This window comes from Hordeum vulgare, chromosome 3H (assembly GCF_904849725.1).
Source record: "Hordeum vulgare subsp. vulgare chromosome 3H, MorexV3_pseudomolecules_assembly, whole genome shotgun sequence".
NCBI lineage: Eukaryota > Viridiplantae > Streptophyta > Magnoliopsida > Poales > Poaceae > Hordeum > Hordeum vulgare.
In genome coordinates, this window is record NC_058520.1 from 564,623,555 (window position 1) to 564,695,140 (window position 71,586).

Below are 71,586 nucleotides of genomic sequence, written 5' to 3' on the forward strand. Positions count from 1 at the left end.
CACCTGCCGAACAAGCATGACAAAGCGTAGCACCTGTCGGACAGGCATGACCTGACATCACCACCGAAGCTCCGTGCAAGACGAAGACGCTCCACCTCCTGCCTGTGTCTTCCAGCGCTGCTCCACAAACGATGCTCCTTAGAGAGGAACGACACCGCAATGCCACCATCGTCCGATATGAAAAACCAGATCCTAGGGTTTCCCCTGGAGCAGAACGAGTGGATCGACAGTAGTTACAGGACGAAGCCTTCATCAAGGTAACGGCGCAGAACGCCGTCGTCGTCCGCTGTCGGCTCGGTTTTCACCGGCAACTATGTCTCCCCGACTCGCCGCCAGTACCGGATCCTGCGTCGAGCCCGGTCACGGGATCCCAAGATCTGTCATCACCTGTGCCGTCACAAAGACCCACCACCTAGCCCATCATCCCCGGCGGAGGGGACGCCGCCGCCACCATGGTCGGATCCGGGTTAGCCGTCGCCGTCGCCACCGCCAAGACCGGATCCGGACTGAACGCCGCCGCTGCCACCGCCACTGGGCACGCCCAGCCCCACATTCATCATCTAGCCACGTCCAGCCGACCGACACGCCACGCCCAGCCAATCTCCACCCGCGCCGCCACGCGCCACCGCCGAAAGCTGTTGTGTCGCCGTGCCTTGAATCCGCATGATGTCGTCGCTGAAGCCGCCGTCCCGCTCCGAACGACATCGAACGAGGAGAAGGGAAATCCCCGCCACCACCTACGCCGACCGGATCGGCGTCGCACACCGGCGACAGCGAGGGAGGGAGCTGGAGGCGGCGGACTAGCCTCGACGTCTAGGGTTCGCCCCTCGGTCGCTCGCGAGGGGGTACGCGAGGGGGTCCGTTCCCACTCCACGCTAGCAATCCATATAGGTTGCGTGTAATACTAATAATCATCAAAAGCATATCACATTTACTAGCTAGCTGAGAACCTGCAAAGCTTAAAAGTGATGGTGTACGTGCTAGATTTCGGCTTGCCGTTTTCCATTACCGGAGGAGTATTGTTTCTTACTCTAGTCCAGTATTAAAACGCTTTTCTATCATGAAACGGAAGGAGCATGATCGAACGATTCGGGCAGAGCTTTTCTGGCACAATGATGCGGTGTGAAGCTAAAGCCGGGCTTAGTTAAATGGCTAGGCAACTTTTTAGCCGGGGAACCTGATGAGCACGGTTTCGATACGCAGGTGTTGCCATCCGATGATATCTCTTCCCAGATAATGGAGGCCTTGCTAGCTAATTGCTACCGTGACATGGATCGCCGGGTAGGGTTGGCCTGACGACGTGGGCTCTCCTCTTCCTCCGGTCTTTTGGGGTCCGCACGTACGTACGTATGGATCAGTCCCTTGGCCGTGACGCGCGTTGAAAACAAAATACCTTTACGCAAAGAAGAGGAGTAGGCCAAGTCAATGAAAGAAAGTGTGCGGTGCACACCGCATGCAGTTCCGTCTTGTGAGCAAACCCCATCGGTGGCTGCACAAACAAGTGACTCGGACAAGGAGCCCGATCGCGTTCACGTCAGCTACAGTCTACATATATATATATAAACTTCACAAAAGAGGTCAAACCAACCACCAGCTAGTACTACACCAATACCAAGAAGAAAAATATGAAGTGCATGGCTAGATAACTACTCCACTAGTCAAATTGTTCCAGTACTGGTAGAACATGGCAGCCTAGGACTTTCTTTGTTTGACGGACCGATCACTACCGTTTTAAAAAGGCGTATCCGGCAAAACGAAATCCAAGAAAATTTATGAAGTGTATGGCTAGATAAGTACTACTACCTTCGTTCTTAAATATAAGTCTTTTCTGAAGATTTTATTATTAAACTACATATAAATGTATATAGACATATTTTGAAGTGTAAATTCACTCATTTTACTCCGTTTGTAGTCTTACATTAAAATGCGTAAAAAAATTATATTTAAAAATGAAAAGAGTATATTAATATACGATAATTTTTGCTTAATAATATAGCTGCATGCATCTTCAGATGCAAAGACCGGGATATTCCTCTTTCCTTTTTTAAGGATAACTACACTAACACTAGTAGAAAACGGGGCTATAGTCTCGGTTGGTCAGGGCCTATAGTCCCGGTTCACAAACCGGGACTATTAACTTGGACTAAGAGCAACTCTAGCAGACCCCGCATCCCGTCCCGGCCCGCAAAATAACTGTCAAATTGCGGGTCGGGGCCGGAAAATCCGCACGATCAGACCCAGCATCCCGCCCCGGCCCGCAAAATAACCGCCAAATTGCGGGTCGGGGCTGGAAAATCCGCACGATCAGATCCAGCATCCCATCCCGGCCCGCAATTTTTTTTTGCGGGGCGCGGCAAATCTTCTCCCCAACCTCTATCTTCACGGGCTGGGAGGCCGACCCGAGCTGAACCCCTATCTGGCGCGAGATTTGGTGGGAGGGACATTTCCGTGCGCCCTTTCGTGCTCCCCACACCCTCTGCCACCATTGCCCCCCCTCCGCAAGCTCCGGTTCCTCCTCCCTGGCCGTTCCTCGCCGCCATGGAGGACCCCATGCTGTCCTCCGTCACCGTCGAGGTCGCGCATGCTCCTTCCCCTCGGGCGGATCTCATCGCCGGCCATGTTGCCCCCGCCGCCGTCGCCTAAGTACACGCCGCGCCTTCCCGCAAGAGGCAGGGCAACGTGGTCGTGCAGGACGGGAATCTGGCTTCCCCCGCCGCGACGGCCCGCGCTCTGGGCGCCAACGCCGTAGTGCGATCCCGGTCGGCGGCGGAGAAGGCCGGCAAGGCCGCGGGCATAAAGCGGAGGAAGGTTCCGGCTTTAAGGAAGCCACCTTATTCAACCTCTCACTTCATCCCCCCGCAAGGAGGTGCTCCGGCGATGACGTTCAATGATGCCGCTCCCCCCGCGAACGAGGTGTTCGACGAAATGGCCGGAAGGTATGTCTCTTCGGTCTTGGCGATTCCCTTTCATTTTTCGCCATTAGTCTCAATAGCTCGTGACTTGTTATCGTTCGCTATAGCGGTGGTTCAAACAATGCAACAACTGAGTTCATGAACATGTTGGACACGAACGCAGTTGACATTGATCAAGCCTCTTTTGAATCATTCGACTATAATGAAACGGACGGCGGCGTGGATGATCATGGTTGTGCGGACGAATTGGAGGAGATCGAAGTGGAAGCGTTTTAGCAATCGCAAGCAAAGAGTGGGAAAAGCCAAAGATCGAAGAACTACACGATCTTGGAAGATCAAGCTTTGATCCAAGCATGGAGTGTGGTGTCTCTTGATGCATGCACGGGTGTTTCTCAAACCGCCAAGAGATATTGGCAAAGGATCGAAGATCAATACTTCCGCATTATGAAAAAGTATTCCAATAGGACTCCACGCACATTTCGGTCGCTTCAAGGGCGTTGGGAGAATATCAAGCCTATGTGCAGCCGTTGGGCAGCTTGCCTGGAGCAAGTACGCAATGCACCTCCAAGTGGCACCGTGGAGTCCGACTATGTGAGTTTGTTTTTCCTTTGTTCAAGTTGTGCATCATCATAATGTATCATGGGAAATGATTGCATCACTTTGTTCATATTTTGTAGGACAAGATTGCTCAACATAGATACAAGGACATGGAAACTTCACAAGGCAAATTCTTCAAATTAGAGCATTGTTGGGAGTTGCTCCAAAAGTGCGAGAAGTGGAAGTTGATCGACAAAGAATACCCACCAAAGGGAGGCTCACTTATAAACATGGATGAAGATGAGGATGATGATGGCCCAAGAAATTTGCACAAGCCCGATGGCGACAAGAAGACTAAAGAGAAGATGAAGAGAGAGCAAGAAGCAGCGAGCTTGAGGGAGAAGATTGATGCCTGTTGGAATTATGCCCTAGAGGCAATAATAAATATAGTTATTATTATAATTCCTGTATCAAGATAATCGTTTATTATCCATGCTATAATTGTATTGAATGAAGACTCATTTACATGTGTGGATACATAGACAAAACACCGTCCCTAGCAAGCCTCTAGTTGGCTAGCCAGTTGATCAAAGATAGTCAGTGTCTTCTGATTATGAACAAGGTGTTGTTGCTTGATAACTGGATCACGTCATTAGGAGAATCACGTGATGGACTAGACCCAAACTAATAGACGTAGCATGTTGATCGTGTCATTTTGTTGCTACTGTTTTCTGCGTGTCAAGTATTTATTCCTATGACCATGAGATCATATAACTCACTGACACCGGAGGAATGCTTTGTGTGTATCAAACGTCGCAACGTAACTGGGTGACTATAAAGATGCTCTACAGGTATATCCGAAGGTGTTAGTTGAGTTAGTATGGATCAAGACTGGGATTTGTCACTCCGTGTGACGGAGAGGTATCTCGGGGCCCACTCGGTAATACAACATCACACACAAGCCTTGCAAGCAATGTAACTTAGTGTAAGTTGCGGGATCTTGTATTACGGAACGAGTAAAGAGACTTGCCGGTAAACGAGATTGAAATAGGTATGCGGATACTGACGATCGAATCTCGGGCAAGTAACATACCGAAGGACAAAGGGAATGACATACGGGATTATATGAATCCTTGGCACTGAGGTTCAAACGATAAGATCTTCGTAGAATATGTAGGATCCAATATGGGCATCCAGGTCCCGCTATTGGATATTGACCGAGGAGTCTCTCGGGTCATGTCTACATAGTTCTCGAACCCGCAGGGTCTGCACACTTAAGGTTTGACGTTGTTTTATGCGTATTTGAGTTATATGGTTGGTTACCGAATGTTGTTCGGAGTCCCGGATGAGATCACGGACGTCGCGAGGGTTTCCGGAATGGTCCGGAAACGAAGATTGATATATAGGATGACCTCATTTGATTACCGGAAGGTTTTCGGAGTTACCGGGAATGTACCGGGAATGACGAATGGGTTCCAGGAGTTCACCGGGGGGGGGCAACCCACCCCGGGGAAGCCCATAGGCCTTGAGGGTGGCACACCAGCCCTTAGTGAGCTGGTGGGACAGCCCAAAAGGGCTCTATGCGCCAAGGAAAAGAAAATCAAGAGGAAAGAAAAAAAAAGGGAGGAGGTGGGAAGGAAGGGGGACTCCCTTCCACCAAACCAAGTCCAACTCGGTTTGGGGGGGGAGTCCTCCCCCCTTGGACTCGGCCGACCCCCTTGGGGCTCCTTGAGCCCCAAGGCAAGGTCCCCTCCCTCCCACCTATATATACGGAGGTTTTAGGGCTGATTTGAGACGACTTTTCCATGGCAGCCCGACCACATACCTCCACGGTTTTTCCTCTAGATCGCGTTTCTGCGGAGCTCGGGCGGAGCCCTGCTGAGACAAGGTCATCACCAACCTCCGGAGCGTCGTCACGCTGCCGGAGAACTCTTCTACCTCTCCGTCTCTCTTGCTGGATCAAGAAGGCCGAGATCATTGTCGAGCTGTACGTGTGCTGAACGCGGAGGTGCCGTCCGTTCGGTACTAGATCGTGGGACTGATCGAGGGATTGTTCGCGGGGCGGATCGAGGGACGTGAGGACGTTCCACTACATCAACCGCGTTCACTAACGCTTCTGCTGTACGATCTACAAGGGTACGTAGATCACTCATCCCCTCTCGTAGATGGACATCACCATGATAGGTCTTCGTGCGCGTAGGAAAATTTTTGTTTCCCATGCGACGTTCCCCAACAGTGGCATCATGAGCTAGGTTCATGCGTAGATGTCTTCTCGAGTAGAACACAAAAGTTTTTGTGGGCGGTGATGTGCGTTTTGCTGCCCTCCTTAGTCTTTTCTTGATTCCGCGGTATTGTTGGATTGAAGCGGCTTGGACCGACATTACTCGTACGCTTACGAGAGACTGGTTTCATCGTTACGAGTAACTCCGTTGCTCAAAGATGACTGGCAAGTGTCGGTTTCTCCAACTTTAGTTGAATCGGATTTGACCGAGGAGGTCCTTGGATGAGGTTAAATAGCAACTCATATATCTCCGTTGTGGTGTTTGCGTAAGTAAGATGCGATCCTACTAGATACCCATGGTCACCACGTAAAACATGCAACAACAAAATTAGAGGACGTCTAACTTGTTTTTGCAGGGTATGCTTGTGATGTGATATGGCCAATGATGTGATGTGATATATTGGATGTATGAGATGATCATGTTGTAATAGAAATATCGACTTGCACGTCGATGGTATGGCAACCGGCAGGAGCCATAGGGTTGTCTTTATACTAACGTGTGTGCTTGCAGATACGTTTACTATTTTTGCTAGGATGTAGCTTTAGTAGTAACAGCATGAGTAGCACGACAACCCCGATGGCAACACGTTGATGGAGATCATGGTGTGGCGCCGGTGACAAGAAGATCGTGCCGGTGCTTTGGTGATGGAGATCAAGAAGCACGTGATGATGGCCATATCATGTCACTTATGAACTGCATGTGATGTTAATCCTTTTATGCACCTTATTTTGCTTAGAACGACGGTAGAATTATGAGGTGATCTCTCGCTAAAATTTCAAGACGAAATTGTGTTCTCCCCGACTGTGCACCGTTGCTACAGTTCGTCGTTTCGAGACACCACGTGATGATCGGGTGTGATAGACTCAACGTTCACATACAACGGGTGCAAAACAGTTGCGCACAGCGGAACACTCGGGTTAAGCTTGACGAGCCTAGCATGTGCAGACATGGCCTGGGAACACATGAGACCGAAAGGTCGATCATGAATCATATAGATGATATGATTAGCATAGGGATGCTTACCACTGAAACTATACTCAACTCACGTGATGATCGGACTTGAGCTAGCGTAAGTGGATCATGAACCACTCAAATGACTAGAGAGATGTATTTTTTGAGTGGGAGTTTAGCAAATAATTTGATTAAGTTAAACTCTAATTATCTTGAACATAGTCTAAGTCCACTTTGAATATATTTGTGTTGTAGATCATGGCTCACGCGACAGTCATCCTGAATTTTAATACGTTCCTAGAGAAAGCTAAGTTGAAAGATGATGGAAGCAACTTTGTAGCATGGGAAACAAAAATTTCCTACGCGCACGAAGACCTATCATGGTGATGTTCATCTACGAGAGGGGATTTCCGATCTACGTACCCTTGTAGATCGCACAACAGAAGCGTTAAGAAACGCGGTTGATGTAGTGGAACGTCCTCACGTCCCTCGATCTGCCCCGCGAACCGTCCCACGAACTGTCCCGCGATCCGTCCCACGATCCGATCCGATCTAGTGCCGAACGGACGGCACCTCCGCGTTCAGCACACGTACAGCTCGACGATGATCTCGGCCTTCTTGATCCAGCAATAGAGACGGAGAGGTAGATGAGTTCTCCGGCAGCGTGACGGCGCTCCGGAGGTTGGTGGTGATCTAATCTCAGCAGGGCTCCGCCTGAGCTCCGCAGAAACGCGATCTAGAGGTAAAACCGTGGAGGTATGTGGTCGGGCTGCCTTGAAAGTTGTCTCAAATCAGCCCTAATAGCTCCATATATATAGGAGGAGGGGAGGGGAGGGGAGGCTTGCCTTGAGGCTCAAGGAGCCCCAAGGGCTGCGCCACCAAGGGTGGAGGAGTCCTCCTCCAATCCTAGTCCAACTAGGATTGGAAGGTGGAGTCCTTCTCTCTTTTCCCACCTTTCCCGTTTTTTTTCTTTCTCTTCTTTTGGTTTTTCTTTCTCTTGCGCAAGACAGCCTTGGTCTGACCCCACCTACTTGGTGCGCCACCCCCAAGGTCCTTGGGCCCTCCCGGGTGGGTGGTCCCCCCTCCCGGTGAAGATCCGGAACCCATTCGTCATTCCCGGTACATTACCGGTAATGCCCGAAAACCTTCCGGTAACCAAATGAAGTCATCCTATATATCAATCTTCGTTTCCGGACCATTCCGGAAACCCTCGTGACGTCCATGATCTCATGAGTAACCAACCATATAACTCAAACACGCATAAAACAACGTCGAACCTTAAGTGTGCAGACCCTGCGGGTTCGAGAACTATGTAGACATGACTCGAGAGACTCCTCGGTCAATATCCAATAGCGGGACCTGCATGCCCATATTGGATCCTACATATTCTAGAAGATCTTATCGTTTGAACCTCAGTGCCAAGGATTCATATAATCCCGTATGTCATTCCCTTTGTCCTTCGGTATGTTACTTGCCCGAGATTCGATCGTCAGTATCCGCATACCTATTTCAATCTCGTTTACCGGCAAGTGTCTTTACTCGTTCCGGAATACAAGATCCCGCAACTTACACTAAGTTACATTGCTTGCAAGGCTTGTGTGTGATGTTGTATTACCGAGTGGGCCCCGAGATACCTCTCCGTCATACGGAGTGACAAATCCCAGTCTCGATCCATACTAACTCAACGAACACCTTCGGAGATACCTGTAGAGCATCTTTATAGTCACCCAGTTACGTTGCGACGTTTGATACACACAAAGCATTCCTCCGGTGTCAGTGAGTTATATGATCTCATGGTCATAGGAACAAATACTTGACATGCAGAAAACAGTAGCAACAAAATGACACGATCAACATGCTACGTCTATTAGTTTGGGTCTAGTCCATCACATGATTCTCCTAATGATGTGATCCCGTTATCAAGTAACAACACTTGCCTATGGCCAGGAAACCTTGACCATCTTTGATCAACGAGCTAGTCAACTAGAGGCTTACTAGGGACAGTGTTTTGTCTATGTATCCACACAAGTATTGTGGTTCCAATCAATACAATTATAGCATGGATAATAAACGATTATCATGAACAAAGAAATATAATAATAACTAATTATTATTGCCTCTAGGGCATATTTCCAACAGTCTCCACTTGCACTAGAGTCAATAATCTAGTTCACATCACCATGTGATTTCAACGAATCCAACACCCATATAGTTCTGGGGTCTGATCACGTCTTGCTCGTGAGAGAGATTTTAGTCAACGGTTCTGAAACTTTCAGATCTGTGTGTTCTTTACAAATCTTTATGTCATCTTATAGATGCTGCTACTACGTGCTATTCGGAAATGCTCCAAATATCTACTCTACTATACGAATCCATTTCACTACTCATAGTTATTCGGATTAGTGTCAAAGCTTGCATCAACGTAACTCTTTACGACGAACTCTTTAACCACCTCCATAATCGAGAAAAATTCCTTAGTCTATTTAGTTACTAAGGATAACTTTGACCGCTGATTAGTGATTCAATCCTGGATCACTCTGTGTACCTCTTAACAGACTTGCTGCAAGGCACACATCAGGTGCGGTACTCAGCATGGCATACTTTAGAGTCTACGGCTAAGGCATAGAAGACGACCTTCGTCTATTCTCCTTATTCTGCCGTGGTCGGGTTTTTTGAGTCTTACTCAAATTCACACCTTACAACACAGTCAAGAACTCCTTCTTTGCTGATCTATTTCGAATTCCTTCAAAAACTTGTCAAGGCATGCATCTTGTTGAAACTTCTATTAAGCGTTTTGATCTATCTCCATAGATCTTGATGCTCAATGTTCAAGTAGTTCAATCCAGGTATTCCTTTGAAAAACTCCTTTCAAACAACCTTTTATGCTTCACATAAATTCTACATTACTTCTGATCAACAATATGTCAACCACATATACTTATCAGAAATTCTATAGTGCTCCCACTCACTTCTTTGGAAATACAAGTTTCTCATAAACCTTGTACAAACCCAAAATCTTTGATCATCTCATCAAAGTGTATATTCCAACTTCGAGATGCTTGCACCAGTCCAATGAAGGATCGCTGGAGCTTGCATACTTGTTAGTATCTTTAGGACCGACAAAACCTCCTGGTTGTATCACATACAATGTTTGCTCAAGTAAACCGTCGAGGAAACAATGTTTTGTCTTCCTATGTGCAATATTTCACAAATAATGCAACAACTACTAACATAATTCCAACAGACTTTTAGCATCGTTATGAGTGAGAAAGTCTCATCATAGTCAACTATTTGATCTTGTCAGAAACATCTTTGCGACAAGTCGAGCTTTTCTTAATAGTGACTTATCACCATCATCGTCTGTCTTCCTTACAAAGATCCATCTTTACTCAATAGTCTTACTACCATCAAGTAGTTCCTCCAGTCTACACTTTGTTTTATATATGGATCCTCTCTCGGATTTCATGGCCTCAAGCCATTTGTCGGAATCCGGGCCCACCATTGCTTCTCCATAACTCGTAGGTTCACTGTTGCTCAACAACATGACCTCCAAGACAGGGTTACCGTACCACTCTGCAGTAGTACACGACCTTGTCAACCTACGAGGTTTGTAGTAACTTGATCTGATGCTCGATGATCACCATCATCAGCTTTCACTTCAATTGGTGTAGGCGCCACAAGAACAACTTCCTGCGCCCTGCTACACACTGGTTGAAGTGATGGTTCAGTAACCTCATCAAGTTCTACCACCCTCCCACTCAATTCTTTCGAGCGAAACCTTTCCTCGAGAAAGGATCCGTTTCTAGAAACAAGCACTTTGCTTTCGGATGTGAGATAGGAGATGTAGCCAACTGTTTTGGATATCCTATGAAGATGCATTTATCCGCATTGGGTTCGAGCTTATCAGACTGAAACTTTTTCACATAAGTGTCAAAGCCCCAAACTTTCAAGAAACGGCAGCTTAGATTTCTCTAAACCCCAGTCTATACTGTGTCATCTCAACGGAAATACGCGGTGCCCTATTTAAAGTGAATGCGGTTGTCTCTAATGCATAACCCATAAACGATAGTGGTAATTCGATAAGAGACATCATAGCATGCACCATACCAAATAGTGCGTGGCTATGACGTTCAGACACATCATCACACTATGATGATCCAGGTGGCATGAACTGCGAAACAATTTCCACATTGTCTTAACTGCGTACCAAAACTCGTAACTCAGATATTCATTTCTATGATCATATCGTAGACAGTTTATCCTCTTGTTACGACGAACTTCACTCCAAAACAGAATTGAAATTTTCAATATTTCGGACTTGTGATTCATTAAGTAAATACTCTTGTATCCACTCAAATCGTCATTGAAGTAAGAACATAATGATATCCACTGCGTGCCTCAGCACCCATTGGACTGCATACATCAAAATGTATCACTTCCAACAAGTTACTATCTTGTTTCATCTCAATGAAAACAATGCCTTGCTCATGTGGTATGATTTGCATGTCACTAGTGATTCAAAATCAAGTGAGTATAAAGATCCATCAGCATGGAGCCTCTTCATGCAATTTATACCAACATGACTCAAGCGGCAGTGCCACAAGTAAGTGGTACTATCATCATTACCTCGTATCTTTTGGCACCAATATTATGAACATGTGTAACACTACGATCGAGATTCAATAAACCATTGAAGGTGATTTATTCAAGCAAATAGAGTAACCATTATTCTCTTTAAATGAATAATCGTATTGCAATAAACACGATCCAATCATGTTCATGCTTAACGCAAGCACCAAATAACAATTATTTAGGTTTAACACCAATCCCGATGGTAGATGGAGTGTGCGACGTTTGATCATATCAACCTTGGAAACACTTCCAACACGTATCGTCACCTTGCCTTTAGCTAGTCTCCGTTTATGCCGTAGCTTTCATTTCGTGTTACTAATCGCAACCGAACCGGTATCCAATACCCTCGTGCTACTAGGAGTACTAGTAAAATACACATCAACATCATGTATATCAAATATACTTCTTTCGACTTTTGCCAGCCTTCTTATCTACCAAGTATCTAGAGTTGCTCCGCCTCAGTGACCATTTCCCTCATAACAGAAGCACTTAGTCCCGGGCTTGGGTTTAATCTGGGGTCTCTTCATTAGTGCAGCAACTGCTTTGCCGTTTCACGAAGTATCCCTTCTAGCCCTTGCCTTTCTTGAAACTTAGTGGTTTTACTAACCATCAACTATTGATGCTCCTTCTTGATTTCTACTTTCGCAGTGTCAAACATTGCGAATTGCTCAAGGATCATTGTATCTATCCTTGATATGTTATAGTGTTGGGTAACGTAGCATAAATTCAAAATTTTCCTACGCATATTCAGATCTTCCTATGGAGAGACCAGCAACGAGAGAGGGGTAAGAGCATCTTCATACCTTTGAAGATCGCTAAGCGGAAGCGTTGCTAGAACGCGGTTGATGGAGTCGTACTCGTAGCGATTCCGATCTAGTGCCGAACAACGACACCTGCGCGTTCAACACACGTGCAGCCCGGTGACGTCTCCCGCACCTTGATCCAGCAAGGAGGAGGGAGAGGTTGGGGAAGAACTCCAGCAACACGACGGCGTGGTGTCGATGGAGAGACGAGGTCTCCCGACAGGGCTTCACCAAGCACCGGCAGAGAGGAGGAGGAAGAAGAGCAGGGCTGCGCCGAGAGAGAGGGAAAAACCGTGTGTCTCAATGGCCAAAAGTGCCCGATATATATAGGGGGAGGGGAGAGGGGGTGCCACCCCTAGGGTTCCCACCCTAGGGGGTGCGGCAGCCCCCCAAGATGGGAGGTGCGGCGGCCAGAAGGGGGAGGAGGGGGTGGCGCACCATCTGGTGGGCCTTAGGACCACCTGGCCTAGGGTTTCCCCCCCCCCTTTTCTCTCCCTTGCGCTATGGGCTGAGTGGGGATGCGCACCAGCCCACCTAGGGGCTGGTTCCCGCCCCCACTTGGCCCACCTTAAGTCCCGGGGTCGTTGCCCCCCTTCGGTGGTCCCCCGGGGCCACCTTCGGTGGTCCCGGTGGTCCCGGTACGTTACCGGTGATGCCCGAAACACTTCCGGTATCCGAAACCATCCGTCCTATATATCAATCTTTACCTCCGGACCATTCCGGAGCTCCTCGTGACGTCCGGGATCTCATCCGGGACTCCGAACAACTTTCGGTAACCTCGTATAACAATTCCCTATAACCCTAGCGTCATCGAACCTTAAGTGTGTAGACCCTACGGGTTCGGGAGACAGGCAGACATGACCGAGACACCTCTCTGGCCAATAACCATCAGCGGGGTCTGGATACCCATGGTGGCTCCCACTTGCTCCACGATGATCTCATCGGATGAACCACGATGTCAAGGATTCAATCAATCCCGTACACGATTCCCTTTGTCTGTCGGTATAGAACTTGCCCGAGATTCGATCGTCGGTATACCTATACCTTGTTCAATCTTGTTACCGACAAGTCTCTTTACTCGTTCCGTAGCACGTCATCGTGTGACTAACTCCTTAGTCACATTGAGCTCATGATGATGTTCTACCGAGTGGGCCCAGAGATACCTCTCCGTCACACGGAGTGACAAATCCCGATCTCGATTCGTACCAACCCAACGGACACTTTCGGAGGTACCCGTAGTGCACCTTTATAGTCACCCAGTTACGTTATGACGTTTGATACACCCAAAGCACTCCTACGGTATCCGGGAGTTGCACAATCTCACGGTCGAAGGAAAAGATACTTGACATTAGAAAAGCATTAGCATATGAACAATACGATCTAGTGCTAGGCTTAGGATTGGGTCTTGTCCATCACATCATTCTCCCAATGATGTGATCCCGTTATCAATGACATCTAATGCCCATGATCAGGAAACCATGATCATCTATTGACTAACGAGCTAGCCAACTAGAGGCTTGCTAGGGACACATTGTGATCTATTTATTCACACATGTATTACTGTTTCCTGTTAATACAATTATAGCATGAACAATAGACGATTATCATGAACAAGGAAATATGATAATAACCATTTTATTATTGCCTCTAGGGCATATTTCCAACAGTCTCCCACTTGCACTAGAGTCAATAATCTAGTTACATTGTGATGTATCGAACACCCATAGCATTATGGTGTTGATCATGTTTTGCTCGTGAAAGAGGTTTAGTCAACGGGTCTGCAATATTCAGATCCGTGTGTACTTTACAAATATCTATCACTCCACTCTGGACATGGTCCTGGATGGAGTTGTAGTGGCGCTTGATGTGCTTCGTCTTCCGGTGAAACCTGGGCTCCTTGGCTATGGCAATGGCTCCAGTGTTATCACAGAAGAGTGTCATAGGACCCGGCGCGCTTGGAACCACTCCAAGGTCGGTGATGAGCTCCTTCATCCAAATTCCTTCATGAGCCGCTTCTGAAGCAGCTATGTACTCCGCTTCACATGTAGATGCTGCCATGACTTCTTGCTTGCTGCTGCACCAGCTCACTGCCCCACCATTCAACACATATACGTATCCGGTATGTGACTTAGAGTCATCCGGATCTGTGTCGAAGCTAGCGTCGACGTAACCCTTTACGACCAGCTCTTCGTCACCTCATAAACGAGAAACATTTCCTTAGTCCTTTTCAGGTACTTAAGGATATTCTTGACCGCTGTCCAGTGTTCCGTACCGGGATCACTTTGGTACCTCCCTACCAAACTATGGCAAGGTTTATATCAGGTCTGGTACACAGCATGGCATACATTAGAGAGCCCACGGCTGAAGCGTAGGGGACAGAACTCATCTTCTCTATATATGCTGTCGTGGTCGGCGACTGAGTCTTACTCAATCTCATACCTTGCAAAACTGGCAAGAACCCTTTCTTTGAGTTCTCCATATTGAACTTCTTCAATATCTTGTCAAGGTTTGTACTTTGCGAAAGACCTATGAGGCGTCTCAATCTATCTCTATAAATCTTGATGCCTAATATGTATGCAGCTTCTCCAAGGTCCTTCATTGAAAAACTCTTGTTCAAATAGGCCTTTATGCTCTCCAACATCTCTATATTATTCCCCATCAATAATATATCATCCACATATAGTATGAGGAAAGCTACAAAGCTCCCACTCACTTTCTTGTACAGACATGCTTCTCCGTAAACCTGTATGAACCCAAACGCTTTAATCACCTCATTAAAGTGAATGTTCCAACTCCGAGATGCTTGCACCAGCCCATAGATGGAGCGCAGGAGCTTGCACACTTTGTTAGCACCCTTAGGGTCGACAAAACCTTCTGGTTGCATCATATACAACTCTTCCTTAAGGTTCCCGTTAAGGAACGCTGTTTTGACGTCCATTTGCCAAATTTCATAATCATAAAAGGCGGCAATTGCTAACATGATTCGGACTGATTTCAACTTCGCTACGGGAGAGAAAGTCTCTTCGTAGTCAACTCCTTGAATTTGTCGAAAACCCTTTGCGACAAGTCGAGCTTTGTGAACGGTTACATTACCGTTTGCATCAGTCTTCTTCTTGAAGATCCATTTATTTTCTATGGCTCGCCGGTCATCGGGCAAGTCCACCAAAGTCCATACTTTGTTCTCATACATGGATCCTATCTCGGATTTCATAGCCTCAAGCCATTTGTTGGAATCCGGGCCCGCCATTGCTTCTTCATAGTTCGAAGGTTCACCGTTGTCTAACAACATGATTTCCATCACAGGGTTGCCGTACCACTCTGGTGCGGAGCGTGCCCTTGTGGACCTTCGCGGTTCAGTAGTAACTTGATCCGAAGCTTCATGATCATCATCGTTAACTTCCTCTTGGGTCGGTGTAGGCGCCACAGGAACAGCTTCCCGCGCTGCGCTACTATCCTGTTCGAGAGGGGGTGTAATTACCTCATCAAGTTCTACCTTCCTCCCACTTACTTCTTTCGAGAGAAACTCTTTCTCTAGAAAGGATCCGTTCTTGGCAACAAAGATTTTACCTTCGGATCTAAGATAGAAGGTATACCCAATAGTTTCCTTAGGGTATCCTATGAATACGCATTTCTCCGCTTTGGGTTCGAGCTTTTCTGGTTGAAGTTTCTTCACATAAGCATCGCAGCCCCAAACTTTAAGAAACGACAACTTAGGTTTCTTGCCAAACCATAGTTCATACGGTGTCGTCTCAACGGATTTAGATGGTGCCCTATTTAAAGTGAATGCTGCAGTTTCTAATGCGTATCCCCAAAATGATAGCGGTAAGTCGGTGAGAGACATCATAGATCGTACCATATCTAATAAAGTGCAATTACGACGTTCAGACACTCCGTTGCGCTGCGGTGTGCCAGACGGCGTCAGTTGTGAAACGATTCCACACTTCCTTAGGTGTGTGCCAAACTCGTGACTCAAATATTCTCCTCCACGATCAGATCGTAGACATTTAATTTTTTCTGTCACGTTGATTCTCAACCTCACTCTGAAATTCCTTGAACTTTTCAAACGTCTCAGATTTGTGCTTCATCAAGTAGATATACCCATACCTACTCAAATCATCGGTGAGAGTGAGAACATAACGATAACCACCGCGAGCTTCAACGTTCATTGGACCACACACATCAGTATGTATTATTTCCAATAAGTCGGTTGCTCTCTCCATTATTCCTGAGAATGGAGTCTTAGTCATCTTGCCCATGAGGCACGGTTCGCATGTGTCAAATAATTCAAAGTCAAGAGACTCTAATAGTCCATCAATATGGAGCTTCTTCATGCGCTTAACGCCGATATGACCAAGGCGGCAGTGCCACAAGTATGTGGGACTATCATTATCAACTTTGCATCTTTTGGTACTCACACTATGAATATGTGTAACATCACGATCGAGATTCATCAAGAATAAACCATTCACCAGCGGAGCATGACCATAAAACATATCACTCATATAAATAGAACAACCATTATTCTCTGACTTAAATGAGTAGCCGTCTCGCATTAAGCAAGACCCTGATACAATGTTCATGCTTAAAGCTGGTACTAAATAACAATTATTAAGGTTTAAAACTAATCCCGACGGTAGATGTAGAGGTAGCGTGCCGACGGCGATCACATCGACCTTTGAACCATTCCCAACGCGCATCGTCACCTCGTCCTTGGCCAGTCTCCGCTTATTCCGCAGTTCCTGCTTTGAGTTGCAAATGTGAGCAACAGCACCGGTATCAAATACCCAGGAGCTACTATGAGCGCTGGTAAGGTACACATCAATAACATGTATATCACATATACCTTTAACGTTGCCGGCCTTCTTGTCTGCTAAGTATTTGGGGCAGTTCCGCTTCCAGTGACCCTTTCCCTTGCAATAGAAGCACTCAGTCTCAGGCTTGGGTCCGTTCTTTTTCTTCTTCACGGCATCTGGCTTACCGGGCGCGGCAACAGCTTTTCCGTCTTTCTTGAAGTTCTTCTTACCCCTGCCTTTCTTGAAACTAGTGGTTTTGTTGACCATCAACACTTGATGCTCCTTCTTGATTTCTACTTCTGCAGACTTGAGCGTCGAGTACAACTCGGGAATGGTCTTCTCCATCCCTTGCATGTTGTAGTTAAGCACAAAGCCTTTGTAGCTTAGTGGGAGAGATTGGAGGATTCTGTCAATTATAAGTCAGCCGACTGTGTAACCCAGACATTTTGAGTATGTGCTCACTGACAGAACTGTTCTCCTCCATCTTACAGCTAAAGAACTTGTCGGAGACTTCATATCTCTCGACACGGGCATGAGCTTGAAAAACTAGCTTCAGCTCCTGGAACATCTCATATGCCCCGTGTTGCTCAAAACGCCTTTGGAGCCCCATTTCTAAACTGTATAACATGCCACACCTGACCAGAGAGTAGTCATCACTCCGCGTTTGCCAGACGTTCAGAATGTCCTGGGCTGCTGCGGGAGCGGGAGGGTCACCTAGCGGCGCATTAAGGACATAAGCCTTTTTAGCTGCTTCGAGGATGAGCTTCAAGTTGCGAACCCAGTCCGCATAGTTGCTACCATCATCTTTCAGCTTGTTTTTCTCTAGGAATGCGTTGAAATTGAGGTTGACGTTGGACATCTACAATATTTATAAAGACAACTTTTAGATTAAGTTCATGACAATTAAGTTCATTTAATCAAATTAAGTATGAACTCCCACTTAGATCGACATCCCTCTAGTCATCTAAGTGATACATGATCCATGTTGACTAACCCGTGTCCGATCATCACGTGAGACGGACTAGTCACCCTGGTGAGCAACTTCATGCTGATCGTATTCAACCATACGACTCATGTTCGACCTTTCGGTCTCTTGTATTCGAGGTCATGTCTGTACATGCTAAGCTCGTCGAGTCAACCTAGGTGTTTCGCGTGTGTAAATCTGGCTTACACCCGTTGTATGCGAACGTTAGAATCTATCACACCCGACCATCACGTGGTGCTTCGAGACAACGAACCTTCGCAACGGTCCACACTTAGGGGAATACGTTCTCGAAATTTTAAGAGGGATCATCTTATTATGCTACCATCGTTTTAAGCAATAAGATGTAAAATATGATAAACATCACAATGCAATCATATAGTGACATGATATGGCCATTATCATCTTTGCTCTTTCGATCTCCATCTTCAGGCATCGCATGATCATCATCGTCACCGGCGTGACACCATGATCTCCATCATCATGATCTCCATCATCGTGTCTTCGTGAAGTCGTCACGCCAACTACCACTATCACTACTACTATAGCTAACCGTTAGCAATGAAGTAAAAGTAGCAAGCACATGGCGTTGCATCTCATACAATAAATTAAGACAACTCCTATGGCTCCTGCCGGTTGTCATACTCATCGACATGCAAGTCGTGAAACCTATTACAATAACATGATCATCTCATACATCATACATGCAACATCACAACTTTGGCCATATCACATCACATGTCAAACCCTGCAAAAACAAGTTAGACGTCCTCTAATTGTTGTTGCAAGTTTTACGTGGCTGATTTGGGTTTCTAGCAAGAACGTCTTCTTACCTACGTGACAGCCACAACGATGATATGCCAAAGCTATTTACCCTTCATAAGGACCCTTTTCATCAAATCCAATCCGACTAAAGTAGGAGAGACAGACACCCGCTAGCCACCTTTATGCACGGTGTGCATGTCTGTCGGTGGAACCAGTCTCACGTAAGAGTACGTGTAAAGTCGGTCCGGGCCGCTTCATCTCACAATACCGCCGGAAAAGAATAAGACTAGTAGCGGCAAGCAAATTGACAAATCATCGCCCACAACTTTTGTGTTCTACTCGTGCATAGAATCTACGCATAGAAAACCTGGCTCGGATGCCACTGTTGGGTAACGTAGCATAAATTCAAAATTTTCCTACGCATATTCAGATCTTCCTATGGAGAGACCAGCAACGAGAGAGGGGTAAGAGCATCTTCATACCTTTGAAGATCGCTAAGCGGAAGCGTTGCTAGAACGCGGTTGATGGAGTCGTACTCGTAGCGATTCCGATCTAGTGCCGAACAACGGCACCTCCGCGTTCAACATACGTGCAGCCCGGTGACGTCTCCCGCACCTTGATCCAGCAAGGAGGAGGGAGAGGTTGGGGAAGAACTCCAGCAACACGACGGCGTGTTGTCGATGGAGAGACGAGGTCTCCCGGCAGGGCTTCGCCAAGCACCAGCAGAGAGGAGGAGGAAGAAGAGCAGGGCTGCGCCGAGAGAGAGGGAAAAACCGTGTGTCTCAATGGCCAAAAGTGCCCGATATATATAGGGGGAGGGGAGAGGGGGTGCCACCCCTAGGGTTACCACCCTAGGGGGTGCGGCAGCCCCCCAGATGGGAGGTGCGACGGCCAGAAGGGGGAGGAGGGGGTGGCGCACCATCTGGTGGGCCTTAGGCCCACCTGGCCTAGGGTTTGCCCCCCCTTTTCTCTCCCTTGCGCTATGGGCTGAGTGGGGATGCGCACCAGCCCACCTAGGGGCTGGTTCCCACCCCCACTTGGCCCACCTTAAGTCCCGGGGTCGTTGCCCCCCTTCGGTGGTCCCCCGGGGCCACCTTCGGTGGTCCCGGTGGTCCCGGTACGTTACCGGTGATGCCCGAAACACTTCCGGTATCCGAAACCATCCGTCCTATATATCAATCTTTACCTCCGGACCATTCCGGAGCTCCTCGTGACGTCCGGGATCTCATCCGGGACTCCGAACAACTTTCGGTAACCTCGTATAACAATTCCCTATAATCCTAGCGTCATCGAACCTTAAGTGTGTAGACCCTACGGGTTCGGGAGACAGGCAGACATGACCGAGACACCTCTCTGGCCAATAACCATCAGCGGGGTCTGGATACCCATGGTGGCTCCCACTTTCTCCATGATGATCTCATCGGATGAACGACGATGTCAAGGATTCAATCAATCCCGTACACGATTCCCTTTGTCTGTCGGTATAGAAATTGACCGAGATTCGATCGTCGGTATACCTATACCTTGTTCAATCTCGTTACCGGCAAGTCTCTTTACTCGTTCCGTAGCATGTCATCGTGTGACTAACTCCTTAGTCACATTGAGCTCATGATGATGTTCTACCGAGTGGGCCCAGAGATACCTCTCCGTCACACGGAGTGACAAATCCCGATCTCGATTCGTACCAACCCAACAAACACTTTTGGAGGTACCCGTAGTGCACCTTTATAGTCACCCAGTTACGTTGTGACGTTTGATACACCCAAAGCACTCCTACGGTATCCGGGAGTTGCACAATCTCACGGTCGAAGGAAAAGATACTTGACATTAGAAAAGCATTACAATACGAACAATACGATCTAGTGCTAGGCTTAGGATTGGGTCTTGTCCATCACATCATTCTCCCAATGATGTGATCCCGTTATCAATGACATCTAATTCCCATGATCAGGAAACCATGATCATCTATTGACTAACGAGCTAGCGAACTAGAGGCTTGCTAGGGACACATTGTGATCTATTTATTCACACATGTATTACTGTTTCTTGTTAATACAATTATAGCATGACCAATAGACGATTATCATGAACAAGGAAATATGATAATAACCATTTTATTATTGCCTCTAGGGCATATTTCCAACATATAGTTCATCACGAAGCTCTCACAGCTTGGTGGCAGTGACTTTGGAGAACCATCACTATCTCATCTGGAAGATTAACTCCCACTTGATTCAAGCGATTGTCGTACTCAGACAATCTGAGCACATGCTCAACGATTGAGCTTTTCTCTTTTACTTTGTGGACAAAGAATCTTGTCGGAGGTCTCGTACCTCTTAACAAGGGCACAAGCATGAAATCACAATTTCATCTCTTTAGAACATCACTTATGTTCCGTGACGTTTCAAAACGTCTTCGGCGCCTTGCTTCTAAGCCATTAAGTATTTTGTACTGAACTATCGTGTAGTGATCAGAAACGTGTATGTCGGATGTTCACAGCATCCACAGACGACGCTCGAGGTGCAGCACACCGAGTGGTGCATTAAGGACATAAGCCTTCTACGCAGCAACGAGGACAATTCTCTGCAAAGTTTGCTACTATCAACTTTCAACTAAATTTTCTCTAGGAACATATAAAAATAGTAGAGCTATAGCGCAAGCTACATCGTAATTCACAAAGACCATTAGACTATGTTCATGACAATTAGTTCAATTAATCATATTACTTAAGAACTCCCACTCAAAAAGTACATCTCTCTAGTCATTTGAGTGGTACATGATCCAAATCCACTATCTCAAGTCCGATCATCACGTGAGTCGAGAATAGTTTCAGTGGTAAGCATCTCTATGCTAATCATATCAACTATACGATTCATGCTCGACCTTTCGGTCTCATGTGTTCCGAGGCCATGTCTGCACATGCTAGGATCGTCAAGCTTAACCCGAGTGTTCCGCGTGTGCAACTGTTTTGCACCCGTTGTATGTGAACGTTGAGTCTATCACACCCGATCATCACGTGGTGTCTCGAAACGAAGAACTGTCACAACGGTGCACAGTCGGGGAGAACACAATTTCGTCTTGAAATTTTAGTGAGAGATCACCTCATAATGCTACTGTCGTTCTAAGCAAGATAAGGTGCATAAAGGATTAACATCACATGCAATTCATAAGTGACATGATATGGCCATCATCATTTGCTTCTTGATCTCCATCACCAAAGCACCGGCACGATCTTCTTGTCACCAGCGTCACACCATGATCTCCATCAACGTGTCGCCATCGGGGTTGTCGTGCTACTCATGCTATTACTACTAAAGCTACGTCCTAGCAATATAGTAAATGCATTCGCAAGCACAAACGTTAGTTTAAAGACAACCCTATGGCTCCTGTCGATTGCCGTACCATCGACGTGCAAGTCGATATTAACTATTACAACATGATCATCTCATACATCCAATATATCACATCACATCGTTGGCCATATCACATCACAAGCATACCCTGCAAAAACAAGTTAGACGTCCTCTAATTGTTGTTGCATGTTTTACGTGGTGACCATGGGTATCTAGTAGGATCGCATCTTACTTACGCAAACACCACAACGGAGATATATGAATTGCTATTTAACCTCATCCAAGGACCTCCTTGGTCAAATCTGATTCAACTAAAGTTGGAGAAACCGACACTCGCCGGTCATCTTTGAGCAACGGAGTTACTCATAGCGATGAAACCAGTCTCTCGTAAGTGTACGAGTAATGTCGGTCCGAGCCGCTTCGATCCAACAATACCGCGGAATCAAGAAAAGACTAAGGAGGGCAGCAAAACGCACATCACCGCCCACAAAAACTTTTGTGTTCTACTTGAGATTACATCTATGCATGAACCTAGCTCATGATGCCACTGTTGGGGACGTCGCATGGGAAACAAAAAATTTCCTACGCGCACGAAGACCTATCATGGTGATGTTCATCTACGAGAGGGGATTTCCGATCTACATACCCTTGTAGATCGCACAGTAGAAGCGTTAAGAAACGCGGTTGATGTAGTGGAACGTCCTCACGTCCCTCGATCCGCCCCGCGAACCGTCCCACGAACCGTCCCGCGATCCGTCCCACGATCCGATCCGATCTAGTCCCGAACGGACGGCACCTCCGCGTTCAGCACACGTACAGCTCGACGATGATCTCGGCCTTCTTGATCCAGCAATAGAGACGGAGAGGTAGATGAGTTCTCCGGAAGCGTGACGATGCTCCGGAGGTTGGTGGTGATCTAATCTCAGCAGGGCTCCGCCCGAGCTCCGCAGAAACGCGATCTAGAGGTAAAACCGTGGAGGTATGTGGTCGGGCTGCCTTGAAAGTTGTCTCAAATCAGCCCTAATAGCTCCATATATATAGGAGGAGGGGAGGGGAGGCTTGCCTTGAGGCTCAAGGAGCCCCAAGGACTGCGCCACCAAGGGTGGAGGAGTCCTCCTCCAATCCTAGTCCAACTAGGATTGGAAGGTGGAGTTCTTCTCTTTTTTCCCACCTTTCCCCTTTTTTTCTTTCTCTTCTTTTGGTTTTTCTTTCTCTTGCGCAAGACAGCCTTGGGCTGACCCCACCTACTTGGTGCGCCACCCCCAAGGTCCTTGGGCCCTCCCGGGTGGGTGGTCCCCCCTCCCGGTGAAGATCCGGAACCCATTCGTCATTCCCGGTACATTACCGGTAATGCCCGAAAACCTTCCGGTAACCAAATGAAGTCATACTATATATCAATCTTCGTTTCGAGACCATTCTAGAAACCCTCGTGGCATCCGTGATCTCATCCGGGACTCCGAACAACATTCGGTAACCAACCATATAACTCAAACACGCATAAAACAACGTCGAACCTTAAGTGTGCAGACCCTGCGGGTTCGAGAACTATGTAGACATGACCCGAGAGACTCCTCGGTCAATATCCAATAGCGGGACCTGGATGCCCATATTGGATCCTACATATTCTACGAAGATCTTATCGTATGAACCTCAGTGCCAAGGATTCATATAATCCCGTATGTCATTCCCTTTGTCCTTCGGTATGTTACTTGCCCGAGATTCGATCGTCAGTATCCGCATACCTATTTCAATCTCGTTTACCGGCAAGTCTCTTTACTCGTTCCGGAATACAAGATCCCGCAACTTACACTAAGTTACATTGCTTGCAAGGCTTGTGTGTGATGTTGTATTACCGAGTGGGCCCCGAGATACCTCTCCGTCATACGGAGTGACAAATCCCAGTCTCGATCCATACTAACTCAACGAACACCTTCGAAGATACCTGTAGAGCATCTTTATAGTCACCCAGTTACGTTGCGACGTTTGATACACACAAAGCATTCCTCCGGCGTTTGTGAGTTATATGATCTCATGGTCATAGGAACAAATACTTGACATGCAGAAAACAGTAGCAACAAAATGACACGATCAACATGCTACGTCTATTAGTTTGGGTCTAGTCCATCACATGATTCTCCTAATGATGTGATCCCATTATCAAGTAACAACACTTGCCTATGGCTAGGAAACCTTGACCATCTTTGATCAACGAGCTAGTCAACTAGAGGCTTACTAGGGACAGTGTTTTGTCTATGTATCCATACAAGTATTGTGTTTCCAATCAATACAATTATAGTATGGACAATAAACGATTATCATGAACAAAGAAATATAATAATAACTAATTATTATTGCCTCTAGGGCATATTTCCAACATAAATAAGATTAAAAAATTGAAATGCCTTTATAAGAGATGAGTATTCGTCCGGAACCGTGATACGTCGAAAGAGATGGTCTAGTTTGCACACGAAATGCATCATATTTTTGTCGTAACCCTTCCAACTTTTTAGCACATGTCATGTGGGTGAAATGATGATATCATGTCAAGTTTCAGCCTTTTAAGAGTTCATTTGTAGCGCTTTTCAACTTAAGGGTCATTTAGGTCAAATAAATCATTTAATGCATGGAAAATAGGAAATGAGGAGAGAAAGGGTTGAAAATTTATGAGGTGGTTTTTTCATGCATTTAGTGATTTTTTTAGGTAAATGACCCTGAAATTAAAAAGCACTATAAATGAACTCTAAAAGGGTTGAAACTTGGCATGGTATCATCATTTTACACACATAACATGTACTAAAAATTTGAGAAGATTACGACAAAAACTGAATGCACTTCGTGTACAAACTTGATCATCTACTTGAGAGTATGAGGGTTTCAGACAAAAACTCATATGTTACACGGGCATTTTATTTTTGTTAACTTGTTTCAACTTCAGACTTTTTGTGCATTCAATATGCACAATTCCAAGCCACATCCTCAAATTTTAACAATTTCTAACTTCAGTTGCTATTTTCAATGCATTTAATGATTTTTAGGTAAATGACCCTGAAATTAAAAAGCACTACAAATGCACTCTAAAAAGATGGAAACTTGGCATGGTATCATACATCACAATGCTCTAGAAACTTTGCTCACATCATATTTAAATAGGGACATAAATAAAAATACTCGTCCAAGTTAGAGATCCCCAAGCAGTACATAATATATAATAGCTAGAAATAGACGGCGAACACTACTCGTCTGAATCAGAATATCCCCAAATTGATGATGATGGTGGTGCTTGATGTACGAGGTGACGCTGGCCATAGTTCATGATTTGAATCCTGCGGTACAACTCGTATGCAACGTACGCATCTTTTGTTGCATACTCAATGTTGATACCGTCAAGTGGGGTCGCCTCTCACTCTTCGTGGTGATCCGAGGGAAATTTGGTCTTCATATCAGCGTACTCGTCGTCGATCATGGCGACTTCCATATGATCCATTGAAGTCCTCATATGTTCAAGCCTGAATATGTCTTGGATATCAATGTGGCAGCCAGCTGGTATCTCAATACTGAAGGTGTGCCTCATCTTGAGTTTGTCATTCCTTATATCAACGCCAACAAAACGTATTGCCGCTACGAAGGAAGTCCATGAGTACTGGACAATGCTTTTCACTACTGCAATAGCAACAAATTAAAATGGAACAAATGTTACATACTGCTGCAAAATAAGTATATTTCAGCAGAACTATAATAATTAAGAATCATAACAAGTATATTTTTGCACAAGTATAATATGCAACTATAAAGAAAAATCGGTTCACTGCAACAAAAGAGGAATCAAAAGAAGCCCTAGATGTTGCTATCCTATGCAATTTTCATATATGAATCAAAAGAATAAATATATGCAACAAGGAAAATTCTTTCAATACAATTAAAGAGGAATAAATATTTCCCATAGGATCCAAATAGAACATATTGCTATCCTATGCAATTTTCATATCCCATGAATTGATCAAGAAATCCTAAATTAACTATGACATATATGTTCTGCCACGGTTTTGCCAATATGCAACAAGAAAAATTGTTTCACTACAATTAAAGAGAAATTGATCTTTAGATTCAAATGAAATATATTGCTATCCTATGCAATTTTCATAACCTTTGATAAAAAAAAAGCCTCAAAACTTACCTCGCCCATCAGAAGACCATGACATTTGTGTTCAAACAAAGTTGGATGACGGCAACAACTTCTTGATTGGCTGTGTACTCGAGATCAAGCCCCATGAACTTTTCTTTCTCCTCCACCACTTCAAGACATTCCCCAAAATAGGAAAGAAAGTGCGACACCATGGTGTTGTCGTTCGTGTAGACGACATTGAGTTTGGTCATGCCATGTGCGAGCACCTTTCTGAAGTAAGTGATTGAATCATCCATGGTGGAAGATATGGGGAAGAAGAGAGGAGAGAGCAGAGGAGACGAACAGAATGGCAGCGGTTACTCTAGCCCTCGCGGTCTGTACCACTTATCCTGTTTTTCATCGCTCGAAACGATGCGGGATGAGAACGGTTTGGACCTTAAGTCCCGGTTTGAGACACCAACCGGGACTAAAGGGTCTCGCACCAGGCGAACAGTTGCCACCACCCCTTTAGAGCAACTCCAATGGGGAGACCCATTTCGTCTGCCGCCGTCCGTTTGCGTCGGCGCAAACATAAAAGTCGGCCCAACGCGTCGACCCAAACGGACGCACATCCGCTTGGCGTCCGCCTAGCGACCCATTCCAGGCCCAGTTTTGGGCCGGATTTGCGTCGGCGCGGACACGAGACGGACACTCGCGCGCGCGCCTACTTCTCTCCCCGGGCCCGCCGGTCGATGGCTTCCACCGTCATTTCCCCATGTTTCCCCCCAAAAACCCTCCCGCCCCGCGCGCGCTCCTGCCCCACGCCTGCTCCCGCCACGCGCGCGCTCCCGCCCCACGCCTGCTCCCGCCCCGCGCCTGCCATGGACGGCGACCTCGACCTCGACCTCGACACCGCATCCGGCCTGGCCTCCCTCGCGTTCGACAAAGGCAAGCCTCGCGCCTCCCGAAAGACCGTCGTGCCGAAGCCGAAGAAGGTGCTGACGATCGAACAGCGGGCAAAGCAGTCGACCAAGACGAAGGACCAGAGGCACGCGGCGGGTGCAAGGGATGAAGCCATCGCGGCTGCCGCCGCGCAGCAGCAGGTCACCAACGCCCGCGTCGCGGCGGCAACGAGGGAGGCGCTCTGCATGTTGGGGTTAAACCCTAGCCAGCACGGCCTCGTCAACGCCGTCGTGGCCGCCGCGGTCAGCACCGGCTCATCCACCTTCCCTCGTGCGCTTCTGCCCGACTCGCCCCGCACGTCGTCCTGCAACCCTGTGCCTGGCTTCCACGTCTACCCGCAGGCCTCCCGCCTCTCGGGGGAGTGCTCGCCCGAGGTGAGCGTGGTCGCGCCTTCCACGCCCATGCCCACGATCATCGACCTCAACGCCACACCGGTGGCCGGTGGCTCGTCATCCGGAAGCATGAGGAAACGTGCAAGGCAGATGCCAGTCGACCAACTGCCAGGCGCGCGTAACCTGTTCGACGGAATGCCGGCCGCCGGCAACGACGACTACATGCAGAACATGATCTTCGAGGGTGGTGCGCAGACCGCTGGCTTTAATCCCGACAAGACACAAATCCAGGATGGCCGAGGCTACAACTAATATTAGGCCGCCTTCATGTGTGATCAGCTCGGCGTCGTCTTAGACCTGGACGACTTCCCTCTCGACCATGAGTTCCTGGAGGACTACGGGCTAGAGGAAGAGGACGAGTGCGACATCCAAGCGGAGCCTTTGTTTGAGGATGAGCTCGCCAACCAAGCGAACGGGACGGCGCCGAAGCGCAAGAGCAAGCGGACCAAGGCATACACGGCTACCGAGGACAAGCTTCTTTGCGAGTGTTGGAGAGACATTGGGCAAGACCCCAAGACGGGTGCCGAAAGAAAGCATTCATCCTTTTGGATTCGTGTGCGTCGTGAGTTTCACGAGCGCAGGAAGTTTCCGCCGTATTAAAAAGCAAGCAAGCACGGACGGGTGTCCATTTCGAAGCGTTGGAGGGTGATCCAACAAGAGTGCAACAAGTTTTGTGCCACTCTTGAGAGCGTCAAGGCCCGCCCCGTGAGCGGCATCGGTGTGCAAGACATGGTATGCTAGCAAGCCGCCCTCTTTTTGTGACATCATGTACATTATTTTGCATATCATTTTGTCAATATGCTTGCATGAAATACATTTGTAGGCATTTCAAGCGTTGGAGGCATTCAAGGCCCAACACAATGGCAAGTGCTTCAACCTCTCCCATTGCTTTAGGGTGATCAAAGACGAGGAGAAGTTCAAGGCACAATATGCCGGCCTGAAGTCACGTGGTGGGAAGCAAGCCGCGGAGGAGGTTGGGACGGCGAGAAGGCTCGGACGAGGGGGAAGATCAACTCCAAGAAGGAGGACAAGAGGGATGCGGCATCGATCGCCTTGATCGCAACCGTGGAGGGCATGATCACCAAAAAGGGCTCAAGGAAGGAGAAGCGCCGGCAAGAAAGAGAAGAGCAAATAAATGCCTTCTTGGAGCTCCAAAGGAGGAGGCTTGGCATGAAGGCGGAGAAGCAAGCACGGATGCTTGAGATGGAGGCAGAGAAGCAAGCCAAGATGCTAGAGATCGAGGCCGCCAACGCCAAGACCAATGCCAAAGAAGTGGCTCTTGCGAGCATGATGACCGGGGTGGAGATCATGAAGGTGGATCTCAACACGGTGTCGCCAAGGAAGAGGTCGTGGTTCAAGAAGATGCAGGCCAATATGCTCAACTTCGACAACGAGTGATCTATAGCGGTGAGCGCCATAATTTTTTGGATGCGAACAGGTGTGCTGGCATGACCACGGGGCCGCAATGGCGTTGTCAAACTCAACTTCCACCATTTTTTTGTGTGCTGGCATGTGTGCCGGTCGGCTGACGAGTGCGCCAGCATGACTGTGGTGCTATTTTTTGAGACCGGTATTGTATGCCAGCGCTGGCATGTTGCTGGCATGAAACATGGTCGATGACATGGTGCTGGCATGAAACATGGCCGCTGACATGATTGGCCGCGGGCCCTTTTTCTAAATATGTTGACTGCGGACATGAAATGGGTCGACGCGTTGGGCGCACTACCGACCAAAATCTAAAACAGGCCCCTAAACGGACAAAAAGCGGACAAATTCGTCGTCCGTTTGGATCGGCCCGTTGGAGTTGCTCTTAGAGCATCTCCAACAGCAGCGCAAAACAAGCGCCGCGCCCAAAAATATCCCTTTTTAGCGCGCGCGCGACGCGGCGGGATGCTCCAGCGGGCGCGCAAAAACCGCGCGCGCGCTAAAACAAGTTGGGCACGCTGTCCATAGCCTCATCCCGTGCTGGTAATTTGGAGCGCACACTTCCGCGCGCGGCAGACTCGAGCGCACACGCGAACTTTCTTTCTTTCTTCCTCCTTCGCACCGCGCGCGCCGGCGCCAGCGCCCCTGCCACTATGGACGCGCAGACCGGCACCCCGCTCACCCCGCTGTACAGCCGCGAGCCCCCCCCCCCCCCCCCGCCACCGCCGCCGCCGCCGCCGCTGCCAAAAACCCTAGCGCGGCGAGCGTTGGCGCCGCCACCGCCGGAGCTCCGCCGACCGTCGGCCTCGCGCGCAACCTCTTCTTGCCGCCGCGGATGACCATGCCGACGGGTGCCGTCGCGCCGGCGCCGTCCCGTGCCGCCGCGGTGGGGTCGAAGAAAGGAAAAAACATCCGGCAAGAAGAAGGCGGTGGACGGGATGCATGGATGCACCTCCGGCCGCCATGGGAGGCATGGGTGGCTTTTGAGCACCCTCCGACGCTATGGCCGCCATGGGAGGCATGAGTTTTGCTTCTCTCATGGGAGGCATGGGTGCACCTCCGGCCGCCATGGAAGGCATGGGTGCACCTCCGGCCGCCGTTGAAGATCTTGCCAACACCGTCGGAGCTTCACGTGATGCGGTGCGTGATGAGGTTAGGGAGGAAGATTCATCTACGGAGGCGGAAGAATCGTCTTCTTTAGATGAGGACGAAGACGAGGAAGATGATGAATGATGTGTCTTTCATTTATATGTCTTGAACTTGTTTGCATTTTGAACTTGGTTGGATGAACTTGTGGGCATGAACTTTTATGCATCTCAACTTGTTTGTGTCAAATTCACATGTTTTCATTTTTGCGCGCTGCTGGAGCTGCGCGCGCGCTGCATTTTAACGCTGCTGCTCGAGCCAGCACTGCGCGACGCGCCAAACCACCCGAAACGCGCGCGGCAAATAATTTTTGTGGGCGCGGCGCGAAGCGCGGCTGTTGGAGATGCTCTTAGTCCCGGTTCGTGGCTCAACCCAAGACTAAAGACCCTTAACGGACCGGGACAAAAGTCGTTTGGCCTCCAGTCGCTCGAACCAGGACTAATGAACACATTAGTTCGGGCTCAAAACCAAACCGAAACTAAAGAATCAAATCGAAAGACATGTTAGTAATCAAATTCTTTTAGAATAGGTAGTACAGGACAGTCCAATGTTTGCCTCCAGCGCATACATATGGATGGCACGCAATCTGTTGTTTTGTCAGTTCACAGTTGCTACTCCACGTACTAATCGATGTGTATTGTCGTTAATTCTCAGCAATGCGTCGCTGGTGATCTTATCATCACGCTATATTTTTTGTCTACTGCTGTGGAAAGATCGAGCTTACGGGTAAGGGCCAAAGTGAGCTGCATTCGTGGCCAGGTTCATTGCCGCCGCATACGACAACCGTGCTTGATGCTAATAATTCAGCGAAAATGCCTTTTGGAGCTGGGCTCCATGGCACCCTTTATTTAAAAACCTTAAAATTTATATTTTTACATTCCAAAAAACTGAAAAAATAGGGATATGCATGAAGCACATATGTGTGCAAACTTTTTAAAGAAAATACGTTGAAACGAGGCATGTGCAAATATTTATATATATATGGCTTTTCAACATATAATACTATTCATCTCAAAAGTTTATTAATTTGTTCTTTTTATACATATCTCATCTTATGGTATTTCATCCTGAAGTTTTGCGCACATATACATTTTATCCTTTTGTACTTGCATATTTGTTTTCAGATTATTTTTTTAAATCAAAATTTTGAATTTTGAAATTTTCAAAAACAAAAGGTGTCATGGAGTCCAAGCTCCAAAACGCCCTACTCATAATTCAACGACTTTATTAGCGAGGACGGGGTTAAACAAACTCTACTCCTTAGGCCAACTTCAAGCGACCCCATCCTGACCGGGTCCATTGGATAATTTGACAGAACAAGCCGGTTCAACGCACAAGAGCAAACGAATCAATGTCCGTTTTTGTTTCATTCCCGGCCTAACTTTGAGCCGTTTTTATGATCGAACAGATACGCGCAAACTGACGGGACGCGTGCCCTTGTCCTCCTCCTAGACCGTTCGTCGGGGACACGACCGCCTCATTTTCCCTTTATTTTGCCCAAAACTCTTCCGCGCCCCCTCTCTTCCTTCCAACCTTCATCATGGACGACGCCCCGATGAATTCCAACAGGCCGGTCATTGCCGCGCGCCCTGCGACGAAGAAGAAGGCTCCCAGGAAGCCGTGGTCGGAGCTCACGCCGGCGGAGCTCGCCAAGCTCGACGCCGATTCGACCAAGAGGAGGAACCAACGTACAAAAGACAAGGAGAACAAGGCCACTACGGACATTGTCACTGAGGCGGTCGCGTTGCGTGTCGCGCATCACTAGTCCGAGGTCGACAAGAAGGAGGCCATCGTTGCCAAGGCGCACGCCCTCCTCATGTTAGGATTGTGCCAACCCTCGCCGGCCATTCTGTCGGTCGCTGCCATGGCTGCGGCCAACACAAGCTCGTCGGTCATCCGTCCTCCGCAACACCGTTCTAACAGCTCATCTATCAAGCCCGATGCATACCGCGCGCCGCCGCTCCACAGCCATGACCAGACAAGGTTCTCCACATCCTCAGGCCGCATCGTGGTCGCTCTGGCCACGCCCGCGGACGTCATCGACCTTAACGTCACGCCGGGATACAGTGGCGACGACCAACCATCCGATGGGACACGAAGGAAGCAGCCCCGGTCGTTCCCCGTGGCGACCACGGCCCTCGTCGAGGCCCAACTTTGATCCCGATGCGACCCAAAGCCAGGACGACCGAGGCCACTATGAAGACACTCCATTCGGCAGCGATGATGAAGATAAGGACGACCATGGCAATTCGTCATGTATCCTTTATTTCCGTTGTGTAGGCATTTCAATCTTTGAAAGCCTTCAAGGCCCGACACAAGAACAAGCCATTTACTTTCACGCATTGTTGATCGCTCATCAAAGATTGCCCCAAGTTCAAAGACTAATATGCCGCTCATAAGAAGAAAGGAGGAAAGGCAGTCCTGGCTGACGAGGGAGACTTGCTCAAGAGGCCGAGGGGGGAGATAAGCTCAAAGGCCGATGAGAAGCGCGATGTGGCTTCTTTAGCCTTGCAAGGTACACTAAAGAACATGATGAGCCAAAGGAAGTGAGGGAAGAGAGGAGAAGCAAAGGAAAGGATGAGCAAATGAAGATTTACCTAGATCTTCAAACGAAAAAGTTTGAAATGGAAGAGGACGTGAAGAGGAGAAAGCTTGACATCGAAGAAGCCGCTAAACTCAAGAAGCTTGAGATGGATGCCACCAATGCCGAGACCAAAGCAAGAGAGGTGGCATCCGCCTTCATGAGCATCGACAAGAACAACATGTCATCATAGAGGAAGGATTGGTTCGCGAACATGCAGAGGGATATGTTCGCGAACTAGGCGAGACCTCTGACGCGATCATTGTCCATTTTGAAGGTTGGCTGGTGTGTCGGCCGTTGGCTTTGTTGCCGGCACCAAAAACTTGTCCATTTTGAAGACTTGCTCGTGTGTCGACCGACTTTCTTGCCAGCACAAAAAACTTGTCCATTTCAAAGGCTGGCTAGTGTGGCTATGTTGCGAGTGTAAAACATGGTGCGACCATTTTGTAGGGCGCTGGCTTTGTTGTTGACCGGCATGAACTGTAGAGAACGTGGCCGCTCGCGTTGAACAACTTTTGGTGTTTTTATATTTTGCATGCACAACGGACAACGGACGAGATGCGATCGAAATGCGGCCCCACGTTAAGCGCACAGCTGACGCATCCATAAATCTGGACGGATATGATCCAATTATCACCTCAAACCAATGAAAAGCAGACGAGACGGGCATTCTTTTGAGATCATCCGTTGAAGTTGGACCGAAATCACTGTTTTGACCTTCAACATAGAAACGACGAGTTAGATAGCTTTTCTGGCCTTGACTATTGCCTGGCCGAGCACGCGTACGTAGGCTTAGAACGTCGAGCTAGATCCCGTTTCTAAAAACATCACTGGCTGATATCTAGCTCAGCGTTTTTATGTTGAATAGTAACGCCACGATTATATTGTCGTCAAAAAGGACAAATCATGAAATACTTTCGTATTAAATTTAATTTGTGACAAAGATGGTTGAAAAGGAGAAATTAGTGATTTCGTCCTTGAAGCTGGCCTTAGCCGTTGGCAGCGAGCAGTGACTGTGAATGGTGAGTGACACTGCCCACTACCAGTGGGGAGCAGGATGCAAGATCAAAAGGGTCTCCCGTTTGGATTTTTGCGATCAATCAATCATCGAGGCATGATTCCTCGCGTAGGTTTATACGGAGTAGTTCATTGAACTTGGACGGCTCTCTCTGCTTTAGCTCTCTCGTGAAAGCGTACCATTATAGTGTTACGTCTTTGGGAAGAACACGAAACAATGATCTCATGAACAGACGTGGCTACGCGGCGCAGGGACGCTCAGTGGACTGCTCGAGCCCATTGCCAACACCACTCGCTTCCCGGCAAAACCTACGTTGGGTCACCAACCGCTAGGTCAGTCGGTCGTGGTGTCGTGCTCGATCCCTCTCGTTTCTCCTAATGCACGTGCACCACCGGGCTATACGACGGCCTCTACGACGCATGGGTGCCGCTCAGCTCCACCTTCCTGATGTGGTGCAACTTTGTCCCGCGCCGAACGGCCTCCCTCGAGTCTCGAGGGTGTGCACAAGTCCAGAGCCGCACAAGTCCATCCACCTAGCCAGTGGCGAATCTAGGATTTTAGATTAGGGTATACCGGTTAAAAAAAAATCCACAGGATACCAAGTACTTCCTCTGTCCTAAATTTTTTGTTTTAGATTTGTCTAGATATGAATGTATGTAGTCACATTTTAGTATCAAGATACATCTATTTTAAAATAAATTTAAGACAAGAATTTTGGGACGGAGGGAGTAGCATATAAAGCAAAATGCAGTATCCTTCTTAATACTATACTCAAGCCAATCATGATTGTACATCCAACAATAATTGAGTTGGCGATCTTTATCGAAAATCTTTCTTTTTAAAAAATCATGTGCAAAAGGTTTGGACGTAGCTTTAATAATATATGCTCTTCGAATTGCATCTTGATCATTAAGAGAATAACTTAGAATGGGATGTCTTTCACCTGGATCATGTGAAAGGCGATTGATGTCATAAACTAGTGGCAATGAAGACGGTTGTGGCGATGGCGGTGTCAGTGGCATAGGATTTACAATTTCCTCAATTACTCTCTCATGAGTCTCCTCTTTCATCACAAGTTCAACCGGATCTGGGGAATGATTAGAAGTAGCAGCATCCACCCCTGCCTTCTTCTTTGCTGCATGCCTTTGAAAAAGAGATGCAATGTCTTCCCCGGTTCTCTTCATAACTGCATAAATATTACAAAAATAGAATGCTAAATAATTAAATAAATTATGCTTGCACAATTGAATTTTTCACATGCGATTATGGAACACTCACATGATACACAGTTTGGTACTGGGGCAAATCCTCAATCTTTTCGATGATTATTGAACGCCAAGATCGCCGAGATCGCACCAAGATCAATAGTCCTGCGACCGTGTGGCTGAGAACCTGTAATATCTATTGCAACAGCAGCAGTTCGCCTTGTGGATCGCGAGTGGAAACCCACGACGTGATTGCGAGTGGAAACCCACGAGATATCTACCTTAACTGATCAATCCACAATCAAGCGCAACAGGCGGCCAATAATCCTGCGTGTACTGATTATTAAACGTCAAGATGGCAAGATCGCCGAGATCGTGCCAAGATCGTCGGCCGTGGCAAACATCAGGAGGAGGAGGCCGTGGCGACTGGCTGCCGTGTGGGGATCGCTGAACGTCAGGAGGAGGAGGCCATGACGATCGTATGGGGATCGCTGAGGACAAGGCGCGCGAGGATGAGAGGACTCGAGCCCTCGATCCAATTGGCCTCGGACTCGGCTCCCCTCTCCAATCGCTACCATGGGCCGCGTGGGCGTGGCCAGTGGCCGCATGGGCTTGATCCAAGTATTTTTTTTATTATATAAATACGTATATATAATGTAAACTTGTCCGAATTTCAGGGTATGCCGGAGCATACCTGACATACCCTGTAGCTCCGCCCGTGCGCCTAGCGCCTCATATTCGAATAATTCAAGAAAATCCGAGGGCAAACTCGAATTTCCAGATACCCAGATTATTGGGTTCTTAAAAAATTGGCTATATTTCAGGTCTCATCTTACATAACTCAAAAATTTAAAACCCCGAATTACCCAACCCGATTTTTTCGCATATCCCGAATCGCCTGTCCGACCGCTGTGTCCTGAGCCGTCCGATCGCGCCACGCCACAACCCCACCACAGGATCGACGGCCGGTCCCCGGGGTAAAAAAAGCCCCCCCGCATCGCGGCCGTTCCTTTCCAGAAGCTTCGTGGTGGCGTGTCGACACCCGACAGCGACGGCCAACGGGCAACCCCTCTCCCGTCTTCCCGTCACCGCATCCACCAAAAAACACAAAACAAAACAGGAGGCCGAGAAACCCCGGGAAAAAAGAGCGCGCCGCCCGCCGTATACCGGAGAAGAAAAAGAAAAGGAAAAAGAGAAACGCGCGCAGTCCCTTCCCTAGGACGTCGCCGTGCTCACGTGCGCAGCCCCCCCGCCCGCCACGCGCCGCCCTCGTGAGCCCCCCGTCCTCATCCCCTCCTCCCCTCGCCGCCTATTAGACCCCCGGCCTCGCTGCCTCCACAGCCAGCCGCCAGTTCTCAGCTGCGGCAGCCGAAGCTCGATTTTCATCCCCCGGAGAACAGAACAGATAGGTCGCCTCCAGCCGGTGGCGGCGCCGCCGCCGCTTCGCTTCTCGGCTTGCTCGGGCTGGGTGAGTGGAGCTCGCGTCCCTTTCTCCCGTGCAATTTATCCCTGCTGCTTGCGCTTAGGATTCGTTGCATCCTCCTGTTTGGTGCCGGGGGGGCGGGATCGTACCCGGAAACTTGGATCTTTGCTGGTCCTGCTTCGAATCCCCGAGCTTCCGCTCGGCGCTTCCGTCGGTTTTCTTGTGGTCACATGCGCGCGAAAGCTACTTCGATCGATCCCGGGCATGGCTGGTGCTTGTTTTCTCTTTCTTGGACAATATTCCTCGGATCCTGATGTTTGCACCGGGTCCCTGTCTCCGAGGCTGGCCCGGTTAGCATTTCGTCCCCGAAGATTCGAGCTAATCTCTCCATTGATTCCTCTGGATTAGCTGATTAATGGCGATTATTCTGGATTGGTCGATTAGCTTCTGGGAGCGTCGGAGCATCTTATGCTTCTGCTTAGTTGTTCTGGTTTATTAATGGTTAGCGTTGCTGAGCACGCCTCTGGTGGTCTATACTATACAAGTAGAGAAGATCCAAGTAGAAGGGGCCGGAAGCTCTGACACCTTCAAGCGGAAGGGGCGGTGCCCCGCGCTTGCTTGCCGTTTCCTTCCAGTTTTGGCTTAGTGCGTTCCACGGCTGCAGACCTCCAAAGCTCGTTTTGAGGAGGTCTGCGTTATGCAAAGTTCCACGGCCTCGGAATTCCTGCGCAAGTTCCTCGCAAAATATGTTTGATCTTAGGTGATCTCGTAAGGAGAGATAGGGTTGTTGAAACAGAGGTACTGACCCTAAGGCCATCCATAGCAGTTTCTCTTACGCCACCTCTAGCTGACTTTTGGCTTCCTTGTGAACGTTCTGATTGACTTGGAGAGATTAGTGCAGTGCAGTGGTCATTGCTTCTTTGAAGAATTCTTCTCTCGAAGGCGCATCTAAATGCGTGACATTTTGTATTACAAGGAACTCTGCTGCGGAAGAGAGCTCCATTAGCATAAGCCAACCAAAAAAATTAAAGCACGGGGCAAGGAAACAAAACAAAGCAAAAGCAGAAAAGAGAATAAGTACAGGGCAAGAAAACAAAACAAAGGAAAGAGACAAGGGTGGGACTACTTATCGAGGCAATAGCGTCTAGGTTCTCGATTATTGCTCCATTTCTCTGTTTGTGATCACTACCTAATTTTGCGGCTATTTATCTTCAGTTCAGTAGATGTGACGTGTTTAAATAAAAGTAGTAAGAACCCTACCTTGATCAAGTAATTGCTAGATCTCGGTGAGGTCTTCTGACAGCGACATTCCAGTATGGTTTAACGCATTCCTGGGAGGTTACTTGAATGCGTTTACGTTTTTGTAGCAGATACTTATTACCAGGATCTAACCTATTGACTCTGTTTATATAAGTTTGCTAACAGCTGCTCTACCGAGTGCAGGTTTCTCGGTGAAAATGGTCAATGCACAGATGGTGAGTGGGTACTTAGACAATTCGTTCAATGCACTCATGGTTTCTGGTGGCGTTGAGAGTGGACAGACACAGAATGGTGGCACAGACACTACCTTGTCAGGCTGGAAGGACCTTCCCATGGAGCTTCTTCTGAGGATCATATCAGTAGCTGGTGATGACAGGATGGTTATTGTAGCCTGCGGTGTTTGCACCGGGTGGCGTGATGCACTAGGTTGGGGAGCCACAAGTCTCTCCTTCTCGTGGTGAGTGATCTTCAGTTCTGCATTTCTCTTGTATGTGAAGATGACCAATATAAGATTCTTCAGTTTACAAGATGGTTCAAAATTTTGGTTATAATTATGAAATATCACTTGTAGGCTGTAGCATAGCTATCACTTGGTTCGTATTTTAGATCCTTTATTTATCTTGTTATTCAATCATATGATGTATGTTGGAAGTTCACTGCAAATATCAAACATTTCTTAGTCAATTACTTTGGTTCTTCCACCTTGATTCTAGAAAGAACAAAAAACAAAAAATGCTGTGGAAGTTGAGCTTTTTAGTCATACAATCATGAAAACTGCTCAATCGGAGGATATATTTGCCCCAAGAAATGGTTCTATGTAAATAAATGGTTTGTTCCGGGCTGCATGTGCATCTCAGAGGAATGGTTGTTGATTGGCCAAAGTGTCATTTTCAGGTGCCAGGACCACATGAATGAGTTGGTGATATCACTCGCCCACAAATTTCCAAAGCTTCAAGTCCTTTCTCTAAGGCAAATCAAGCCTCAGCTTGAAGACGATGCAGTGGAGGCTGTAGCAAATTCTTGTCATGATTTGCGCGAGTTGGATCTGAGCAGAAGCTTCAGGCTCAGTGATCGGTCCTTGTATGCTCTGGCACATGGGTGCCCTCACCTTACAAGGCTGAACATCAGCGGATGTTCCAATTTCAGTGATGCTGCTTTGATCTACCTCACTAGTCAATGCAAGAACCTGAAATGCTTGAATCTGTGCGGGTGTGTGCGGGCAGCAACCGACAGAGCGTTGCAGGTACTAAAGCTGCGACAACATGCTTTGCGTGAACCTTTATTTAATCTCTATTATCTTGGTGCAGGCCATAGCCTGCAACTGTAGTCAGCTGCAATCTTTGAACCTTGGCTGGTGTGATACTGTCACTGACGGGGGAGTTACTAGCCTGGCATCAGGTTGTCCTGAACTTAGGGCCGTCGACTTGTGTGGCTGTGTTCTTATAACAGGTAATTTATTTGGGTACTACCACTTTGTTTCTCTGCTAGATAGTTTAAACTTTTTAGTTAAGATCAGAGTGCTGACAGACACAAGCGATATCAGAACTAGTCCTGGCTTCCTCCCAAGTTTATGCTTTGCAATTATATTGCATTTAGGACAAGGCATTTGCAAGTTGCTTTATTATTTATCGGAGTGCACAATCTCAAACATTACATGACACACACCTTGGATTTTTTTTAAACTATAATGTGCAGTCATCCTAGTTTTGTTGAGTTTCTTCTGCGTCCTTTCATCCTTATACACTATTCTCTGAGGTGCAACCTTCCTACTTCTCCAAGATCAAGTTTATCTCGGTGGTTGATGCTGTTCGCTGTATATGGCATTGTTATCTAGGTTCAGCATCGTAGATAGTTACTTCAGTGTGTCGCCTGAAGTCTGACTTCTTTACATTTCTCCACCTGCAGATGAGAGTGTGGTTGCTCTTGCAAACGGATGCCCTCACCTGCGTTCCCTGGGGCTGTACTACTGCCAGAACATCACCGACCGGGCCATGTACTCGCTGGCCGAGAAGAGCCGCATCAGGAGCAAGGGCATGAGCTGGGACACGGCGAAGAACAGCCGCAGCTGCAGCCGCGACGACAAGGATGGCCTCGCCAGCCTGAACATCAGCCAGTGCACGGCGCTGACGCCCCCCGCCGTGCAGGCGGTGTGCGACTCGTTCCCGGCGCTCCACACGTGCCCGGATAGGCACTCCCTCATCATCAGCGGCTGCCTGAGCCTCACCGCCGTGCACTGCGCGTGCGCCCACCACCGGCACCGCGCCGGGGCCGGGAGAGCCATCCTGTCTAACCATGCCTACTGAGGTCTCTCCCTGTGTGGATCATGGCACGGCCATGAGGTCCCGGTGTGGCGGAGTTTGTATCGTGTTGTATCACCGAACGTGAGATGGAACCGAGGGCACGGTGGAAGCCTGTGTGTCTCTACTTGTGGTTACCCCAGGACATTAACAATATCTGAGCTCTCTGAAGAATATGTGAGCCTTGCTTGTGCAATGTGCCTGTCAGGGATTGTTAGAAGAAAGCCACGGTATTTATTAAGCTAGTAAGATAATTAGAGGGGAATGAGACTGGTAAGCAAAATCGCAACGTCCCCCCGCGTCGGGCGTCGCCTGATCTTTCTTCCCGGACGACTCCCTCCGTCACGGTTTGCTCGATTTTTTTCTTCCTCTTTTTTTGAATTCTTTTCTTCCACGGTATTCCCTATGCAACCTTAGGCACGTGGGTATGGCTGGATGCATGCGTGGGTGCGGTCTCGAAACGTCGCGATGTTTCCACCCGCGTCGGTCAATAATTACCCTTATCTTCCTTCTTGAAACATCGCGATGTTTCCACTTACGTCGGTCAATAATTACCCTTATCTTCCTTGCTTACCGCTCTCTCCCCGCTTCCCCACTCACACCGCCGGCGGTGACGGCGGCGAGACAATTTGGCAACCACAGGAGCAAGCGTAGACCTCCACCGGAGCGAATCGCCATGGCGGTAAGACCTCGTCCTTTTTGTACATTCAGTCCTTTCGACTCGGGCTAGATTATCCTTTCTGACTCGAGCAAGATTAGATTAGAGCAGTCAATTGAAGAGTTAGGGAGGGGATTGAACACATCCGAGGTGAAGGATTGCCATCAATCGATTCCGCATCGACGACTACTAGGGTTCATAGGTAATCTTTCGACTACATCAGGGTGGGGATTGGGGGTTTCTTGTCTAGCCGCGGCGTCCCTGGAGTCGCGTCGGGCGGCGCGCGGAGGGGGGGAGGGTAGTCATCTTCTCTTCTTCCTCGTCTTCTTCGTCCTCCTCATCTTCGTCAACAATGATGGGTCTTGCACAGACGCCTACCGTCGGCACCCTGACCACCATCTTGCCCGTTGTCCAGGAGTTGGAGTTGGAACAGAGAAGTAGTTAAACAGAAAGGTGGAAGAGGAGAGGTGGTCAAACAGAGGGGGTTAGTGAGGTGGGTCAAACGATAGACCGATATGAATGAATGCTAACCATTCAACTACGTGTTGTCTATAATGCAGATAGACAAGGACAAAGAGGTGGTGCCATCATTGGGGAAGGCAGGGAGTTTGTGCCTCCATTGGTCGAAGAGCCAGTGCAAGATCACCTGAGCCCCAAGCGGAGGAACTATGGCCACTACCATCACGAGTCAGGTCCAAACCACTTCTGCAAGGTTATCCTTGCTCCAAAGCTGGAGAATCTGCCATTGCCCCTAAACTTCACGAAGCACTTCCCCGCCATCCCTGCAGAGTTCAAGCTGAAGACGAATATCGTCTACGCATGGAGGGTGACGGTGAGGTTGATGAACGGCAGGGTCACTCTAGATCAGGGTTGTGACACCTTCGTGGTCGTTCACCATATCATGATCGGGTACATGCTGACGTTCAAGCAGCTGACCCCCGACACCATGAAGGTGATTGTCTTCGACGGCGAGGGTCTTGCACAGACGCCTACCGTCGGCACCCTGACCACCATCTTGCCCGTTGTCCAGGAGTTGGAGTTGGAACAGAGAAGTGGTTAAACAGAAAGGTGGAAGAGGAGAGGTGGTCAAACAGAGGGGGTTAGTGAGGTGGGTCAAACGATAGGCCGATATGAATGAATGCTAACCATTCAACTACGCGTTGTTTATAATGCAGATGGACAAGGACAAAGAGGTGGTGCAATCATTGGGGAAGGGCAGGGAGGTTGTGCCTCCATTGGTCGAAGAGCCAGTGCAAGATCACCTAAGCCCCAAGCGGAGGAACTGTGGCCACTACCATCAGGAGTCAGGTCCAAACCACTTCTGCAAGGTTATCCTTGCTCCAAAGCTGGAGAGTCTGCCATTGCCCCTAAACTTCATGAAGCACTTCCCCGCCATCCCTGCAGAGTTCAAGCTGAAGACGAATACCGTGTGCCCATGGAGGGTGACGATGAGGTTGATGAACGGCAAGGTCACCCTTGATCAGGGTTGTGACACCTTCGTAGCCGTTCACCATATCATGATCGGGTACATGCTGACGTTCAAGCTGCTGACCCCCGACACCATGAAGGTGATTGTCTTCGACGGCGAGGGTCTTGCACAGACGCCTACCGTCGGCACCCTGACCACCATCTTGCCCGCTGTCCAGGAGTTGGAGTTGGAACAGAGAAGTGGTTAAACAGAAAGGTGGAAGAGGAGAGGTGGTCAAACGGAGGAGGTTAGTGAGGTGGGTCAAACGATAGGCCGATATGAATGAATGCTAACCATTCAACTACGTGTTTTTTATAATGCAGATGGACAAGGACAAAGAGGTGGTGCCATCATTGGGGAAGGGCAGGGAGGTTGTGCCTCCATTGGTCGAAGAGCCAGTGCAAGATCACCTAAGCCCCAAGCGGAGGAACTGTGGCCACTACCATCAGGAGTCAGGTCCAAACCACTTCTGCAAGGTTATCCTTGCTCCAAAGCTGGAGAGTCTGCCATTGCCCCTAAACTTCACGAAGCACTTCCCCGCCATCCCTGCAGAGTTCAAGCTGAAGACGAATACCATCTGCGCATGGAGGGTGACAGTGAGGTTGATGAACGGCAGGGTCACCCTTGATCAGGGTTGTGACACCTTCGTAGCCGTTCACCATATCATGATCGGGTACATGCTGACGTTCAAGCTGCTCATCCCCGACACCATGAAGGGGATTGTCTTCGACGGCGAGGGTCTTGCACACACGCCTACCGTCGGCACCCTGACCACCATCTTGCCCGCTGTTCAGGAGTTGGAGTTGGAACAGAGAAGTGGTTAAACAGAAAGGTGGAAGAGGAGAGGTGGTCAAACAGAGGGGGTTAGTGAGGTGGGTCAAACGATAGGCCGATATGAATGAATGCTAACCATTCAACTACGTGTTGTTTATAATGCAGATGGACAAGGACAAAGAGGTGGTGCCATCATTGGGGAAGGGCAGGGAGGTTGCGCCTCCATTGGTCGAAGAGCCAGTGCAAGATCACCTAAGCCCCAAGCGGAGGAACTGTGGCCACTACCATCAGGAGTCAGGTCCAAACCACTTCTGCAAGGTTATCCTTGCTCCAAAGCTGGAGAGTCTGCCATTGCCCCTAAACTTCACGAAGCACTTCCCCGCCATCCCTGCAGAGTTCAAGCTGAAGACGAATACCATCTGCGCATGGAGGGTGACAGTGAGGTTGATGAACGGCAGGGTCACCCTTGATCAGGGTTGTGACACCTTCGTAGCCGTTCACCATATCATGATCGGGTACATGCTGACGTTCAAGCTGCTGACCCCCGACACCATGAAGGTGATTGTCTTCGACGGCGAGGGTGTGGAGGTGGTCACCAAGTGCAAGGAGCACGACAATGCCTCCGTCGCGATCGCCTGAGCTGTTGTTAAGACCTGAGTTTCATTTAAAACTTATCTTGCTATATTGGTTTAAAACTTGTTCTGCGTGGTTAAGACTTATATTTGTTCTTAAGATCGTTGTGTTGTTACTACTTTACTTGTTAGTAGTTCATGTGTTGCTACTTGTTTACTTGTTAGTAGTTCATGTGTGCCTTTGATAACCTCATCGCATCGAGAAGGAGGTTATCACACTACTGTCCTGGATGTAACCAAACAACGTGCATTTATGTGAGCACATATAATGTAAGCAACCAAACGCGGTGCGTAGAGACGTCGCTATGATGCAGTGAGAAAACATGTAGGCAATTAATCAACATGCAGATGTCGATTTTTTTGCATGTACCACATCCGTTACGGTTTAGAAGACACGGTTAAATTTACGTGCATTTCACAATAGACAAGGTTTAAGGCGCATTGCATTTGCTCCTAGCATCTAATTAGTACTTCATTGTACTACTTCTATATGCATGCGTAGTGTGAATGCTATTTTCTAACTCATTTCACATTCAATCAATAACCACCTAGGTTCTAGAGAATCTCATGCACGTCTTCTAAACCGTGACGGATGGAGTATATGCTCAACCAGGTTCAATTAGGATAAATATGCAAATGAGCAAAAAAGCGATGTAGACAATCAAACACGCCCTTCAAGTCTATTCCCAGCAGCCATAGCTGTGATGAAGATACGAGAGGTGGTTCTTGTTCGAGCTCGAATTGGTACTTTGGTAATAAGTTCTTCCCGTGAATAGTCGGTTGTGGATAGGTCTGCAAACGAGTCGAGTTCGAGCGAGTTGCACTTGGCTCGACTCAGTTCATATTAAAATTCAAGCAAGCTCAAACTGAGTGAAGCTCAAGATCGAGCCGTAAAACATGACTCGTGCTCAGCTTGTAACGATCTCGAGTTACTTTCGAGCTAAATGAGACCATAAAAGAAATGTTTACTTCGGCTTACAGTACGCCGAATCACATGCACCATATCCAAAAGTATTTTACACATGAATAGTGTAACCATAACTCGGATCTTAAGAAAGAACCGTAGACGTATCCAGATATCTTTCAATGTGAAAATGGAAAAAGGGCTTACTTTAATCGATTCTACAACCATCACTTCATTCTTCGAAGAGCTCATCTTGCACAAATGTTGGTCTTCCTGGAAGAAAGATAGAAAAACCAAGGAGCGTATGCTTGGGAATACTGCCCAAAAGGAACAGGATATTAATGCACACCCGATCATATACCGTAATAAGGCCTAAATTTCTTCTACACTTAATTAAACTTCCATGTTTGATAGTAAATAAAATTTAGAAAAATCATGGACAACATATATGGTAATAAATTATTCTATTCCCATTTAATATATAACATGATGATGTTAAGCCGAGCTATCGATCTAAAATCGAGCGAGCTAGTATTGGCTCAAGATCGACTCGTTTCTTGATCGAGCTACCCATATTGTTCATACTCAGCTCGTTTCTTTTCGAGTCGATCTCGAGTCGAGTTAAAAGACGAGTCGATCTCGAACGGCTCACGAGCCTCGAGCTTTCCTGGCAGCCCTAGTTGTGGAGCTGAAATCAGGGGGTCAGGTTTGATTAGACGAAAGGAGCCTGTAAATGTAATTAGCCTGTAAACGTCCGTAGCATTTTTGCACCTTAATACTGCGTTGCACGAGTCAATCAGGCCTCAACTCAACCATCATTAACACAGACTTCACTGGACAGTGGACACCACAGTAATGATGATCATGTATCGCTATCAACTGATCTTCATGGCGTCCATGATGTTCTTGCCGTCGAGCTTGCTGGAGACGACGAGCTTCACGTACTCCTCGACGCTGACACTCCTGTACCGCGGCTCCTCGTCTCCGACCACCTCCTCCAGCGGCCCGTACATGGTGCCGAACTTCCCGCTGTGGAACGTCGCGATGGACATCCGCTCCTCGCGCGCGTTGACCACCGCCCTGTGCTCCACGCTCCTGTACCTCCCGTTGGTCGACACCTCGACCACGTCGCCGACGTTGACGACGAGGGCGCCGGGGAGCGGCGCGACCGGGACCCAGCCGCCTTTCCTCCTGATCTGCAGCCCGGGGACCTGGCTCACCTGCAGCAGCAGCGTCAGCCCGACGGCGTCCGAGTGCGGCGACAGGCCCAGCACGCTGTCCACGTGCGCCTCCGGGCATGGCGGGTAGTAGTTCATCCTCACTGCCTGCGCCGCGGCGAGCCTCGTCATGCTCGCGTGGTCCTTCACGCCCAGGTTCTCCGCCATGGCTCCCAGCAGCTCGCCCGCCACCCTTTGCACCTCCGTACAGTACTTCTCCAAGCAATTCCTGCCACAGCAAACAAATCAAATCAACCGGGAGCTCGTGCTAATCACGAGACGGTGGCTACCTTTCATGGCTACGTGCGGAAGCTTGACGATGACATGATACTGGCTTACTTGAACGTGGAAGGTTTGGACGGCCAGAGGCGGAGGTCGCGGTAGCTGGGCGGCTGCGTGAGGAGGAAGAACATGTCCGCCCAGTCGAGCGTCTGCTCCTCCGAGACGACGAACGCCTGGCCGTACCCCTCGATCTCGCCGGGCTCCTGCGCGAGGGCCGCCTTCTCCGCCAGCGGGAGCGCGAAGAAGCCCATGACGCTCCTCTTCATCTCCTCCAGGGTCTCCTCGGGTATCCCGTGGTTCACCACCTGGAAGAACCCCCAGTCCTCGCAGGCCGACCGCAGCCTGGCGGCCTCCTCGTCCCGCCCGCCGGCGAGGCCGTCCTCGTCCGGACCGAGGAGCCGGCGAAGGTCGACGACGGGGACGTGCTCCTGTTCTTCGCCGGCAGGGGCGTCGGGGCGCAGGTCGACCGTGTTGGGCTGAGCCCGCACGTAGCGGCGGAGTAGAGTCGGCGTGACCGCGAGCTCATCGGGGCGGCCGGCGAGGTCCTGCACGTTGGGCACGGGCAGCGAGCCGCCGAGGTTCCGTGGCTTGGGGTCGTCCATCATCTTCAGGTGGATAGATTCTTGTGCTTGCTCGCTGCTCACCTCGTCACTGATTTATCTTGCAGTTGCAGGTGAAATTAAGGCGGCCGGCCGGCCGGCAAGTTTGGTCTTGTCCGGAGTACTGTGCTCGTGGCGCTCGCCACGTTGAAGAAGGAGACGAGATCCACCAACAAAACTGCTACCTACGTAGATTGCCGTAGTTTAATTGAGCTGTTGTGCAAATGCATGCCAACACAAAAGTCTGAGATACCGACGCGGCAGCTACTGCCGCTTTGTTTGCTTGTAAAGAGGAGAAGGAAATCACACCACGGCCGCCCGCGTGCTACAAGCTTTGCGCCGTCTAGAAGGAACTGGTGCAGTGCCGCTCTCGGCCGTCATATTCCTCGTGCCAGCTCCTATCGTATGCTGCTCAATGCTCCCTTCATCCAAAAATACTTATCAAAAAAATTTATAAATATATTTAAGAATAAAATACATATATTTAGATGTATTCATTCCTTCTTCGGACGGCGGAATGACCTAGTAACAACAACTAAATGTAAGAAAAGAGAGAGAAAACTGATCTTTTCATAATGAACATTATTTTTTATTTACTTATTCGAACACAATACTAAAAGCATCTTCAGCATGCGCGCTTTGACCGGCGTCCAAAAAACTTATATACAGCGTCCGGTTAACTTTTTTTATGACGCCGACCAACGCGGCTACAGCGCTCGCAACATATTTAGCGCGCGTGCGGTGCTTCAACAACCGCTGCAAATTTAGCGCGTGTGCGGTGCTCTAACACCCAAAACTTGTCCAACATGCATATAGTTCATGGTTGTCGTATAGATAAAAACATATAGATAATATAGTACATATAGATAAAACTATTTCAACACATAGATATTAAAACTAGTATATATAGATATAAAACTAATTCGAGTCGTCACTGTAGGTGTTGTCGAAGGTAGATAGAAACGCGTCCTCCCAATGTTCATCGTCGGAGGTGAAGATGGGCGGCAAACCGCTTTGGACGGCCCCGCACTGCGATATGGCGAGTAATTTGTGCCGACGCCTGTCCTGCCGCTCCGCGAGACGCCTTTCCGTCCTCTCCGCCCAGGCATTCTCGTTGGCGACGTCCTTCGGGTGGCGCCAGCGCCATTCCGTCATGGCTCACTCGTCCTCCTCGACGACGAAGAGCCGGCGCTGCTGCCGACGGTGCTCGTGACGGTCTTGCTCCGTGATCAGACGAGGGGGAGGGGCGAGGTTCTGCGCCTGCTCGCGCGTGTAGACGTCGTGGAAGTTCATCTGTGCGCGAGGCCGCCCTAGTCGCCACGCGGCCGCGTCGTACGCGCGGGCGGCCTCGTGCGCTATCTCGAACGTGTCGAGGCCGAGGCGGACGTCACCGGACCGGACCTCGGCGTAGTAGGTGCCGGAGGGGCGCTCGCGGACATCGCTGGACCGGATCTCGGCGTAGTAGGTGCCGGAGGGGCGCTCGCGGACGCCGCGGTAGCCCGAGGATGAACGGCGGCGTGGCAGCATGGTGGCAGAGGGAGCGGCGAGGGAGCGGCAGAGGAAGAGTCGAGAAAGCGGTGAGGGAGAGGCGCGTGGCTGTGTGGGCAGCCGCCCGCTTTTCTCTTGCACACGCGCAAAAGTTTACCGCGCGCGTTTTTTTACCGCGTCCGCTGAAGCGTGCGATTTCGTCCCCCGCGCGCTAAAAGTTATGTTTATCACGTGCGTGTTTTTTGCGGTCACTGTTGGAGATGCTCTAACAAGAGCGCTCATATATACCCTACTTCTATGAGCATTGATGTCAAGTTTAAATTTGAACTTGATGGGATGGAATATCATCGTCGTCCGAAGTATCTGATCATAAGTTGATTCGCAACATTGCCGCTGCCCACTGTCGTGTTAGCCCCACCCGACCATCCCTCTAAACCAGCGCACTATTAATTCTTTTTCCCCTCCTCTCACCTGAACGTACTAACTCCTGTTGAGGTCAAATTTGACATGATACACTCGCGAAACAAGCCAACTTCTTGAGGAGCCAACGAGCTTTCGGCAGTAGCGACACGAATAATGCTACACCTACAAAGGCTTACGTAAAGATTTTACGTACAAACTGATGTGTAAGATTGTGATTGGTAATTAAGGGATGAAGGGCCTCATCCCCACTGAAAATCAGGGGGGAGAGAAGAGTTAGTTTGGAAGGTTAAGTAAACCTTTGTAAGTTTTTGTAGGTATAGCATTTTTGGTAGCGACACTCTCGGACCGGGCTGTAGGGAGAGAAAACGGTAAATGGTGCTCGGACCCACTAGTCCTACATATGTCATCCATCGAAAAAAAAATCTTAAATGGTTTTTGTGGACATTCAATAAAACTAACCGGAACAAATGAGCAGCTAAGAAAAGCCTAGCGGCAGTCCACAACTAGGATAGGCACCACCATCGGTCCATCCCAGTCATCTCCACCGCACTACGCCGCCACCTCCCGCTTCCAATCCTTCCTCCAATCCATGCGAGGCTGCGGCCGCTGTTCTGCTTGCGCCATTTCCACGAGTCGGACGGCGTGCTTGGCAGCGGCGGCACGGCCGGGCGACGGCACAGCCCGAATGACCACCCCTCGCAGTTCTTGAAGCCACCCCACGTCGCCGACGAGTCCATGTCCGTCAACAACGCCACGGTCGCCGCCCTGCTCGTGCTGCGCGCGTGAAGAAGCTCTTCACCGAGAAGAACGCCTCGCTCTTCACGTCGCTGCCCGCCTCCGCCTCTTCCTTCTCCTCCCCCACCACAATGTGCTTCTCAGGGCTCGAGACCTTCTCCTGAACGCTTCTCGGGTCTAGCGGGGTGAAAAACCAGATGAAGCGCGCTGGACAGAGCCGGCGAGTCCACGCTGCACCTCGGCTCCTTCCTCAGCTGCTCGTTCCTAATCTCGTTGAGTATCACCTGCAGCATTCCCATTAACGAAGGCATCTTAATTACTCTGCTGTTACACATGGCCTAAACTAAATGAGGCAGGGGTCATGGCAGTGCGCATAGGTCTCCCTGATGAGTCAGGAGAGGGACTTGCAGTGGTTAGTGGCCGGGTGGTGGTGGTGCGCCAAGCAAGGCATTGCTACTCCTAATTAAGTGCAAGGGATCGATCGATCTGGTCGAGTTGCTTGTGAAACTCTGTGCGATCGGTGATGGATGCTTGTATGTACGTGGCATCTGGTAAAGAGCGAGCGAGCGGTGCGTATAAGGCCCTGTTAATTTTGAACCCAGCTTCATACCATGTGCGGCAGTATATGGACACTATATGAACGTCACAAGTCCCCCATAAAAATCAACCAGAGTTACCACTTAATCCCACATAAAAAGTGATGACCAATGCAGACAAATGCCGAGCGTCCATCGAGCCGCCCACTTACATCCTGAGGGTTTGCGTAGGGCTGTAGCCAGAGAAAATGGTTCATGCAAGTGGCACTTCAAAAGGACACTCTAATGTAATTTCGAGCAACTCCCACTTTTAGTTTTCGCCAACCTATGTTTGCGCTGCTCCGGAAAATTGTACTGGATCATTATCGGTATGTGACAGCCCGATGCCGACGCCCTAGAAGATTCCTCCTTTATTCCGTTTTCGTCGTGTGGTTATTTTAATTTGTTGCATCATCATCGCATCATGCGCATCATCAGCATTGCATAGGCATCCCGTTGCCGCCAGTTTTCAAAACTCGCATCCGTTTTTAGTTGCCGGTTCTCGTCGTTGACAATTCTGAGCCCGACCGCACACGCACGCGCCCGCGGCATCGTCAAACCCTGTTTTTAAAGTGTGCGTTAAACTTTCTCTGATCGAGGTGAAACTTGGCATGCGGTCGTGATTAGTTCTAGGTAGGCCGCCTGTCGAATTTCGTCGCGATCGGAGTCCGTCTGGTACTCGTACGGTCGACCGTGGCGGCACCGTACTCGGTCTACCGTTGGACGTCTTTCGGTGTTGTTAATTACGTTGCCGCGCCGCCCGTTTCCCCTCTCATCTCCGGATAACCGCTCTACACAGCCCACTAGTTCCACCTAGCCAATTCCTCCGTTCGTGGTCATCGGATCGCGATCGGACGGACGAGGTCCACCCCACCTTAGTCCAACCCTATATAAGCTCCACCCCCTAGAGACCTCTCTCACTCTCTAGGTTTTCCCCCATGTAAAATTGCAGCCACCCCCTAGCAAACTCCAACTTCAAGCCCCACCTCCTCCAATCCCGAAATCCACTCCTCCCCTTCATTTTCAGCCCTTAGATCCACAATTAGAGCCTAGATTTTCATCTCCTAGCCCTGCCGGACATTGTCCATGGCCGTCGGACATTGTCCGGGCGACCGCAGCTCCTTCCGAGGCTCCCGGAGCATGCCCGAGCTCCTCCTGCCCGGTCGCGCCGCCCCTCTCCCGTGGAGCCCAAGCCAGGAGGCGGTTCCTCCTCGATCTGGATCGGGAGGGAGCCCCGAGCTCGGCCTCCCTCGTCGTCCGGCGAGCTCCCGCCGCCCGTGCACAACCCCGCTGGTGCCCTCACCCCCCTCCTGCCCGTGGTGCCCCGTCTCGGCGCCATCCTCCTCCGGCCAGCAGCCGCACGCCATGGCCTCGAAGCTCCTGTGCTCGCCGCTCAGTGCCCTCCGACGCCCGGATCCGGTGGATCCCGGTCGGATCCGGCCTCCCATGCACTCGCCATCGGGTTCGTGGCCGCCGCCGCCGCTCCTCGACCTCCCTCGCCCCGCCGTGCCCGTCGCTGGCAAGTGCTGCCGCCAGCAGCCCCAGGTCGGGAGACGAGGAGCGTCGCCCCGCCTCCTCGCAGCGCCTGGGCCAGCTAGCCGCCTCGCCCCGCCTGGGCCGGCCTTCGCAGCGGCCTAACTGGCGTGCCCTGGGCCTCGCCCGCGGCCCAGCTCCCCCCTGGCCAGCGCCGCAGCTCCAGGCCGGCCCAGCTCCTCCGGCCAGCCGCACTGCCTCGTGGCCCAGCGCCTCCACTCGGCCTAGTTGGCCTCTGCTACAGGTCCAGGCGTCAGCCCGAGGTAAACCACCTTATCCCTCGCTCGTGCAACTGTTAGCTAAGTCACGTATGCCCAGTTTAGGCCCATCAGTACATTTTAGTTTTTCCCCAAGATTTAGATATTCCGTAGATAAATGTTAGTTTTAAAACGCGTGTATCTTTTAAACCGTAAATCGGATCGAGGCGTATTTTATATTATATGGTTTTGGGGTAGTTTTGCGAGTAGAACACGATTTCAAAACTTGCATATTTATTTGACGTAGTTTTACGTGCCAAATGCCTAGTTTAGCGTGCTGTCCCAATAGGGGGAACGTCCCGTATTTATTTTTCTTGCGGTCCGGATTGCTCGAGTGCCTTAGATAAAATGTCTATGTTTTAGGGACCATTTTTCCATGTATTTTAGAGCGATCATATGTATTTTTTCATGTATGGATTGCCGGTGGATTATTTTCCTGCGTATAGATTATTATCTCGCATTTACGTGTGGCAATAATTTTGTTGCGCAACCCAACATATTTTATATGTTTCCGGGGTAGAAAAATCCATGGGATTTTTCTGTGCAATTAGTTTTAGCTTTTGAGTAAGTTAGTTCGTGCAATATTTTGTCGTGTTGCTCTCTTGTTTAATTCGTAGGATTGATTCCGTGCGTCGTTTGACGGAGTTGTCAACTAGAGAGTTGATCTTTGATGCTTAGACTAGCCCCTGATATTTTTGGTTGCAATAGAGATGCATGTTTAGGTGTGGTTTGATTGCTCTCAAGTTGCTATAAATAGTGCTGATTTGGAGGAGCTGAAATATTTCTAAGTCTGGAATCTGTTATATTTTGTTGCTGTTTTGTTTAGCTTCTATATTTTGATCTGTAGCTCTTTTGAGGTTGGTCCAATGGAGTTAGTTGTACCCCTTGTGTTTATCTAGCATGCTGTAAAGTTTCATGCCATTTGGAGTCTTGTATCTGTAGGTTTTGCTGCTGTCAATATTGCTTCAGATCGAAAACTGCACTTTCATGAGGTGTAATTTTCACTAAGTCTGAAATAGTGTGTGAGATGCCTTTTTGTGACTTCTTTTCCTAGTGTTCCATGATGCCATGCTAGCTGTTGTTAGTTGTTTGTAGTAGTGGTTCTTGCCCTCTTTCGTGACATGCCTTGCTTGAGTTTATCGGAGTTGTGTAGCTCGTAGTTGTGGGGTGTAGAAAATGCTATGTGGCTGATTTTGGCAGATTGTAGTGATTTCTTGTTTTGCTCGTAGTTTTTGAACCGTAGCTCCGATTTGATCGTGTCCTACATGAAACTTTCTTAGAATCTCGTGTAGTTTCATTTTCTCTTACTGGTTGTATGATTTGAAGTGCTCGTAGCCGTCGTTGCACACATATTGCATTCATGCCACCATATCTTGCGATGCTTGTAACTTTTGACCCGTAGCTCCGTTGGAGATGTTCTTTATGTGTAGATTGCTTGTATTGACGCGTAGAATCACATGAACCTATTTGTTTTGCTGTTTAACAACCAATTAAATGTGTTAGTTTACATCTGGACAGAATTGTAAATTAACATGTGAGGTCGTTTCGGAGGTGCTATACGACATTTCCGACCTCAATTAAAATGCCTAGATAAGTAGTTTAATTACGCTTCACCTCTTGCCATGTTTAATCACATTGAATATTGCCGAGTATCTAATCAGGATAGAACTGAATAATTAACGTGGAGTTTCGTCAATATGCAACTCGTTGCATATTGAACTTCACTTAATGTGTAGTGTTTGTTTGTGTGATTTGCCATGCCGTGACTTGCATGTAATCAGCTGCTCATGCATCATATGTGTTGTGCATCATGTGGTGAATTCCGTGTGTTGATTTGTGTTTCCGGTTTGCTTCGTCTCGATAGAGTTCCGCAGCGTGACGGATTGTGAGGACCCGTTCGACTACGTCGGTTCGTCTTCTTCACGGAGGCATTATTCTTCCAAGCGGGATCTCAGGCAAGATGATCATTTCCCCAGATACCATTACTATCATTGCCATGCTAGTATTACCGTTTCTATCGATTATGTCTCGTTGCCTACCACATGTTAAATATCAACCTCTCAACAATGCCATGTTAACCTTCAACCTGTTCGACCTAGCAAACCACTGCTTGGCTATGTTACTGCTTGCTTAACCCTGTGTTAGCGTTGCTAGTTGCAGGTGCAGATGCTTCCATTTGAAAACATGGGTTCCTTGTCATATCACTATAATAATGCTATTTAATTTAATGCACCTATATACTTGGTAAAAGGTGGAAGGCTCGGTCTTTCTAGCCTGGTTTTTTGTTCCACCTTTGCCTCCTTAGTTTCGGCTACCGGTGTTATGTTCCATAAATGAGCGCTCCTAACACGATCGGGGTTGTTATGGGGACCCCCTTGATAATTCGTTTTAGATTAAAGCTGGTCTGGCAAGGCCCAACATTGGTACTATTTGCCCAACATAATAACTTGATAAAAATGAAATGCATAGGGAGTTAGCGCTACCCGAGGAGTAATTCTACATAATACAGGGAGGGTCGGTGCTGGTCCAAAACAGAGCACTGTGCGGGGCCACCGCGAGGAAACTCGAGGTTTGGCACTCATACGCGTAGCTTATCCGTCGTGTCCTGAGAACGAGATACGCGGCTCCTATCGGGATCGTCGACACGCCGGGCGGCCTTGCTGGATTAGTTTTACCTTTGACGAGATATCTTGTGCATCGGGATTCCGGTGATGCTTTGGGTAATCTCAGAGTTGAGGTTTTCCACTAGGGAATCCGACGAGATCGCGAGCTTCGTGATTGAGGATTTCTATGCGGCTTGTGGTAATTTGTGATGGACTAGTTGGAGCACCCCTGCAGGGTTAAATCTTTTCGGAAAGCCGTGCCCGCGGTTATGTGGCAACATGGAAACTTTGCTTAGATAACTTGAAGTTAACTTAAACAAAACTTCCCAACTGTGTGCGTAAACGTGACTGTCTCTTTCGTGAGTTCCTTCTCCGATCGAGGACACGGTGGGGTTATGTCTGACGTAGGTAGGTGTTCAGGATCATTCATTTGATCATCAGTAGTCACGTCCGTTATGCGTAGATCTTCCCCCTCTTATTTTCCTTGTACTCGTAAGTTAGCCACCAAATATATGCTTAGCCGCTGCTGCAACCTTAATACTTAACCATGCCTCACCTAATAGGCTTTGCTAGTCTTGATACCTTTGGAAATGAGATTGCTGAGTCCCCTGTGGCTCAAAGATTACTACAACACCAGTTGCAGGTACAGGTAAAGGTTACTTGACGCGAGCGCGTTGATTGTACATTTGGAGTTGCTTCCTCTTCTTCTTCTTCATCGATCTAGGATGGGTTCCAGGCCGGCAGCCTGGGATAGCAAGGATGGACGTCGTTCTTCTTTTCTCGTTTGTTTTCGTTCGTAGTCGGACCCTGCTCTTACTCTTGATGATTATGTAATGTACTGATGTGACTCTGATGTAGCTTGTGGCGAGTGTAAGCCAACTCTATTTATATATCTCTTCTTTTCAGTACATGTACTTGTAACGATATCCATTCTTGCGACACGACGAGATGCGCTTCTATCCCTGATGAGGCCTTCGTGCCAAATTGAGGATAGGGTCGCATCTTGGGCGTGACACGGTACCCTGGGGCCGGCTTCGCGGGGTCGAGGTGGCTTTACTGGGCTATTTCGGAAGCTGGATCGCGGAGAGATTTCGAACGGAGCCTCGATTAGCCCCATCAACTCCATGCAATGATCATTTAGCCCCCTCTAAAATTTTGTTGAAGCTACACCACTCGCTCTCGTGTCTTCGTCGAAGGACTTGATGCTGCGCTTAACTGGATGCTTCCATCAACCAAGAATCGACACACCCAAATTCGAAAATCAGACAACTCCTAGCTAAACAATTTCATTAATACATGGGGTTTATCTTTTGAAATAAAGAAACAATCGATTTGAAATATGTGAGCATTTCGTATGCAACACTTAAATATTTTCTTGTTATTTCATTGTCTTACAAATTATGGGAATATAAATACACTTTTAAGAAATTTTATATTTTGAGCTCTCTTAGGAGGGCGCTGCTACCGAGGGGAAGCCTCGCGTGAAGGGAGACATTAGATGGGCTGGCCCAGGCGCGCGGGAAGCCACAACCTCATTTTTGTTTTTTTCATGCCTTTTTTGCTTTACTTTTTTCAACTCTATTTATCTTCCAAATATTCAAAATAAATATATTACAAAACATTCTACACAAAACAACCGAAAATATTATTCTAGCATGTGTAAAATGTTAAATGTGTATAATAAATATATCCCTTGTATATAGGAAAATGTATAAAAACAAAATAAAATGTCCATGTAAAGGTTGATTGTAAAAATGTTAATTATCTGTATATAAAATGTGGGACGTGTATAAAAGATGGCCCTTACCATAGACGTAGACCATGTATTAAAATAGCGTACACAAAAATATATATTTTAAAAATGATTGTGTATCTAAAAATGGAATCATATATTTCAAAAATGTTTGTGCAATTAAATGAAGAAATGTTCCAGATATATGCGAAAAAGTGCAATGTGTATGAAAAATGCAGTCATCAAACACAAAAAAATGTTACTCATCTATTTCCAAAATGATAAATGTATACAAAAAATATAATATATACGAGAAATGTAGAAAATGTATTTAAAAATTTCGACATAAGAATATAAATTATTAAAAATATTGATCATGTACAAAAACGTATATTTCAAGAACGTTAAATAGGTATTATAAAAATATTCCTGATATATACCGAAAATGTACATGTGTAAAAAAATAATCATCAAACATAAAGTTTTAAAAACTTAATCATGTATTTATATAATATGACATGTGTATTTTTATACAGGTCTATATATAAAATGTAGAAGTGTGCATGAACTGTACACATGTATTGAAGAAACAAATTGAAGAAAAGAGGTGAAAACTTAAGAAAGAAACAAAAGAAACACCTCAAAAATAAAAGACCCGGAGAAAACCTTGAAACCACATCAGTAAACGAAGAAAAACTAAGAAAAATAATAGAAAGCCGAAGAATCCTGATGCAAACTTAGAAAAAACAAAACGCCAATTAAAATAGAAAAGAGAAGGAGGAAATATTAAAAATGAAGAAATGAACAAAATAATAAAAGAAAAAAAAGTTAAATCAGGAATGAAATAAGAGCACAATCAAAAATCAAAAGAAAATAAAACCCTAGAAAACCGTGAAGAATTAGAAAAAACCAGGAAGAAAAAAAACGAGCAAAACGCACCGAACGAAAGAGCTAGTGAAAGGCACATTCACTATACCCCATTCCTTGTTGTATCGGGTAGGTTTCTGAATTATCTGGAAGCCAATGGGAAAATATGAACCTTTTTAAAAAAAGAAGTACGAACTAAATTTTTTTCTGCATAAATTTATATGTTTTGGAAATTTATACCATTTTTTAAAAAAGAAAATACAATTGTAAACGTGAACATTTTCCGAAATTACAAACATTGTTTTTTAAAGCCAAACTGTTTTTCAAAATCCTTGAATTTGAACGTGCAAACAAATTTTAAAACATTATTTTTGAAATTATGAACATTTTTAGAATTTGTGAACAAATTTTAGAATACGCAAACAATTTTCAAAATTATGAAGCTTTTTTTTAAAATGCAAACATGTTTTGAAATTCCATGAACATATTTAAAATTTGTGTATAAATATAGAAAACATGAAAAATACTTGAATTTGTGCAAAACATTTTTAGTTTGTGAACAAAATTGTCAGAAACGCATTTTTTTATAAATTATTCTTTTAAAATATTCTAAATAAAAATTTAAAAGGGAAATCATATGGTTCAACCTATGGATTATCATGCTCGCGTCCATCATCTTGGTTGCATGACATGCGTCCCACGCGAAGTGTTGTACCTGGTTTTCCATGATCTTTGCTTTTGCAACAAGGTCCCTATTGCAAGAAAGATAACTTTAACATGAACTCAGTTACAAAAACAATTAAATTACAACAAGGTTTATGGTGCAAAAATAATAATAACAAGACCTCTATTATAAAAAAAAAGCAACATGACCTTTATTGCATAAAAAAAGTACCGTGTTTGCAACATGGCCTCTCTTGTCAAATTAAATATGCAACTTGATCTATTGGTTTGCAAAAATTTCAGCAACATGATTCATGTTTCAAAAAATACGGCAACATGAGCTTTATTGCAATATTAGAAGGTCACGTTTGGTCGCGCACTCCGCACTATCCGACATCCAACCAGGAGGGCAGATATTTTAAAAAAATCAATCGACCGACGCGTAGCAGCGCCCAATTTGAAAGCAGGAATATTTCTGAAAATTGTGAAGAAATTCTTGAAAAACACAATCATTTTTAAATTTCTGAATATTTTTTAAAACAGAAATAAAGTGATAAAAACATAGAAAATTGAAAATTAAAAAAAAGGAAATGAAAAAAATGAAAATTAGAAAAAGAGAATGCTGAAAAAAACATAGGAAAAACAACATAGGGAAGAACCTCGGCTCAACCTTCTAGAATGTTCCTAAAACCGTTAGGCCACAATGTGTAAATTTGAATGTGGGCTGGCCGGTCGCTCGTATCGCTACTTGCAAGGAATGACGAATAGGGTTTCCACTTGCTCCTCCTATTATCACGTACTCACTAGTTAGTGAGCATTCCTACGGGAGCCTCCAAACGAACATTTTCACGCGTCGTTATTTGACGCATTTTCAGTCGTTGTCACGGTGCGCTCTGAACGATTTCCTTCAGGTTTTGTTTTGTATTTTTCGCATTTTGGCTTTTAGGTTGATATTTGTTTGATTTTTTTGGTGTTTCGGTTTTTCACCGAACTTTTTTAGTTTTTTGACAAAAAATAATATAAAAATCGATAAAACTCTTATTTCCTTTTTCTTTTTCTTTTTGTGAGAGCCATGCTTTTGGTTTCGCGAGGCACGGTTTTGACTTCGCAAGAGGCATGGCCGTGTCTCTCGAAAACGAAAAAAAATGTATTTTCTATTTTTTTTAGGGGCCCGGTTTTGGTTCTGCAAGAAACACGTTTTGCTTCCGCGAGAGGCATAACTTTACCTTCGTGAGAGGCGCGAACGTGACTCTCAGAAAGGAAAAAAAATATGTTTTACTTTTTTTTCGCGAGAGACACGGCTTTGCTTTCGCCAAAGCCATGCCTGTGCCTCTCGGAAACGTTAAAAAAAAAAATCCTGCGAGAGACACGATTTTACTTTCGTAAAAGACACGGTTTTGCCTTCGTGAGAGACACGACCGTGCCTCTCGAAAAGGAAAAAAAAGCAAAGAAAACGCATTTTCTATTATTTTGCTATCGTGAAAGGCACGGTTTTTTTGTCTGTTTTTTTTCAAAAAAATGTAAAAAATCAATCAACATAGGATCTCCAAAAAAGCAAAGAACTCAACACGAAAAATCGAAGGGTGAAAACGGTTTAAGATTTGGACGCATAGTAGATAAAATATTTTAAAAATACGAATCTATGAAAAAAGAGAAGCTTCCAAGTTACGACCAAGTAACCCGTATATAATACATCACTTAAGAAGGTGGAAGTGATCCTTGAAAAGATTACTCTCTAGTTAGTGATTTCGCACACCCACGTGTAACATGCTCTTCTTTTAGAAAGCGTCGATCTAACATATATTGAGGAAAAAAAGGGCAGCACTCTGCGTCGCCGCACCGGACCAACTGTTGGGACGGTCGAGCTCCAACCGTCAGATTTGGCCTCCTGAGCCGTCAGATCCCGTCGTCTCCAACCTCCTATCTTCAACCTCTCACACGGGAAAGGGGAGAGGCCCGCCTCTCACGCGCCGACCGCCTCGCCTCGCCTCCTCATCGCTGGTCGCCGCCGGTCGCCGCCCTCACATATGTCGCCTTCGTGCGTTTCTAACCTTCGTGGATGGAGCAATGTGCGCTCATGGTTGCAACCCTTGTAAAAAAATACGGTTACAACAAAACAGAATGACAGATATAGCAAATTTGTATAATGGTTCCAACATTTTTTCATCATGGTTGCAACTCGCCCATGTCAACGATTGCAGGAAAAAAACAATACAGTTGCAATAAAAAAGAATGGCGGATGTAACAAATTTGTATAATGGTTGCAACATTTTTTGATGTAACAAATTTGTATAATGGTTGCAACATTTTTTTCATCATGGTTGCAACTCTGACGAAGTTTGGTTGCAACTCTCACAGACGTGGTTGTAACTTTTTTTATCAACGATTGTAGCTTTTTTATGTCGTTTGAAGCTTTTTGCACACCATTTATATCTCTTTTTAATAGATGCATACACACAGATCCGTTCATGGCAGGAGGCAGCCATGGATCTCCCCTTGGCTTGGCCCGAGCACCAGCGAAGGGTACGAGGACGTGCAGCGGCGCCTGGGGGGGAAGGGGGGCGACGGCAGCCTGCGCAAAAGGAACGCCAACGAAGATACGAGGGCGTGCGGCGATGCCTGCGCGGGGGAGGGGGCGACGGTGGCCTGCACAGAGGGGACACACGCGACGGCAACGCTTGCGCGGGAAGGGAGCGGCGGCGCGCAGATGGGACGCGCGCGATCCGTTCAGAATGGACGAACACGGTGCGTCCGGCCCAAAATAGACCGTGTCTAAACGTTTCACGGAAAAAAAAAACACGCGTTCTGTAACGCAAAGACTGCGCCCGATCGAGGTGGATACACTCTGTCGGTAGTTCGGAAAATCGCAACGGCAAGCCCGTGCGACTTTGCCATATTTTACCGCCCGTCCGTGCTCGGGTTTCTGTGCAGAAAATCCAGTCCAGAGACGTAGACCTGGTCCACGCGACAGTGGCGGAGGAAAACCCCAACACGCGTGCGCGCGACGAACATGTTTCCGACGGCGTCGGTCGATCGGCCCGCCCGTCGCCGTCGCCGTCGACTTCGGTCGGGTACGGTGACGACGCGAAACCTTATCCGTTGCCATCGCTCAAGCCCGTCCCGACGAGGCGACGGCACACAAAATGGGGCCGGCGCCACCCTGTGTCGTCCCGATCACTGTTGCCGCAGCCGTCGTTGTCGGGACGCCGACGGCGGCCTTCCGTTGCCGCGTTCAGCGTCACGCTGCCGTGGCCGGCCGTCGTCGCGTCGCACGCAACGGCACGTTCAATTAACAGAGACCCATGCGCCACGTCTGATGAACATCACGCTGCGTGCACGCTTGCCTAGCTAGATGTCAAGCCCTCATGTGCCATAAGAGAGCACGTCCATCCCCAAAAAGAAAATTCCAGCCCACCCTAGTACATGTCCACTCATGTTCTAGCAGAAACCAGGAGCAAGCCTGGGTAGCTTTTCTAGATGCCTTGGCCGGGAAAAGGGGCAACGACAACATGATGATCAGCGGGAGAAACTCGCACAGCAGCATGAAATGACTTGCATGCATGCGTGTCTATGTACGCGTTTGACAAACGAGGTCGGTCACACGGCGCCATCGACGTGCGCACTGGCTGCTGGCTACTCCGGCGTCACTCGCCGTGTCAAGGGAGTCAAAAGGGCCCTCGACCAGACGACGTTCGAGGCGCCTCCGGTCACAATCTCGCGCACGACGGCAGCGGCGCCATGTTTGTAGTGCCCAAGGTTTTGCTGGAGAGCACACGGGATGATGATGATGATGGCAACAGTTTGCATGCATGGCGTGGCATGCCGGAAGGAGAATCCCCCGGATGAGCTGCCCGTTCACACTGCGCGAGAGCGACGGGCTGAATGGACACGGACGACGCACCCTGCTCCGCTCATTTTTTTTCATCAAAAATGCTACGTGTACGGGCCTGCCACAAAAGGTTACATGTCCTTGCTTAAACAATCTCCACTGCCTCCCTGATTTTCATCAGGGTGGGGCCCTTCCCTCCACCTTAATCCAATTAGAACAAGTCTAGTAGAACCCTCAAACCCTTAAACCATTAAAAATAACCGTTTTTTACAGTTTTCGTCGAAAAAACGGCGTAGACTAGAACCCTTAAACCCGTAAAAAAAATTAGAGATCCAACACTCAAACGTCTTCCCAGCCTGTAGAAGTGAGGGTTGGGAGGAAACCCCCCCAACCCGCACTCCATTTCCACCTTCGCGCGGCAGGAAGTTGCTTCCCCGCGCGGGAGGAATCCGTCGCCGCCGCCGCCAGCCCGCCGCCCCTCCGCGCCCCGCCGCTCCGCATCTCGGCCGCCGCCCCTCCGCGCCCCGCCGCTCCGCATCTCGGCCGCCGCCCCTCCGCGCCCCGCCGCCCCTCCGCGCCTCGCCGCCCCTCCGCGCCCCGCTGCTCCGCATCTCGGTCGCCGCCCCTCCGCGCCCCGCCCCGGCCTGAGCCGTCCGCCCGCGCCCCACCTCGGCCGGCTGTCTGTCCCCGCCCCGCCCTGGTGAGATTTTTTTTTTACTTTTTTACTTTTTAATTTTTGCTTCATACACGCTTTTCTTCAAGCACATCGTGAGATTAAGATGCAACCACTCATGGTCGGCTCCGGGATGATCTAGTAGAGCATCACTGGTATTTGGATGGGCGCGCCCATGATGTATCTTTGTTTTACTTTTCTATGTCCTATTTGATTCGAACAATTGTTGTAATTTGCTCAAACATTGTTGTAATAATTTGAATGATTATTGTTGGTGTAATAATAACTAGAATGATTATTGTTTTATGTCAAATGTGATTGAATTTGTGATATGTCATATGATGAAATGTGATGAAATGTGTGATATATGAAATGACAGTTTTAAGGGTTGGGGTTGGGGCAAAGACTAGAACCCTCAAACCCAACCCTTATAATATTCCGTTATAAGGGTTGGGTTTGAGGGTTCTAATATTTGCCCCTGTTTTTCAACCCTTAAAAGTGTCAAAAATAGTCAATTCTCAACCCTTAAAACTGGTTTTAGATTTAAGGGTTTGAGGGTTCTACTAGAGATGCTCTCAGAACCTGCTAGATAAGCATCATCCCGTAAACGTTATGTAATTGTCCGTTGATGTAGCATCCCTCTTTTTTTCAGAAAAACACGAATCTTCATTCATTTGCAGTAACAAATACATATTTTACGCAGAGGGGTACTATTGGGGTATTTCTTTATAGGGATTTTTTTACTGTAGGGACTAAAAAAAAAAATTTAGTCACATGTGAAAGAAATAGAAGGGACTTTTAGGGACTAAAATGTGGTATTTGAGACTAAAGGAAGAAGTCCCTATAGTAGGATCTTTTTGAGACTTTTTTGACACTTTTTTCAACAGTGTCCCTACTTTTAGCATGTCATTTAATAACTTTTAGTATATTACTAGGGTTAACATGGTCTTTTTGCATGTCATTTAAGACCTCTACTCCTTGTTTAGTCCCTGGAAAGAAACAGATAGGGACTAGAAACTTTTTAGTTAGGACTAAAAAAAGTCCTAGGACTTTTTAAAGAAACAGAGCCTATTTCACTCAAATGCTCGTCAAAACAGCACCAGCCATGCCATTAAGCCGTGAGGACATCCATGCACCAATCATGGATGTCCTTACACAAATACATATTTTACGAAGAGGGGTACAATCTTCACCCATCTTTTGAACGATAGATTGTATCTGAGCGTGAGAGCTTCAGCCATGAGGACATCCATGCACTAATCAATTCTTCAATTCCTCCCTTTGTGGATTTTCCTTTATCATCCCTCAAAACAGCGCCAGCCATGCCATTAAGCAGGTCAAGATCAAAAGAGGCATTCACATTAAGTTTTGCAAACCCCCTTGAAGGTTGGATCCAACCCCCTCTTTCCATAGTAGCCTTCAGTGATACAACCATTACATAGTTTTACATAATAGTATGAATGCTTATAGTAATCTGTTTAGCATCTTGGTTTTCTCCTTATGGACCAATTTTTGCCTCTCCCGCCATAAATATCAAGGTGTAATTGCAATCATCTCACAAACATTATGAATACCCAAGATAGCCACCTTATGTTCAGGTGTAGAAAGTAAAAAAATCTAGGACGGCTTCACGAGCATAATCAACTTCACAAGCTCTTTTAATGACCTGATCCGGTCCCAACACCCTCCAAACCTCCCTTGCTTTGTGACATTGAAATAACATATGCTTCGTATCTTCTGATCCAAAGGGAGAAGAAGGACAATTTGGAGAAACTTTGATGTGTCCATTTGACAAATTAACTCGACACGAAAGAGTCCTACGCAAGGTGCGTCGTATAATTTTTTTAACCTTCGCATGGCAAGATAACTTTCAAATCTCAATCCAAATAAGATTAATAGTTAGATGTCCCATATTGTCAATTCTTCTAAGTTTTCTGCCGTGTTGATATTCCACTCCACAACATAGGTTGATTGAATAGAAAATATTCCATTTTTGAATAGCTCCTAGCGAGAAAATCCAACATATCATATTGAGGAGAGGAATTGCAAGGACCCATTGTGCGTCAACATTTTTGCAACCATTTTTTCCCAATTATTAGTAACATGGTCAGCTAAATCAGAGACCCTTGAGATCAAATTACTCCCTGTAGGGGTGTGATTAGTTTTCTATTTCTACAATTCAGGTTCCAAGCATCTTCCCAAATATCAATATCATGACCATTTTCAACACGCCACATATAACCATGATTTAGACAATTAACCCTGACATGTTTGTGGGTAATAGTAAGGATAAACCTTTCGACTTTACGAAATTAATGACTCATATAGGCGCACGTTAAAACCTCTGGAAAGAAAGCTCGGAGTAGTATATATTTAGGTAAAGAATTATCTTGCATAATGCCAAGGTCGCTAAGATGTGCCTCTCAAACAGGCATGGTGATAGTGATATGGCCCCAGTAAGCTTCGCAGTCTCATTTTGGCCACACCTTGGAACCCTTTTTTTTGTTCTTATGGAAAATTTTAAGCTCATGTTTCGCGTGTGCACCATTACCAACGATTTGTTTTGCTTGTAATTACCGATGAAATTTGTGAGGAATGTTATTGAGCTAAAACAAAAGGCGGACCAGAAGGCACGACAAATTTTACAGTCTCAAAGTTGGGAATACATTTTTCTTGTACTTGATATATTTACATCGCTCCCCTTTCATGATGATGCATCAAATAATTATACTAGTCCCTCCTATCCATATTATATAAAGTCATACTGAATCAATATCAATGACAATTAATATGGATCGAAGGGAGTAATATAATATTTCAAGTCTTCAAGAAGCTTATTCGTATGCTTGACTAATTTGGCTTCTAGAAACTAGGTTATCTTTGGTTGTACAAAAGACCAAGCAATCCCGTTAAACTGTTCCATCATTTCAACTCTAGAGCTGTGAAACGATGATTAGGTTGGCTTTTGGCCTTTGGGTTTGGTTCGGTGGGATATGTTCTGATCGGGAAACTCCCCACGAAATGGATAGGATCCTTTGTAATCAGGCACCTACGTTGAACGTTATGTGGTGGCTGGACCTGACCGAGTCCAAGCGTCAATAGGAATACTATAAAAGGCTATAAAACAAACATGTCTGAACCATATGGCAACTTTGTGTTGACCTACAAAAATTTCAGGCATGAATGTTTCTCCACTTACCTAGTTCCAGTTGTTTGATGTTAAAGAAATCGAATTAAGTACACTAGGCATTACACTGGATCTTTCCTTCCAATACATGGCTTGTGCAGAATAGCCAAATGTGTCATGGTGTCACATTCCATTGATTAAGAAATAGATGATGAATATTGTGCATTTTTCTTATTTTCCACAATGACGTTGACTATTTGGCACTAAACCCACCACTCTAGAATCTAACAACAATCTATTCTGAACAAATATTTTAGAAAATGGTGTGGGTTGTTTACCTCTAGTGGGCTATAACACGGTAATATCACTTTGCACGTCAGACATAAAAATGAGTTAATGGATAAGTAATACTCCCTCCGTTCGTAAATATAAGTCTCTTAAGAGATTACACTAGTGAACTACATGCGGAACAAAATGAGTGAATGTACACTCTAAAGTATGTCTATATACATCCTTATGTAGTTTCCTAGTGAAACCTCTAAAAAGACTTATATTTAGAAACGGAGGGAGTAGTTGAATAAAACCGTATTAGTCTTGTTTTAGACAAGTTCGAAATTAACATTATTAAGATGAAAAAACACACAATATGGCAAACAAACAGACAATAAAAATGTATAATCATCTGATGTCAATATGTTTTGTCAAAAAATGTAAAGCGATCTCAGAACATGAGCCCAAGTTGGATCCGGGACCGTTATAGACATCCACGCCTCCACGTGTAGCAACATATGTTTCGCTTTTTCAAAATTAAAATATGAGGTTGTCGACACTAAGATGCACACTTGTGAAATTTATACTTGGACAAGCTTACGAATAAAACGTCCCAGCTGAGAAATGCCACCCGTCCAAACACCCGCTAAAGCGACACCCAACTAGGCCATGTTCGGGAACCCTCCGGCGCCACGAAATGCTCAACCCCGCTCCTGCGCTATGAAACCAGACTCCTCGTGCGAAACCCGTCGGCTGTTGTTTCAATCAGTAGCATGGCACCCGACCGATGGTGATTGCATCCTAGCCTAACAGAGATCAAAGCTCAAGGTTTAACGCTTATCCTTTCTAGTGGTGGGTGATGCAGTACTCCCTTTTTTTACTCCGTATATATACGATTCGTTTGAAGTTAAACTTTAGTGTTGTAGATATTGATGTTTCTTAACACGCATTCGATTGAACTTTACGAAGTTCGGCTTGAGTCAAATTTTATACACGGAGTAAAACGAAACAAGAGGGGGTACTTGTCAATAGACGGGCACGAGTGTTTGACCTCCTGAACTATCAGAGGGTTAGAAGAGGATTGGCATGTTTATCGCTGAGCCTCGCGACAAACTTGTCTGGAAAAGCATCCATGCTAACAATGCACATGAAACCAAACGCTTGAAACACCTGCAGGCTGCAGCGGCGCGAACGTTGACCTCCTGGCACAGACACACGTATAGCCGCGATGGCCGACGGAGGCGTGCAGGCCCGAAGCCCGCACTCCGTGGGCGGCGCAGAGGATCCCGTGCGGAGCCGCCGGTCGTCGCACAGACCGCGTCCCACCGTATGACATCTCGGACTTTGGCGCCCCCACTCCCTATCCCCGAACCAACCAACCAACCCACCCACCCAACCCCCATTCCTTTCCTTTCCTTCTTCCCATCCTCTCTCCCTCCTGCCCTGCCCTGCTCCCCTCCCCCTTCCCATTCCCGTGCCGCCGCTCCTCCCCGTCCGGTCTCCGCGCGCTTCCCTGCTCGCGCCGCCCAATCACCCCGTGAGTACCTCTCGCCGCCTCCATCTCCGTCTGCAAGCAAGGCCGTTGCTGCCCGGGCTCTTGCTCGCGCGCGTCCTTGTCCCTTTCGGGATATTCCCGGGGAGGTCTCGTCTGGTCGGGGTTCTTGATTGGTGTGCTCGTGCCCGTGCTATCCGGGAAGCGTCGTCGTGTAGGTTCAAGCTGTGGTTTTTTAGGTTGCGTGCAGAGCCGGCCTGCCTGCCCCTTGGGGCGCCATGCCCGCTGCCTGCCATGGCGATGCTCAGAGGGGAAGTGGAGGAGCGCCTTGTTTGATCTTTGATGCATAGTTCATGTTTTTTTTTTTTTTGTCAATTGGCATGCCATGTGCTCTGTTCAGAATGGATACTTCCAAGATTTCTGTTTTTTTTTTTTGTGTGTGTGTGCGTCTCAATAGATTTGAGCAGCTTGCTGATTCAGGCTTCATCGAAGCTCGAGCAGGAGTCGTGCAGATTTATCTTCTTCCTTTTCGGCGAGCATATATAGCATGTTATTTAGGATTTTTCACGCCAAAAAAATGTTTGTGGTGCGAATGAGCTGTACTTGGTTGATATTTTGTCTCCGCGTTTCTTGTGTATTACTCTAGTCTACAACTTATAGTAGTTAATTTGTAAATCAGCTACTTGTAGATGTGATTATTCCCGCCTAGTATTCTTTAAGACCTGGCAATCGGTGGTCAAGTCTCCGTTGCAAGTTAGTGGCCTACCATGCCCTCCGAGCTAGTACTCCACTTTCTACTCTAGTTGCTAAATGTTTTATCAGAAATAGTTTGCAACATGCTATACAGTATTCGAGCTCCATCAACTAACTAGCGATTCTGATTAGATTGCTTGTTAGGTACGAGACTGTGACCTTAGTTCAACAAAGTTAGGTATGTGAACAGGAAATCCACAGGATGGGATTAAAAAACCCAACATATTAGCTGTTTGTACTCTTCTTTGTTTGCACTCTTCTTTGTTCGTATTAGCTCAATGCCTACTCTTAGGGTTGGTGGTTTTGCAGCAAGATGGCACTGTTAGAGAATACTACTTTGCTTTTTGCTATGAAAAGTAATATTTACTTTACATAAGATAGAATAATACCTTCACAATGTTCTGCCAAGTTACAAGTAGCACTATGTATGTCAGCTCATTGTTATTTGAATAGGTTGCTGATACTTCCTTATCTTACTGTAGGCATCACAGAAATTGCATTGGGTTGGATTTAATCTGAAGAAAGAAGGCCTCAGGATATTTAGCTTGGCAGGCCCAGAGGTGCTTGAGAAAAGCTATGTCTTTTGTCGGGCGAGTGGACCCGTCAACGACATACGCAGATAATATTTATGTACATAAATTCGGTGCACCAAACTCAAACTTTGCTGGAAGAAGATTTGGCTCTGATACGCAGTTGTTCCATTATGGCCCCGAACCATTCAATTCCGAGGACTATGGACATATGGGTTTCCCTGAAGCACCATCTGCTGCATTCCAGAACTCCTTCTACAATCAGCAGGCCTCACTGACGCCCTGCTCTGATGCAGCAAAAGACTCACCGGTGTGCTCCAATATCTCTCAACAGAACTCCCAGTCTATATCAGATAATCAGAGTTCTGGACTTGAAGTAGAGTTCGATCCTGAGATCAGGCTGAAGCTTCAAGAGCTGGAGCATGCTTTACTTGATGATGGAGATGACATCTTGTTCGAAGTTTCTCAGGCGGGTTGCATCAGTGATGAATGGGCTGACCCCATGAAGGATGTCTTGCTTGCAAATTCTCCGAAAGAATCGGAATCAAGCATTAGTTGTGCAGGTAGCAACAGCGGAGAAGCACGGACCCCAAAGCAGTTGCTCTTTGACTGTGCTACGGCATTAGCTGAATATAACGTCGATGAAGCGCAGGCAATCATAACGGACCTCCGGCAGATGGTCTCAATCCAAGGGGACCCTTCTCATAGGATTGCAGCTTATCTAGTGGAGGGCCTTGCTGCAAGAATAGTAGCTTCAGGGACAGGCATCTACAAGGCATTGACATGCAAGGATCCTCCAACTCTGTATCAGCTGTCAGCAATGCAAATCCTCTTTGAAATCTGTCCATGCTATCGATTTGGTTTCATGGCTGCGAATTATGCCATACTTGAAGCCTGCAAGGGTGAACAAAGGATGCATATTATAGACTTTGACATCAATCAAGGCAGCCAGTATATTACACTGATGCAGTTTATGAAAGATGATGCAAACAAACCACACCATTTGAGAATAACTGGTGTGGATGATCATGAGACAGTACAGAGGACTGTTGGAGGTCTGAAGGTCATTGGGCAACGCCTGGAGCAGCTTGCAGAAGACTGTGGAATATCTTTTGAGTTCAGGGCAGTGGGTGCTGACATCGGGGATGTTACACCTGCAATGCTAGATTGCCGTCCCGGGGAAGCACTAGTTGTGAATTTTGCATTCCAGCTGCACCACCTTCCTGATGAAAGTGTTTCGATCATGAACGAACGGGACCAGCTCCTTCGTATGGTGAAGGGCCTTCAACCAAAGCTTGTGACCCTGGTTGAGCAGGATGCCAATACTAATACTGCTCCATTTCAGACAAGGTTAGTTATCTGATTGCCCAATTCTATTGCGGCAGTAGTTATGGTTCTTTGTGGATTGGGTAATTTTTCGAATCCTTTGTACTACCTCTGTTTCTAAATATAAGACGTTTTGGCAGTTTAAATTGAACTGACAAAACTTCTTATATTTAGGAACAGAGGGTTAGATAGTAACTATGTCTTCCGTAGATTCTGTGTATCGACTCTTGTGTTCTCTTACCACTGCTGAGCCCCTAAAAATACCTGAAACGTCTGGCTTTCCCAGGTTCCGTGAGGTCTATGACTACTACTCCGCCCTTTTCGATTCACTGGACGCAACACTTCCAAGGGAAAGTCCAGATAGAATGAATGTGGAAAGACAATGCCTTGCACGAGAAATTGTGAACATCTTGGCTTGTGAAGGCCCTGATCGCGTGGAGAGGTAATTCCCAGTGCTTCTCTCCACTCTTAAGTCATGCAAATTATTTTTGTTCTTCTTGGAAACTATGCGTACCGCAAACTGAATGTGGCTGACAGTGAAGTTGTTTATGCTCCAGGTATGAAGTTGCTGGGAAATGGAGGGCGAGAATGACGATGGCTGGATTCGCGCCATGCCCATTTAGCAGCAACGTCATCGGAGGAATAAGATCGCTATTGAGCTCGTACTGCGACAGGTACAAGTTTGAGGAGGACCATGGGGGACTTCACTTCGGCTGGGGAGAGAAAACGCTCATCGTCGCCTCTGCGTGGCAATAGATCGAGCTCGCTGACTTGGGTTGCATTAGCACTGCTGTATTTTAGGAGCTTCTGGTGCAGAGATTGTAAAAAGGGTGTGAACCGCAGAGGAGTTCTTGGCTGATCTATCTAATTTTAGGAGTCTGCTTGTCAGAATAATTGAGTTTGGCTGATCGCCCGGGTGAACCATGTTGTTCTGCTGTAGCAACTGGTCACACGAATGTGTTGTTGTATTCTGGGATAGAATCATGACATGTCGACTCTGCTCCATGTATAAATCTATTTATGTTGCTAGAACATAATGTTGTGTCTGTTTGGGAACTAGAACATGCAGTAATATATGCACAGTTTGGCCACAGGTTTCTATGTCTATCGAAACAATCATGTAAATACTTGCAAAAGGTCCATCCAGATAGTTCTTATAACCAATGGAGTAGTTGGCAGCAGTTTGGCCACAGTTTTCTATCAAAAATGGTAGAAGAAAGGCTTTTATTTACCTTACAGAGTAATCTTGTGAAAATTACAACAGCTTGATGTACAACATTTCGAAAACCATACATACACACATATGCCCTACAGATAAATTCGTTGAAGTAATTTAGCTGACAAGTGACAACACTATAATCTCAAGAACCTGAATTCTTCCTATATTTGTTGTATGTGCTATAAAATATATCTTATCTTGAAGGTAATATATAAGCTCAATCTTATCTTCAAGGTAGGCTGTGGCGTGAATTCAACGAGCTATAATCAGATCTCAAGAACCTGAATTCTTCACGGTCTATATTTGTTGTATGTGCTATAAAATATATCTTATCTTGAAGGTAAAGTATAAGCTCAATCTTATCTTCAAGGTAGGCTGTGCCGTGAATTCAATGAGCTATAATCAGAGCTAGGTCGCCTTTTGACCCGTTTAGTTGATTCCAAAAGTCCAACAAGAGACGGGAGAGGATGCGGGACAGGGACATTCCTCGATCTGTACAGCCTCTTCAGACTTGCATGCAAAGATTTCGATGATCCAATGACACACAGGCGGTCCATTTGACAATCTGTTATTTCTACATTTTTGAGGCTTGAACTTTCGGTGGTGCCCATAGATATTGGCTCTATTATAGTGACAGGCTTTTCTGGTTGATCAGGCGCTACTGATATATTGTGTTGAACAGTAGGCAAAGGTTGAACTGCAAATGCTTCTGGTACTGGTAGGGTTGGGGATGCTTTACACTGACAGGAGGGGGGCACATCTCTAGCTTCGGCACACTGACAGGAGGGGGACACATCTCCAGCTTCCACACAGTCTTGTTGGGAAGCTGGGGCTGGCTTTGTGATCAAATCCATACCAGTATATGTTTCAACATTTCGGCTGCTATCATGAGGCAAATCTTCCGGTACACATAATTTGGTTTGTTCAGCTGCAGCAATGTACTGGTGGCATAACTCTTCTTTCATTATGTCAATCACTTGAGAACCAAATCTTGCTCTTCCAAACAATGTAATATCTGGTTCTTCAACCGGAGGGGATGGCACAAATTGCAGTTCAAGTGTGCTGACATCAAAATCTGTGCATTCTTCACTGACAGAAGTTGGATGATCATCCTCAACAAAAGTTGAGGGATCTT

General features: G+C 47.2%; 4 protein-coding genes and 1 pseudogene across 4 annotated transcripts in view; 2 read left to right on the top strand and 3 right to left on the bottom strand.

The window, feature by feature from the left end:
- Nucleotides 1-36,123: 36,123 nt before the first annotated feature.
- On the top strand, nucleotides 36,124-40,018 carry LOC123445130 (F-box protein SKP2A-like). The gene is made up of 5 exons (XM_045122070.1): nucleotides 36,124-36,310; nucleotides 37,709-37,982; nucleotides 38,420-38,768; nucleotides 38,833-38,974; nucleotides 39,431-40,018. Exons 2-5 carry the CDS (start codon nucleotides 37,723-37,725, stop codon nucleotides 39,826-39,828), a joined length of 1,149 nt encoding a protein of 382 aa, XP_044978005.1. The 5' UTR covers nucleotides 36,124-36,310; nucleotides 37,709-37,722; the 3' UTR covers nucleotides 39,829-40,018.
- Nucleotides 40,019-44,997: 4,979 nt separating this feature from the next.
- LOC123440632 (S-norcoclaurine synthase 1-like) lies at nucleotides 44,998-46,631 on the bottom strand. Its single transcript, XM_045117196.1, has 2 exons — nucleotides 45,815-46,631; nucleotides 44,998-45,704 (listed from the first exon to the last, which is right to left on the bottom strand). The coding sequence occupies exons 1-2, from the start codon at nucleotides 46,360-46,362 to the stop codon at nucleotides 45,134-45,136; spliced, it is 1,119 nt and encodes a 372-aa protein (XP_044973131.1). The 5' UTR covers nucleotides 46,363-46,631; the 3' UTR covers nucleotides 44,998-45,133.
- A 2,139-nt stretch (nucleotides 46,632-48,770) lies between these two features.
- LOC123442035 lies at nucleotides 48,771-49,453 on the bottom strand (annotated as a pseudogene).
- A 17,103-nt stretch (nucleotides 49,454-66,556) lies between these two features.
- On the top strand, nucleotides 66,557-70,323 carry LOC123445132 (scarecrow-like protein 1). Its single transcript, XM_045122072.1, has 4 exons — nucleotides 66,557-66,668; nucleotides 67,859-69,256; nucleotides 69,519-69,674; nucleotides 69,790-70,323. The coding sequence occupies exons 2-4, from the start codon at nucleotides 67,953-67,955 to the stop codon at nucleotides 69,986-69,988; spliced, it is 1,659 nt and encodes a 552-aa protein (XP_044978007.1). The 5' UTR covers nucleotides 66,557-66,668; nucleotides 67,859-67,952; the 3' UTR covers nucleotides 69,989-70,323.
- Nucleotides 70,324-70,430: 107 nt separating this feature from the next.
- Nucleotides 70,431-71,586, bottom strand: part of LOC123445131 — a 3,720-nt gene continuing 2,564 nt past the window's right edge. The window contains exon 5 of the mRNA XM_045122071.1: nucleotides 70,431-71,586. This exon is cut by the window's right edge and continues 415 nt beyond it. Within this exon, the coding sequence (XP_044978006.1) occupies nucleotides 70,817-71,586 (770 nt within the window). The 3' untranslated portion in view covers nucleotides 70,431-70,816.

Excerpts from the sequence above, each read along its gene's own strand:
- LOC123445130 (XM_045122070.1), top strand. The coding sequence starts at position 37,723 with ATGGTCAATGCACAGATGGTGAGTGGGTACTTAGACAATTCGTTCAAT. Across the intron at positions 37,983-38,419 it reads ACAAGTCTCTCCTTCTCGTG|GTGCCAGGACCACATGAATG; the intron begins GTGAGTGATCTT and ends TGTCATTTTCAG. Across the intron at positions 38,975-39,430 it reads TGGCTGTGTTCTTATAACAG|ATGAGAGTGTGGTTGCTCTT; the intron begins GTAATTTATTTG and ends CTCCACCTGCAG.
- LOC123440632 (XM_045117196.1), bottom strand. The coding sequence starts at position 46,362 with ATGATGGACGACCCCAAGCCACGGAACCTCGGCGGCTCGCTGCCCGTG. Across the intron at positions 45,705-45,814 it reads TCCAAACCTTCCACGTTCAA|GAATTGCTTGGAGAAGTACT; the intron begins GTAAGCCAGTAT and ends TTGCTGTGGCAG.
- LOC123445132 (XM_045122072.1), top strand. The coding sequence starts at position 67,953 with ATGTCTTTTGTCGGGCGAGTGGACCCGTCAACGACATACGCAGATAAT. Across the intron at positions 69,257-69,518 it reads ACTGCTCCATTTCAGACAAG|GTTCCGTGAGGTCTATGACT; the intron begins GTTAGTTATCTG and ends TGGCTTTCCCAG. Across the intron at positions 69,675-69,789 it reads GGCCCTGATCGCGTGGAGAG|GTATGAAGTTGCTGGGAAAT; the intron begins GTAATTCCCAGT and ends TTTATGCTCCAG.